Below are 72,089 nucleotides of genomic sequence, written 5' to 3'. Positions count from 1 at the left end.
CCCAACATCCCCAGATGCTCTCTTCTTTCAACAGCTGCCCACGGGGAGCTCTCGAGATCGTTCCCCAGGAGGCAGTCCACGGGGGCATCGTCGCGGACAGTTACTTTTAGCATGCCGGACACTCCTCCCCATTCGAAGGGGACGCAGGCCATCCGACACAGGCTCTCCGAAATGTCTGCCGATCGGACGGGGCAAAGAACGTTTGGCAGGATTTGTTCTGGGGTCACCAGGTGACAACGGACGGCCGTCACACTGGCCCCGGTGTCACGCAGGGCTTCGGCCTTGCGCCCATTTATGCTCACCCATTGGCTGTACTTCCGAGTGTTGGCTGGCAGGGGAGTCCGCGGGACCATGTCTCTTCCCCCTAGGCAGGCCAGGGTCATGGCGGCAGGTTCCCACTCGAACTGCTCCGACTCGTATGCTTCAGGGTCTTCGGAGACTTGTTCTTCTCCTAGGGCGGCGGCCGCCACCTGGCGGGGCCCGGGAGTCTGGTTCTTCGGGCAGGTCGGGTCACTGGCATAGTGGCCGACTCGCTGGCATCGGTGACACGTAACGTTGGCTCGGAACCCCGGGCGCATCGGGGGGTTTCCCCGGCCGGCTGGGGGAGGGGTGGTGTTAGCGGGAGTGGCCGGGACAGCGTCTCTGCCCCGGCCCTGTCCTCCTCCTCCTCCTCGGGGACGATGATGACCTTGGTTGGTTCTGTTCTGCTCATTCGGCCCACTCCGGGCCACTCGGGTGCTCTCCCACCGGTCCGCCTCGGTGGCGAGCTGCCGTGGTTCAGTCAATTTACTGTCGAGGAGGTGCTGCCTGAGCTCGACGAAACAGTTGTTGGAGAGGTGCTCCCACACAATGAGATTGAAGAGTTGTTCGTAGGTGGTTACGTTGTTACCCTTGATCCACCCCTCGAAGGCTCGGCTGAAATAGTTTACGTATTCCAACCAAGTTGTACCTGGGATCCGGGTGCAGTTGCGGAACCTCTGGCGGTACATTTCGGGCGTAAGCCCATATCGACTGAGGAGGGCGGCCTTCATGTGGTCATAGGACGTCATTTGATGGTCCGGAAGCTGCAGCAGGGCATCACGGCCCTCATTGACAAATCTTCCCCATAGCCCGGCTCCCCAGTCACTTCGAGCGATCCGGTGGGCCGTTATGGCGATCTCGTAGGCCTTGAACCACTGCTGTATGTCGTCGTTCCGGTGGTATTCTCGGACCACATCCTTGGGGATGTGGACCTTCTGTTCGGTAGTGCCCGGGGAGCGCGGTGGCTCGGGCACCCCTAGGTTTTTGTTCAGTTTGCGTATTTCTATCTCTGCTAGTTTGCACTCGTGTTCGTATGCCAGTCTTTTTTCTTCGAGATCCCTCTGTCTCTGTTTTTCCTCTCGCTCTTCTCTGAGCCGTAAGTGTTCTAAGTTTATTTTTTGTTCCGCCAGCTTCAATTCTCCGTCTAATTTGAGCCGTGCCAAGTCTAACTCGTGTAGTCTATTTTTTTCCCGCTCCTGGATCTCTTCTCGGGAGGGACCTGTTCTCCGTTCTTCCGTCAGGGTGGTGATGACTTCCGGGGCTTCGAGGTCCCGGGGTGTGGCGGTATTCGTCTCTGTCCAGGCCTCTAGGGCGTTTTTGAAGTCTTCTTTTGTGCTTAGCCCGGTGGTAGCAATGCCTAAGTCCATGCAAAATTGTTTTAGCTCTCGGTGGCTGTATTCCTCCAGCTTTTCCATCTGGAACTTCTCTGCAGATCCGCTCTCTTTGGTCGTCATTGTGGTTTAGTCGTAGGGTGAGTTACTATCTGTACGGTACGCGTTGGTTCGGATCGCGCCGCTGGCCACCAATGTTAGACGGGGACCTGGAGGGTCGGCCGAGCACAAGGGGAGAGGCCTCCGGTGAGGGCCGTCTCCAGCGATCGTACAGACAAGTAACTTCCCCCCCACAGATGGACACCACACGAAGATCAGCTTAACACCTTTTATAGGCAATTCTTTGAGTAAGGGGGTACGATACACTGAGATCAGGACACGATGATCCTCTCAATTCTAGTCTCTAGTAGGGAAAGGGGGTAGCGGGACAGTCTTGGTACCTACGGGTACTGGGGTGAAACGGCGGTAGCTCACAATCCTCGAGCTCGGCGTTTGGACGGGTCGGACCGCGGCAGCGCCAGCAGGTCCCGAAGAGATCGTAGGTGGCAACGGGCCGCGGCAGCGCCAGCAGGTCCCAACGAGGATGACGGTTACAACGGGCCGCGGCAGCGCCAGCAGGTCCCACGAGGATGAAGGTTGCAACGGGCCGCGGCAGCACCAGCAGGTCCCACGAGGATGAAGGTTGCAGAAGGCCGCGGCAGCGCCAGCAGGCAGGACAATAGTTCACAAGGCAGGGCTGCGGCAGCGCCAGCAGTCCGTCAAGGATGAGTTCTTCTCGGTGTCTCTCGACTCCAGGATACAACTCCTTCCTGTTCTGGGGCTGCCTCAGTTATAGGTCTGGCACTCTTTGATGTCCGGACCCTCTCTCTTGGAGGTCGGGAGGTCCGGGATGAGGGAGTCCAGACACCCAGCAGGGGGGTGGAGCCAGCGCCCGGGGAGATTGGGGGTGATCGGCACCTGGCGGGAGGGAGCCATCGACACTTCTTACTCCCATTGACCTGCCAAGTGGTCCGTTCGCCTCCTGGGTGGATGGTGGTGCCGGGATGTCGGGGCCTGGCCAGGCCCGGGGTTGGGGTCGAGCTGAGGCCACGCGGCCTCGTGGCGCAGTGTCCAAGATGGCGGCTGGCCCGGGCAAGGGTGCTGACGGTGGCCCAGGCCAGGGACACCGGGATTCCCGGGAACAGACGTCCCATGGGGGACGGGTTGCGGGTTGCTCCGGCGGGTAGCACCTGGAGGGCCGGTACCAGGGCCCTGTCATGCGGGGAGGGAGCGAGCCCTTCATGGGGCCTGTCCAACAATATTCAGTCTTAAACAATGCAAAATTAATACCAGCAAGAAATGGGATTAAGATATTGAATCCATAGTCAATGTTTCTAGTGTAATCACATCTCAGCTTGTATAAAGGACCTTGTGATTGTGCGCTTAGTCTTATATTTTCCCCATCGTGACATGCGATGCACTGACAGTGAGGTGCGCTGTCAGTGCATCCCCTAGTGGCAACCCTCTAGAGGGGGGAAAGAGGTCCCATGGTCCCCCTAGACATGCCCTTGCAGGCGGTTGCAGTCATTGACTGCACCCCTGCCTGCAAGGGAATCTTTAATCCCCTTCAAAAGTACATGCTTGTGCCACCTACACAGACTCAGAGTTAAGTTATGTTTAGTTTATGTTCGAAATTAATATTAATATTATGTGATCCAGTGTCAGCTAGTCAGGTGCTCAGCGCTACCCAATAGTACTCATTGCCGCTTTGGCCGATTAATTAAGAAGCCATTGCAGACTCTTGTGTTCTCCTGTCACTATAGTGAATCAATGATATCAGTGAGTGGCGCATTCCCTCCGTGACTTTGTTTATGTAGCTCGTACAGTTCCAAGCTATTTCACAGGGACGTGCAGTATGTATCGATGCATTGCAAAAAAGGGAGACTTAGTTGGTCCATCAAGGGAGTTGAGAAATGAGGATAACATCGAAGATCATTCATTGCAATGCATTCGTTTCGAATGCAGTTTTTGTTAAGAAATCTTGAATAGGTATTTCCGGATCAGTATGGCCAACTCAACGTTAGTCGATAGACTCAAATCTGGTACTATAAGGTGATCTGTTCTAGAGAAGTACATAGTGATTGCGTTTGCCTGTCATAATAATTTTGTGGAGATTAACTGTACCCCTTATCTATTTTTTTAATCTTCTTCATTTCTTGCATCGGCACCCAAGGACAGGAATATGGGCAGTGCAGAGGAGGGTCTGGGAATAGATGGGTGTGGGCGCCTACCACCAGCACCACCGCCAAGGGCTCTGCTCAGCCTAGTAATTCCTATAATTTATTATTGTTGTTTCCCTACTGTTAGTGTTTTTTTTAATGATTTTTGTGGGTTTAGGGTCGAATCTTGGGGTATTGGAATGTTGATGCTGGGTTCGAGGATGGGAGTTGCTGCCTGGAACCTGGTATTGCTGGTGAGAAATAAAGTTGCTCTGACACTCTTTCCTGCCAGCTTTCTTTCACATGGCGACAACAATGGGATATGAACCTACATGTGTGAAGAACAATGGATTAGCTCTTTTAACTGTACCCACTCTGCTACTTTTTAGATTTTCCAGTGTTTATGGCTGGATGCACAAAATGGCTACCAGCCAGTGCCACATGGCTAAACAACAACAGCAAGCAAGGAGGCATGTGGAACAAAAAGAACATATTCAGGCCTTTGAACACAAAATAGCCCCCCGGCAATATGTAAAAAGACAAATCAATGACGGCCCACGACAAACACACACCTACTGGGTAGATAAAGGAGGCACGGTAAAACTGAAGAAAATACCACCATTCATTCTACAGTTTCAAAAACGAAAATTATCTGAGCTATAAAAATGTTACAATAACACATCCTCCCAAGGTATCAAATATTACCCCACATATACACTTTTTTGTACACAAAAAAACACATAATATAAAAAAAACACAACATTTTAAATTAAATCAAATGCCATTGCAACCCTAAATGATGTTTTAAAACAAGATATACCACAGAAACAGTTGTTTCATGCACCCATGACTAGCACTGGCCTGGGCTACTGATTGTATGGCCCCCTTGGCAGACTAAGCCACATAGTAAAAGAAAGAAATATTACCAATTTAACAAACATGGAGAAAATTACCTGAACATTGCAACATTGTTCCTTTACAAAAGAAAAAAAAATAAATGCAAAAAAATATATATAACGAGGCCCCGACTGAAATGCAGGCCACCCACCACAATGACTATGAAAATTTCAATAAAAGTACAAATAAATATTAGTGCACACCTTCTATCAAACAAACAATACCATTATACAAGAGTTTTTAAACTTACTAGTGAAATCTCAGATACAATGGCCCTAAATTCAATGGCAGATATGCAGCAGACAAGGAGAGAGATCATTCCAGCTCTAAAAACCAAATGAAAAGTGACCATGAGATGGACAACGCACAGGGAAGAGCCTGCTGGATAGGAACAGGAAGTTGGAGTCTCTACGGCACTTCCTTCCTGTTGGAAAACAAAAACGTTTTTAAAAAAGGCTTCTTGCACAAAATAAATAACTCAAATGTTCCGTTGGAGAAGAAAATCCACTCCGAAAATGCCTTTAGCTGCTTTTCGAGCACAAAAGCTGCTCGAATAGTGCGTTTGCGACCACAATTGGCACTACATTGGAGCTGTCACGGGCGGAAGGCATACGAGCAGGCTTGAAGTTTTGCGCGCACTTGGTAGTGGCCCAAGAATATTGTGGCACCTGCGAGCGAGCACCAAAACAAATCTCAAGCTTGCAAACTGAAAATAAAATGGAACTTTGCGCCCTGAAGGTGGAATTCAGGTACTGCGCGTTCCGCCGTGGACCGTGGAGTGACCAAATTCTGAGAACTCTGCAAACGGGTGAAGTTTACTGCCCAGGCCTATTTAATAAACACACATTTTCAACATGTGTCTCTCCATGGCATTGGGTAAGTCAGCTATAGCACCAGTTAAGGTAATCTGCACAAATGGGATATCCGATTGGGCCTGCAATCATGCCCAGTTTTGAGCAGAGTTCCATATTTCTCCTAAATACCCACAAGATATTCCCAGGCTCAGTGTTTGATTGATGCAAGTTGCATCTCTGTAGACTCTTCCTCTCCTGACTGCATCGAAATTTCTTACATATCGCCTCAGCATCACAGTTATCGTCATTAGAAGCACTCTGCTGAAGTTATTTCCATTTTCGTTTTATTTGTTATTCTTTGGTACAGATGAAATGCTTGCCTTTTACTTCCTTCACATGACCCACGCACAGGTGCCTTGGCACCTCAGCTGCCCTATTGCTCCTGCTTGCTTAGGTGAGAACAGAGACACTTGTTTCGCTGCCTGCTTGTTTCGCTGCCCGCTTGTTTTGCTGCCCGCTTGTTTCGCTGCCCGCTTGTTTCGCTGCCCGCTTGTTTTGCATGACAGTATCTGTAACGGTTGTATGACATTACAATTAGTTGAAATGCAGGGCTTTACCACACAAGTTTTACCCCTCATTCTTTCATCACACAATATAGTTTTACAACACATGCTTTTACCACATAATTGATAGTCTATTTCAGGTAACTCTTAATAAGGTGAGTTTATATATATTATTTTATTGTAAAACATATACATATATTTTGAGGGGAGACTGCCGACCCCCTTTTTGATGACCCTTTTAACCCAATACCCCTACCCAACCCACGACACTAAAAATACCCTTACTGCCCAATACCTTTACCCATCCCTAAACTCTAAAAACCCTGAAAATACCCTCACCACCCAATGGCCTTACCCACCCCCTAACCCCTTAAAACACCCTTACCACCTAATGCCCTTACCCATCCTTAAGCCCTAAAAATACCCTTACCACTCTTTACCCTTACCTGCCCCTAAAACCTAAAAAATACCCTTGTCACCCTATCTCCTTCCCATCCCTAATCCCTCGAATACCTTTACCACACACTCAGAGAAGGCTGACAACCACGTGTCATCGCGACATTACTCGTTAGAGGCTACTCAAGAGATGAATAACATTCATAGTGCTGGTGCTGCCTCAAGAGTTCAACAAACGTTTGTGATGAGCCCCTGGCCTGAGAGTGTCTTGTGGGAAGTGTCGATCCTGAAACGGGCGTGCATTATGTGGATGGAAACGGTCATGTGAAAGGGATGTGGGAGAGGAGGAGGAAGAGAGAGTCACCACCAGCCGCGGCTGCTATCTCCCACCCGCAGTTGGGCAGGCGGTGGGGAAGGGACTGGCGTTGATCAATTTCCTTCTATGAAGAAAAAGGAAACAGGAAGCGCCAGGGCTCCCATGCTCCCCACAGCCAATCACAATGCTGCAATGCAGCATTGTGATTGGTCTGAGTGCCGTGACAGGGCGCCCAGCCAGGGGCTGGAGGGATGGGCATGTTCTCCACGCAGGTTGTAATACAGCCAGCATGGAGAATGGTGAAAGTGCGCATGACTGTTTTGGGTGGCCCGAGAGGGCAGACCAAGGAGTCCTACCCTCCTCCCATGCTCTGCAGCCCTGCCCCTTACGCCAGCTGCCACAGCAGGACAAAATAAAATGGCAATAACATTACGCTATTATCATTTTATTATTTCCTTTCTTTTTCTGCATCAAGACAGTGGGGCGATGCTCCTCCGCCTTAGCCGAGGAGCCGCCACTGGTCACCACCAGCCCTGGGCAAAACAATTTGTGCAAACACTGACCACCCAAAAATTTCCATCTGAGTCAGAGATTGTAAATTCTGGTGAAAGGGTTGGGTGGCAGGAGATGGAAAGCGTGTGAGGGATGTGGGGCGCAACAGGTGTGTGTTCACAGCAGCTCTGGTCTGGAGCTTTTCAGAGAAACCAGTGTCTTCGTTTCAGGGCTTGTCAAAGAAGTGGTTAGACCAAAGCTCCTACGTGTGCCTTGCCAGACACAGGTGCTTGTAATAAATACCACTTCTTTGACAAGCCACACGCTGGAGCTTTGGTCTAACCTGCTGGCTTTGGAACCTGAGGACCTAGTCTGCCTCCTGTCCTCATCATTGTACCTCTCATTCCTGGTGCTTAAGCGTTTGTTGCCAGAAGTCACAGCTGAGACTCAAGAGTAGAATGACATCTTCCGTGCCATTAGTGCATCACCACTTTCAAAAGTCACTAGCCGCCACTGGTCCTTAATCCCATCAGCTCTGGACAATGGTTGCTTTCCGGCAATGAGTCGATCTTAATGAAGGCTGTTGGACTTGGCCCTTTTCCCCCGAAATATTTCGCTTTTCGCCCCCCTAATTTGAGATGTCCCCCCATGGTAAAGGTTACTGTATAGGCCATGGGTGGTGTGAGACGCCATGTTAATGTGTAATGTCATGCAATGGTGTAAGCACTTGTCAATTCCCCCCAGTGTGTAAATGTACCCTGGTGAACTGCTATTTTTAAAATGGATGCCATGGCTGTACGTTGTGCCACCTGACTGCAGTAGGTTAGCGGTCTAGATGTTAGGTACCCAGCCACCCCTGCATTGGGAGGGAAAGCCTGGCACCCAGGGTGCTCTACTCCTCCCCCTGAGCCAGTTTAATCCAGTTTGCCACAGAATTCTAGAAGGCTCTGGCACTGCCTGGAACGTGGGGTGAGGGGGATGTAAATAAGGGGGATCTGCCACCATGTGCAGAGAGACAGAGCTGGGACAGGAATGTGAGGGGACCTGCTGCCAGGGGATACCGCCACTTGGGCCTGTGTGCTGGACGCTGCACCCATCTAGAGCCCCCCTACTGTCCCCAGGGCTAGTGGAGCCCCACTTCAGGAGTTCAGGCTGCCGTGTGGGAGGAGGGCCACGCTACAGTGGGGATGGTGAAAGCCTACAGCCCTGTTTTGATAATGCCCCCACTAACTGCTGACCTGGCCCAGAAGTGCCTACTGCTCTGTCCCCCGGGCCCCTGAGGAAGGAGGGCCCCCCTAGGTCCCTGAAGTGCCGGGACCCTGCGCCATGCAAGTGCTGCGCCCAGAAGCGCCTAGAAGGGAAGGAGCATCTAGGACCCGCCCCCTAGGAGGTGAGGACTGTTACCCTGGGGCTTGCTGCTGGGACTGTCCGCCCCCTTTCGCTGTGCGCCTGGAAGTGTTGGGCCTAGAGGAAGCGCTGCGGGCCAAAGCGCTATGATCTGAGGAGCGCTGTGCTGTGAGGAACGGTGTCTGCGAAGCGCTGCCTTGTCCTGGATGAGTGCCGCCTGCTAAGCGCTATAATCGTGGAAGCGCTGTGCTGCAGAAGCCCTGGGTGGTCCTAAATTGCCTGAGCTGTACTGCCTGCTACTGGCCTGAGTGCTGTGAGCGCTGCTGTGACTGCCCCAAAGCGCTGCTGTGTGCTCTAAGCACTGTGCGGCCTGAGAAGCGCTGTGCCACTGAAAACTGCTGCTGGTCAAAGCGCTATATTCCTGCCCCCCTCTGTGTGCAAGAGAAGCGGGTGCCTACCCCGCGTATTGCTGCCTGTCATTATTCCCTTTAGTGGGTGCCTACCCCGCGGAAGTGCCGTGTAGTACTCACGGCAGCTGCCCGGGGAGCTCTAGCAGCTCCGGAGTGGAGGAGAAGTCCACCGTCCAGGCCGAGGAGGTGGGGAGCCTACCCCGCCTCCCCTTGAGCGCCGCAGACCGGAATCACTGCCGCGGCCCGGCGCTATATTAGGAGGAGCGCCGCTGCTTTTGCGGCCCCCGCCGCGGACCCTGGAGCCTGGGGAGGGCCGCCGCGGTAGAGAGCAAGCCGCTGCGGTGTTGGAAGGAGGTCCTCGTTGGCCTAGAGAGGCCGGGAAGGGCAGCATCACGTGGACGGGGCGCCGGCCACGTAACCAGCCGCGACCCGCCTGGCGCGCAGCCATTGGTTGCGGCCGTCACGCCCCCGCAAGTCGCGCCGTGATTGGCAGTTGCGGGCGTGCCCCCCAGGAGGACCGTGCTGGATTGGTCCTGAGGCCCGGTAGGCCCGAAGCCGGGCCGTGCCCACGAGAGGAAGCCAGAAGAAGTCGACCTTAAGCTCCGGGTCCCAGGAGGGGGCCCGGGTGAAGACCGGTCGAGTGCTGCGGGGGGCAGGGCCCTCAGAAACTGAGGAGAGTCCCGTGTGTGGAGAAAGGCGGGCAGGGACTACGGAGGCACAGCGTTGGTGCCCTCCCTGCCCGCGAGAGCCTCACAAGTTGAATTGTCTGCCGCGACCCATGAGAAGGAGCAGCACCTCCAGAGCGCCAGAAGTAGGCGCATGAGACACCACAAGGAGCACGGTGAGTGGGGCTCAGCTGATTGGGAGTTGGGGGGTGTCGGGGCACAGGTTCGGTGCCCGCCCCCGAGTCTAGTGTTTTGCCGCCAGGCAGAGGGCCTGAGACTGCCCTCCCTGGGGAGACTGTCGTTGGCCCCCGCAAGGCTTCCTGGACTGGGCAAGAGCCCGCATTAAGTACTGGGTGACCATCTGTTGTGGATATTTAGGCCTACCCCCTGAAACGTTGCCTAACTTTTTGATGCTATGTTTCCCAAAAGTGTTGCCTCAGTTGTAGGGGTGTAGAGGGGACCGTCACTGGGACCCCTGGCTACATGAGAAATGTTGCCTGAATTTTAAGGGAATGTTGTGACCTGAGCCTACTGTTATGCAGTTGATGCCCATCGCCCCTTTATGCCGCATCCTAATGTTCGATGTTCTGCTTAGGCCTACTGTTTATCTTCATGCAGAGTGCTGGCTGTTATATGCATACTGATGTTTTACGCCTATTGGTTGATTTTATGCTGATGCCATGCATGGGGGGGTCTTCACGCCTAATGTTTTATTTTACGCCTACAGCCTTCCACAAAAGTGATGCCAAGGATTAATGCCTGTGTTTGCCCTGCAATACTGACCCGGTGTTTCATGCAATTGATAACATTCTTTTTATTTTCAGCCCTGGACACTAATGGTCTCACTTACCTATTATTCTTTTTCTGCTTACCCCTGTAAATAATTCCCCTGGTGTACATTGCCCTGGCGCCAGTTGGCGCCTCATTGTAATTACTGTGTTTTACCTTTGCAGGTTGGAGACATGAGTTATTCTTTTACTTCCAACCCAGTGTCGTGTCTCTTTTGTGGTGTGCCTGGTGTGTCATCTGTGGGTACTGCGTGGATGCTTCACACATGTCCTCAGGAGTTTGGCCTGCCCGCTCTGCTCCATGCTACCCCCCCTAGAATTGGTGACCCCATTTCTAACAAAGGCAATCTGGTTTACCAGTCTGACGGCAGCCGGGTAAAATACATAATTGATCAAATGTTTGGAGCTATTTGCATTTTCACTGGGGATAATCCATGGGAATCTTCCGTTTAATTCCCTAAGCCAGATGGAGGTTCATGCTGCCAGTAAAGTAGACCTATTAGCAATGGTTGTTGTTTCACCTTTACATCATGTTTTTCCATAGTGGCAGATGGCATCTACGGGGGGGGAAGGGTGGGGGGTGGACAGACGTGGGAAAATAAAATTCAAAAAAACAAAAAAGAAGTATTTACCTTACACTTCCTGTGCTCCTGCATCTTCTTTTTCGAGTGAAGGGCTGCGGGCAAGAGCAAACTCTTTTGTCCAATCCTAGCGCTGCTCACATGCATCATGTGAGCAGAGCCCTGATTGGAGGGAGCAGCCTAACTCAAACTCCTTTGCCCAATCCTGGTGCTGCTCACATGCAGCATGAGAGCAGAGCCCTGATTAGAGGGAGCAGCCTAACTCAAACTCCTTTGCCCAATCCTGGTGCTGCTCACATGCAGCATGTGAGCAGAACCCTGATTGGAGGGAGCACCCTAACGCAAACTCCTTTGCCCAATCCTGGTGCGGCTCACATGCATCATGTGAGCAGAGCCCTGATTGGGGGGAGCAGCCTAACTCGCCGCTCTTCAGCGCACTAGATGCCTCAGTTCCTCTCAGCCTAGCTGTTTTAAGACAGCTGGGTTGGGAGATTTAAATTGTGCATGTCTGGCTGGCCGCCCCATGATGGCCGGGCAAAGAGACGTGCACATTTTAACAGTAATTCAGCAGCCCTCTGCCCACCACTCCTCTCTTCTGTCACTCAGCAGTCTCTGCCCTGACCGGATGCTTAGGTCAGGACAGAGGGATGAAAAACAAAATGCTAATAAAGTACCATTTTATTTTTCATCTGGTGTGCCTTGGGTGCATTTAAGTTGGGCGACGCTCTCCGCTGCAACGGAGGAGCCACGCTAGTGTGGTGGCAGGATAGATATACACATACAGTGCTTAATTTGTAAAAAACATAAGTGCCAGGGCTCTCATCAGGATGCTTCTGCAGATTGCAACACCCACTGCCACTGCCAGCGCTGCCAACAGTATTACACAATTAGTAATCATAACACAACCCACAAGTGTGACGATTCAGACTATTCCAGACCCCCTAATCTATAAGAATGACTGGGGAGCCAGGTATTAGTGGCTTTTAATGTATATTGATTTAATAAACAACTGTTGTTCTGCTCATCTCTAAATTGCTCAAACAGCGCCACCACGTGGCAAACTATCATAAGTGCTGGTGTTACCGATTAAGTGCCAGTGCAGAGCACCAGTAACCAGCAGCACAAATTAAGCACTAAATTTCCAGTATTTGTAAAGCGCAAACAATTACCCGAGGGTTTCACGGCGTTTGGGGCTGTTGGGAAGATTAAGCGAGGTATTGCCCATAGTCATGTGGTGCTGGGCTGATCTTCCGCTGGCAATCGAACGATAAGCTCCCGGTTCCGGAGTCAGTCGCCCTGGCCGCTGCTCCACAACTTTTCCCAAAAATGAAAGAGTTGCTTCTGGCTTTGGGAAAACTCTCCAGTTTCACCACCAGAATCCATGGAGGTGTAAAATCTAACGGGGCGGCCCATTTCCTAAGTGTCAAGCAATATGTATTTCTTCGAACACTATCACAATATCAGGGCTGTGTCCAAACCAGCCCTGGCAATTCAGTCGGACTGGCTCTGGACTGGGGCAGCGGTGGACGGCAGAGGGGTGCTAGCTTGAAGCACTGCTGTTGCTTTTGTTACAGGGGGCAATATTGCAGCACTGTGGCAAAACATGTCCCGGGCAGCAAGAATGGCACTCCAAAACCGGCCCCACCCTTCTGGCCCACCGGGAACACCCCCATTGCCTATTACAGCCAGTCTGGCCCTGGCTGTATCTCTTGTAAATTAGGCGAAGCACAACAACCACTTTTAACTGCGTCTCAGCACTTTTGGACCACAGGCACGCCTATTTTTAATAAAAGCCACCCTAGCAGAAGAGGAGCCACACCACAGCAGAAGAGGAGCCGCACCACAGCAGTAGAGGAGCCGCACCACAGCAGTAGAGGAGCCGCACCACAGCAGAAGAGGAGCCGCACCACAGCAGAAGAGGAGGAGCACCACAGCAGAAGAGGAGCCGCACCACAGCAGAAGTGGAGCCGCACCACAGCAGTAGAGGAGCCGCACCACAGCAGAAGAGGGGGCGCACCACAGCAGAAGAGGAGCCGCACCACAGCAGAAGAGGAGCCGCACCACAGCAGAAAAGGAGCCGCACCACAGCAGAAGAGGAGCCGCACCACAGCAGAAGTGGAGCCGCACCACAGCAGTAGAGGAGCCGCACCACAGCAGAAGAGGGAGCGCACCACAGCAGAAGAGGAGCCGCACCACAGCAGAAGAGGAGCCGCACCACAGCAGAAAAGGAGCCGCACCACAGCAGAAGTGGAGCCGCACCACAGCAGTAGAGGAGCCGCACAACAGCAGAAGAGGGGGCGCACCACAGCAGAAGAGGAGCCGCACCACAGCAGAAGAGGAGGCGCACCACAGCAGAAGAGGAGCCGCACCACAGCAGAAGAGGAGCCGCACCACAGCAGAAGAGGAGCTGCACCACAGCAGAAGAGGAGCCGCACCACAGCAGAAGAGGAGCCGCACCACAGCAGTAGAGGAGCCGCACCACAGCAGAAGAGGGGGCGCACCACAGCAGAAGAGGAGGCGCACCACAGCAGAAGAGGAGTCGCACCACAGCAGAAGAGGAGTCGCACCACAGCCGAAGAAGAGCACACACATGGTACTACAGGAGAAGAGGAGCCGGCAAATGGTACCACAGCAGTGGAGAAGCCACACCATAGCAGAAGGGGGGCCAGGCAACTGACACCACAGCAGAGGAAGAGACATGCATTAGAAGAGAAGCAGGAAAACGTCATTTCAGAAGAACAGGAGCATGCTCATGTCAGCACAGAAGAAGGAGAACAAGCTCATGCCACCACAGCAGAAGAAGAGCAGGCTCATGCCACCACAGTAGAAGATAAAGTAAATTGAGGGATGTGAAATGCACACCTTTTTGCTCTATTTTGTACTTTTATACCGTTTTTAAGTGTGTTTATCCAGGGTGTGCTGGAAGGGGAGGAGCGGCCAATCTCCACAGTGAATGAATAAAAGTATACTAATGACAGTCGTCAATAGACCCTTTCCGCACTACTTTTAGCAGAAATCCATCTGCTTGTTGTATTCAAAATTAAGATCCATATGCTTTTGAAGTTTTCAACAAGTTTATTGGTGTGACTTTTCTCAAAAATACGTGATTAACGTTTTTCCTGTTACAAACAAAATCTTTGTTGCTTCTTTGATATGCAATTTGCTCAATTAGTTGAGTTATAACAACTGAAATTCATCACTTAAAAAGGAAAAACGTTAATCACGTATTTTTGAGAAAAGTCACACCAATAAACTTGTTGAAAACTTCAAAAGCATATGGATCTTAATTTTGAATACAACAAGCAGATGGATTTCTGCTAAAAGTAGTGCGGAAAGGGTCTATTGACGACTGTCATTAGTATACTTTTATTCAACCACAGTAGAAGAGGCACAGCCGCATGCCACCACAGCAGAAGAAGAGCAGGCGCATGCCACCACAGCAGAAGAAGAGCAGGCGCATGCCACCACAGCAGAAGAAGAGCAGGCTCATGCCACCACATCAGAAGAAGAGCAGGCTCATGCCATCAGAACAGAAGAAGAGCAGGCTCATGCCACCACAGCAGAAGAAGAGCAGGCGCATGCCACCACAGCAGCAGGAGAACAAGCCCATGTCACCACAGCAGAAGAAGAGCAGGCTCATGCCACCACATCAGAAGAAGAGCAGGCTCATGCCATCAGAACAGAAGAAGAGCAGGCTCATGCCACCACAGCAGAAGAAGAGCAGGTGCATGCCACCACAGCAGAAGGAGAACAAGCCTGTGTCACCACAGCAGAAGAGGCACAGACTCATGCCACCACAGCAGAAGAAGAGCAGGCTCATGCCACCACAGCAGAAGAAGAGCAGGCTCATGCCATCAGAACAGAAGAAGAGCAGGCTCATGCCACCACAGCAGAAGAGGGGCAGGCTCAGGCCACCACAGCAGAAGAGGGGCAGGCTCATGCCACCACAGCAGAAGAGGCACAGGCTCATGCCACCACAGCAGAAGGGGAACAAGTCCATGTCACCACAGCAGAAGAAGAGCAGGCTCATGCCACCACAGCAGAAGAGGGGCAGGCTCATGCCACCACAGCAGAAGAGGCACAGGCTCATGCCACCACAGCAGAAGGGGAACAAGCCCATGTCACCACAGCAGAAGAAGAGCAGGCTCATGCCACCACAGCAGAAGAGGGGCAGGCTCATGCCACCACAGCAGAAGAAGAGCAGGTACATGCCACCACAGCAGAAGAAGAGCAGGTACGTGCCACCACAGCAGAAGAAGAGCAGGTACGTGCCACCACAGCAGAAGGGGAGCAGACAAAGGCAACCACAGGAGAAGAAGAGACGCACAAAAGAAAAAGAGGAGAAGGGAAATACAACCACAGCAGGGGAGCAGACAGATGCCACCACAGAAGAAGAGGAGATTGCAGATGTTACCACAGCAAAAGAGGAGCAGCTGGATGCTTTCACAGTAAGAGAGAAGCACATAAATGCTGCCATAGCAGAAGAGGAGCACCTGTGTGCCACCACAGTAGGCCAGCACGTGAATGCCACCACAGCAGAAGAGGAGCTTGTAAATGTTGCCACAGCAGAATATGAGCAGCACCACACACAGCAGGAGAGGAGCAACAAGATGCCACCATGGTGGAAGAGATGCACACACATGTTACCATAGAAGAGGGCGACCACTTGAGAAGATGGGCCCGTGATTATCACGACAGCCGAAGAGAGGCAAGCCACATCCCGACACGCGAAACCAACCCAGCAGCCATATTGGAGGTTGTGAAACAAAGACACTAAGCATAATGGGTCAAAAGTGCAAGCTAGCTTACCTGCTGGCCACGGCCACGAAGACGCGTGCCCATCTGAGTGCTTGGGCACTTTATTCCAAGCATTGCAGATGGAACATGTGATTGCACTGCACTGTGGCTAATCCTTGGGGTTTGTGTACATTAGTGATGGCTTCAGTGCCAAAGTGCTTGCCAGGTCTGCCTCTTCAGCTGGGATCAGTCACTACAGTATTAATTCTTTGGAGTCACTCCACAGCATCTTTTTTCACCCTACCTCACTCTGCCAAAGCAATCTTATTGAGAGGCTCTGGCACCCTCTGAAATATATAAATATGGAGACTGGAGGAGGATGGACATCTGGAAATATGCCATGAGTCAGAAAAAGAATGACAGATCTCCAAACTTGAATACACTTAAAGAAACCCATGGGACAGAAAGCGCAACTTGGAACCGTCCAGAGAGTTAAAGGGATATTTACAACAAATAACCCAGGGACAATCAAGTGGCACCGAAATCCTAGTTGTAGCCCAAATGTAAGCAAAGTGGAATCAGGTCCAGCACAGAGAGATCAGGAGCTTAAGGGGAAACTGATGCAAAGGTCATGGGGAGGTCATAAGTGTAAGTAGTAAGTAGGGGGGACTGATGGAAAGGTCATGGGGAGGTCATAAGTGTAAGCAGTAAGTGGGGGTAACTGATGCAAAGGGCATGGGGAGGTCAAAAGTGTAAGTAATAAGTAGGGGAACTGATGCAAAGGTCATGGGGAGGTCAGAAGTGTAAGCAGTACGTTGGGGGAACTGATGCAAAGGCCATGGGGAGATCAGAAATGTAAGCAGTAAGTAGGGGAACTGATGCAAAGGTCATGGGGAGGTCAGAAGTGTAAGCAGTACGTTGGGGGAACTGATGCAAAGGTCATGGGGAGGTCAGAAGTGTAAGTAATAAGTAGGGGAACTGATGCAAAGGTCATGGGGAGGTCAGAAGTGTAAGCAGTACGTTGGGGGAACTGATGCAAAGGCCATGGGGAGATCAGAAATGTAAGCAGTAAGTAGGGGAACTGATGCAAAGGTCATGGGGAGGTCAGAAGTGTAAGCAGTACGTTGGGGGAACTGATGCAAAGGTCACAGGGAGGTAAGTAGTGGAAGCAGTAAGTAGGGGAAACTGATGCAAAGGTCATGAGGAGGTCATAAGTGTAAGCAGTACGTTGGGTTAACTGATGCATAGGACCTGGGGAGGTCAGAAGTGTAAGCAGTAAGTGGGTGTAACTGATGCAAAGGTCAAGGGGAGGTCAGAAGTGCCTCTGACTGACATCTCTGTGGTTTCGGAACCGGCCCACCACAGGTCTGCTGTACGAAACCGCAATTACAGTTTCCCTTTTGTAGTTTGTCGTGAGGGCGGAAACCGTCTGCAGCACAAGCTCCCATATAGAGAAATGGAAGTTTGTGTAAATCCCTGCACCGGGTGGCAGGAACCTCTCGGTGCCTGCCACCCGGTGAAGGAATTTTCAGTGGGGCACCATAGGTGCACCCAGGTCCTCACCCAGAGTGAAGGAGGTACTGCTAGGGGCCCCAAAAGTCCTTTCTGACAGGCTTTCCATGTCGCAAAGCCCGTCATGGAAAGCCTGTCTGAAACCGACATCATCAGCCTAATTCATGTAGCCAATAGCGCTCGCAAAAGGGCCAGATTCTGAGAATCTGGCCCTTTGCGAGTGCGATTTTTGCATTTGGTATTCATGATCCCAAATGCAAAAATCGCTATTTAAGAATTAGCAAATATGCGAGGATTAGCGTTTAAGGAATCTCTATTAGAGATTCCTCAAATGCTATTCATGACATAACAAGAAATTGTGATTTTGCACTTTTGGGGCCGCTATTTACCGAGAGGTCAGACCTCTCGGTAAATAGCAAAAACTCAGAGAAATGCTTTTAAAAGCATTTTTCTAAGTTGCATGTTGCACACACACATGTCCTTTGGACATGTGTGTGCGCAACACCTGTTCAAATGTGCATTTTAGGGGTGCTACAGGGTGTCCTTTGGACACCCCTGGCACCCTTAAAATCGCTATCTGATTTGCGAGTAGCAAATTGCTACTCGCAAATAAGGGATACTCCCCATTCATTCCTATGGGCCTTTTGGCCCATAGGAATGAATGGGGAGTTATTCCTTTTTTTGCGAGTAGCAATTTTCTACTCGCAAATAGAGAACATGTAGGAATCGCTATTTATTTAGCAATTCCTACATGAATGCCGTTTTGCGTGTCCTCAATAGCGAGTCGCTATGATACGCTATTAGGGCCACGCAAAACGGCCCGTTGATGAATCAGGCTGCATAATCCCAATGGCGGAAACGCAGTTCGTTCGAGACTATGTGCGATTTACGACTGGCTGACGGGCTCCTGGAACCCGTCGGAAGCCAGTCGGTTTGACCGTCTAGTTGAAACTCTGAGCTCCTTCTTTGTGGTTAAATCGATGTTGGTTGGAAATCCAAATGAGGAACAAAGTGTTTTTGCATTCTAAAAGTCTTCCGCAAACCTCTCTTGTAGTTGTTTCCGATTGGTTACAAAGCTGAAAAGGGAACTACTCCTCGTCCTGACCGATCTTAGGGGCCTGATGTACTCACGATCAGGGGTGCAAATAATTCACTCACTTGCTGCCACCTGCCGTTAATTTTGTGATGCAACCTATGTACTAATAAGAAGCATTGCCGGGGGTTGTAAAAGGAGGGACCTGCATCATGAATATTAATTAAGCATGATGCAAATTGTGGCTTCACCTGTGTGCAGGGGTGCAGTTTGACGTGTCTGTTGATGGGACATAAAAATGATTCCCATTTTGCATGACTTTGGGAATGCTGATAATATATAGAAATCTAACAGAAGCGACCCAAGGGAGCCAGGCCTCTTGGTTACATGAGTGTGGTGTTGTAAATATTTAAGTAAGAATGTGCTTTACTTCTAAATCTGGAAGTCCTAGGGGCTACTGGATAGCAAGGATTAGTGAGAGCTTAGGCTGGGCCACAATTATTAGAGCTAATACACAAAGATCCCTGATGGGGAGTAATTACTGATTCCTAGTGCAATGTCACACTAATTTTCAAATTCTTTGGAGTCTTAGAACTCTTCCTGTTCTACGACACTGAGGTTACTGATTCCTAGAGCTAGGTGACAGTGACTTGTTGTTCCTGTTCTTTGACACTCTGGTTACTAATTCTTAGAGCTAGTTTACAATGATTGGTTGTTCCTGTTATATAACACTGTGGTTACTGCCTCCTAGAACTAGGTTACAATGATTTGTTGTTCCTCTTCAATGACACTGTGGTTCAGTGGCGGTTTCTCCTCATGGGCAGAAGAATGTTGCCCCACCAGGCATCAGCGCCATAAATTAAGTCCTCATTGCCCGGGGACTACTGGGCTGCCTGACTGCTCCATAGGTGAAGTCTGCGGGGGCAGGGCGCAAGGAAAGGGATGGCCAATGGAAGATTGGCATGGAATTCTGTAAGCCTGCCACATAATCGTCCAGTGCGCATGTCGGGTTGTACATGTCTCAGACTGTGTCCGATCTGACATGCGCACTTCAGGCTTAGAACCCAGCACTCTGTTTGGGAGCGGGGGCACACAGCAGAGCCCCTCTCGCCTTCTTTGAAGTGTTGTGTTCACCTGCTGCAACCAATCACTGGTTTGCTGTCCTGCAGCTAAGAGTTTAAAGCTGCAGTAGAGAAAAGCCTGTATTGGTTTGTTTGAGAATAAAAGTCTACCCTTGGGGGCCCAAACTTCCAAGGAAGTGCAAGCGGCAGTGGGAAGGTGGGAAACCAAGTAGCTATGTTCCTGATTTTGTATTCAAAGTCACTCGGTTTTCTCCGCCCAGCATTTTTAGGTGAGAGACCAGGTTTTGAGAGAGTCAAGTCTGAACGCTGCTTTCAGCCTCGCAAGGCGCCAAAGGTAGGCAGTTTCAGAGTACTGCAGTGTTGTAAAGGAGGCTCGGCTTTAGTGATTTCAAATGGACACTTTCATGACGTCTCCATCTCCCTTGACCGGCAAGTGACTGACACTTCTCCAGTCCCATGGGCCTTCAAGCAGCATTAGCCTGTCAGGGGAATCTGCCCTTTCCACAAATGAATATCTGGTAAGGATACAGCAGTCTGCTAACAGTCATGTGTCTGAGAGTTGACTGATATTGATTCATCCAAATGGCTTTTCCTCAGTCAATGGCCTGTTGCAAATATAGCTCAGTGGGATACTGTGCCTAATGCAGAGATCACCAGAACTGCACTACTAATTGTGGTCATACAGTTTGCTTGATAAATATAGCTGTTCCTATACTTTATTCAGTGCATAATTTGTGCTGGTGTTTTCCTTTCCTTGGCCCTGGAACTTATTTGTAGACACAGGCACAAATTTATGAGAAACAACCACATGGTGGCGCTGTGTGTGTATCTTTAAGCAATGTTCATTAATTAAGTATTTAATATAGGAAGTGGCCAGATGGACGGCTAATTGTAAATTGAAGTTGAACGAAGACAAGACTGAGGTTATGCTATTGGGTAATAACTTTTTTTTACATTTCTTTATTGATTTTAGGACAGACAGCAAAAAAGAAAAAGAAAAGCATCACAGTGGCAGCTTGTGATTATCATGTCTTGAAACATAAGTACATTCAATATAAAATGCGTATGTGTGCACGTCTCCAGATGTAGACCGACGTCATGTGGCTACAGTAGCAATGCATTGTAAAAAAAAGACACCCTAATCTCCCCTCTCCACATTCAGTCTGACCTAAGGGGCCCAACAGCCCAACGTATAGAACTCCCGCACTGTGGCGAAATTCGCACCGCGGTTAAGGAGTTCATTGGTCTTTACTATAGATAAACAGCCTGATTCATGTACGGGCCGTTTTGCGTGGCCCTAATAGCGAATCATAGCGACTCGCTATTGAGGACACGCAAAACGGCATTCATGTAGGAATTGCTAAATAAATAGCGATTCCTACATGTTCTCTATTTGCGAGTAGAAATTTCCTACTCGCAAAAAAAGGAATAACTCCCCATTCATTCCTATGGGCCAAAAGGCCCATAGGAATGAATGGGGAGTATCCCTTATTTGCGAGTAGCAATTTACTACTCGCAAATAAGATAGCGATTTTAAGGGTGCCAGGGGTGTCCAAAGGACACCCTGTAGCACCCTTAAAATGCACATTTGAACAGGTGTTGCGCACACACATGTCCAAAGGACATGTGTGTGTGTAACATGCAAAAGAAAAAAATGCACTAAAGTGCTTTTTACACTAGTTACGCAATTTACCACCAAGTCAGACCTGGTGGTAAATTGAGACCAAATATTGCGATTTCGCTATTTCTATTTGGTTGATGAATTGCATTTGAGGAATCTCTATTAGAGATTCCTCAAATCCAATTCCTCGCAAATGTGCGATTTCGCTAATAGTGATTTTTGCATTTGGGATGATGAATCCCAAATGCAAAAATCGCACTCGCAAAGGGCCAGATTCTCAGAATCTGGCCCTTTGCGAGCGCAAATCAGCTTGATGAATCAGGCTGAAAGTCATTTAACCAGTCTTTAAACTTAGGGGCTCTCCCCCTGCCCCATCTGCAGGCCACTCTTCGCCTAGCCAGGAGTAGAGCCATAGCAGCAAACTTTCTACGCGCTCTAGGGATGTCTGCCGTACATCCCAATAACGCAAGCAAGGGAGACTGTGGCAAAGGCATTTCGATCATCTCCACTAGCGCTTGCAACACCTCCCGCCAATACACCTGAACTTGGGGACATGACCACGCCAAATGCAGAAAATCAGCCCCTTCTTGATGGCAGCGCATACAGCGGTCGTCTTCCTGAAGTTTATATTTTAGAAGCAGTGCGGGCTTGTAATAGTCTATGCAGCATCTTAAAATGTATGATTCGCAGTCTGCTGCTAGCTGTGATTTCTGCCGCCTGTGCACAGTATTGGGTAACAACTTTAATTAATGGTTCCCCTCGCCTCTTCTAACTGTTTAGACCAGTTGCCAAGACCAAAAAGAGTGATAAAGCGCCTCGGAGTGTGGTTAGAGTCCAGTCTCACGTTGGAGCTCCAAGTCAAAACACTTGCTGCTAACTGATTTGCAGCCTGATTCATGTACGGGCCGTTTTGCGTGGCCCTAATAGCGAATCATAGCCACTCGCTATTGAGGACACGCAAAACGGCATTCATGTAGGAATTGCTAAATCAATAGCGATTCCTACATGTTCTCTATTTGCGAGTAGCAATTTGCTACTCGCAAAAAAAGGAATGACTCCCCATTCATTCCTATGGGCCAAAAGGCCCATAGGAATGAATGGGGAGTATCCCTCATTTGCGAGTAGCAATTTGCTACTCGCAAATCAGATAGCGATTTGAAGGGTGCCAGGGGTGTCCAAAGGACACCCTGTAGCACCCCTAAAATGCACATTTGAACAGGTGTTGCGCACACACATGTCCAAAGGACATGTGTGTGTACAACATGCAACTTAGAAAAATGCTTTTAAAAGCATTTTTCTGAGTTTTTGCTATTTACCGAGAGGTCTGACCTCTCGGTAAATAGCGGCCCAAAAGTGTAAAATCGCAATTTTTTTTTGTGTCATGAATAGCATTTGAGGAATCTCTATTAGAGATTCCTTAAATGCCATTCCTCGCAAATATGCGAATTCTTAAATAGCGATTTTTGCATTTGGGATTGTGAATACCAAATGCAAAAATCGCACTCGCAAAGGGCCAGATTCTCAGAATCTGGCCCTTTTGCGAGCGCTATTAGCTACATGAATCAGGCTGTTGGTGTTTTGAGACTTAAGAAAGGTCCTAAACCTTCTTGCTTTACTGGCAAGGTGACTTGTTTAGGCTTTCATCCTCTCCTGGCTAGCTTATGACAAGTCCTTTATCTGGGTTCTCCCCGCTATGTGACTAAGAGGCTTTATAACATAACATAACATGTGTATTTGTAAAGCGCACGTTCACCCAAGGGTATCTTGGCGCTGAATAACAGATCTTTCTTGTTACCCAACTCAATGGTACTCATTTTATCGACCTCAGAAGGAAGAAAGGCTGAGATGACCCACCGAGATTTGAACCTGTGACCATGAGGTCATACACAGGCCCCTGCAGTGGAGGCATTAGTCCACCGAGCCACCAAACCCGGCTTCAGACTACCCAGAATGCTGCTGTCCGGCTCCTGATGAATCGTCCCCGACATCAATCCGTAAAGCAGCCTTCGGTAACCTCCATTGGCTCCCAGTGGAGCAGTGGGTCCAATTCAAAGCCGTATGCATTTTTTTACAGGAAAGGCCCTGCTCTCTTGAGATCAGTAGCCACTCCTTATATCCCTGGAAGGACCTTGGGATCTTCCTCAGCTCACCTGCCGCAGGTCCCCAAATGTAGGAGGTCTCATTGGGGTGGTCGCTCCTTTTCCCACCAGGCTCCCAGGCTGTGGAATCCTCTTCCCTTTGATTTTCTCCAGCTATCATGCAGCTTTCTTTACACAGGTCATTGAAAACCTGGCTTTTTGGCAACTAGCTCTCTGATGATTACCTTACATGAGGACTGTTCCAGTGCTGGGTGGCCTTCTGGTAGCCGCACGCTTTACAAGACCTTCAGAATAGAATAGAATGCTATAAAAAAGAATAAAACTGAAGTTAAACCTGCAATTTAAAGTGTTTTGTGATATGCTTGCTTCAGTGAACCAGTGAGTATTACCTTGGGCCTCGGCACTTATTTAAAAAAAAAAAAAAATATGATATACTGTTTTCATTGGAACATTACCTGGACTCCTCAGGGAGCTGAAATCCCATAATGGGCCACTACCAGCTCTTCTCATCGAAGATGCTGCACTTTCTATACGGCACTGCCAGAACCTCTCAGCGTCACTTCTCTACTTCTAATGTGGCCATTACCTGCACCTCTCTTCACGAGAAGCCAGCATTTCCCCGGAGAGTGCCCGCACTTTGCAGCAATGGCAGCCGCGGTCGGTAGGGGAGTACCTCCCGGGGCGGTGACGTGGGGAGGGGGAGGGGCCAGGTGGGGGTTAGTAATGTATGGATAATGGATGTTTGCAGGTAAGTAAACATAAATAAATCAAAAAAAATTTGTTGCGTGCACTGCATTGCATTTGGGGATGCAGTGCACACAACGAAATTCGTTTGATTTGTTTATATGTTTACTTACCTGCAAACATCCATTATCCATACATTACTAACCCCCACCCGGCCCCTCCCCCTCGCCACATCATTGCCCCCGCAGGTACTCCCCTACTGACCGCGGCTGAGCAATAGCTAAAGGACGCAGCCATTATTTTAATTGGACAATAAGGGTGATATTCAGAGGGGGGGAGGGGCGTTCACACTTTGAACGGACTTGCCCAGCTCAGTAGAGTTGATATACATTCAATGAAACAACATTAGCATGTCATGCTGGGTTAAAGCAACTGGAATGGATAAATATATGTTACATGTTTAGAGGGGGTCAATGGAGGGCCCCCCCTTGGATCTACACTACAGAGTTTACTCATGAGAGCCCTGCATCACTTTCCACCATGTGAAGTGGTACATGCGTGACGCACGGCTCTCATTAAGGTTTATAAAGCAATGCAAAGCTACCCTGCGTGGCTTTGAGTGACCTCATGAATCACAAATAAGACAACACAGCACAGATCGGTGAGTCATTCCATGGGTGTTGTGGTGGGTTTTCCCATGCAACAAGCATGACATGCCGCTACCCCAGATGTACAAAGTGATGTAAACGTGGGTAAGCGTCAAATCCATACGCCTCCCGAGGTGAGGTGTAACAGGTGAAATATGTTTCCGCAGCACACATAGAAAGAGGAAATTGCCTTGCAGGGTTGTTTTTGCAGGAAGGTGCCTCTTTCTGCACAAAAGCAATCCTGTCTGCACTGGAGAGACCCTTGCACCACGGTGCAAGGGTGCCTGCGTTGGCACTAGGCTGCCTAAACACCACCAGCGCAGGCAGAAAGGACCGGAATGCACTATATTGCTTAAATACAGTGATTTCTGCCCTTTCACTTTGGTGTAGGGCAGTGCATCAAGTTGCTTTGCTGTTCTGTCCTATAGCAAAATGCCATAAATGGGGCCCTATATCTCTAGATAGCTAGGATCCGCAGCAGGGGTAGATGTATTGTTGCAGCGAGCACTTCTCCCGAGTAAAGAGGGGGACTCTCAAGGGTAACATGCTGCTACTAGCTGTATCTTTCCCTCCACTCAGTGCCCCTTCTGAAAGAGGGTGTCTTCCTGACTGCTCCCCGCACACCGCTCTTGTGGAGTCACGCATCAGTGCCAAAAATAAGGTAAGTACAGTTCCATGCCTTCATACGATAAATAAGGAAGTCGTGTTTCTTTTTAGTGCCATGTGCTGGTTCTAGCAAAAAAAATGGGCATTTTCCCAAGAGTCTGGAAGAGTGGAGGCTGGTTTTGCAGCGCTGGGGTCCTGTTTTGTTACTGGGGCCGGTTTTGCAGAGATGCTGCCATATCGGCCCCCAGTAACAACACGCATTTCCAGCCTCCCAGGGCCAGGCAGTACTTTCCCAGGCGCCGGTCCACAAAAATTGCCAGGGCTGCTTTGGGTTCGCAGTACGTGCCTGTTTACAATTATCCCATGCAGCCTGCTGCCTCGTCCATAGACACTCTCCATAGATAGGGTGACCAACTAGCATGGGTGCAAATGTCAAAATTCTGGACAAAAATTCAGGACAGAAGGTCAAAATTCAGGACAAAACTTCAGGACAAAAGGTAAGTTTTACAGACACATCAGAGGAAGTTGTGCAATAATATAAAAGTAAGTAAATAGACAACCACAAGTCAAAATATGTTTATATAAGTTTGAGACAATTGTGCGCTTCACGTTTGTTTGGTATGCACGCAGCTTTGAGCAACTGTGTAGGTCTTTTTGTGGTATTTCATAAGATAATAGTCTATTTATATGGTTCCTGCACTGGGTTGTCCAGTCTGATATTTTGTTTACAACTCATGGTCCTGAGCGGGCATGTTTGGTGAGAGAAGTGGTCAGGAAGATCTGCTCGGATAGACTTTGTTACTAGCATCTCATATCTGAGTGCCATTGTGAGATGTAAAGCGGCACGCATAGGTGAACTAAAGGGAGGATTGCTGTGATGAACCTCTTATAGGAAACACATTTTGGGTGTTTCAGGAAGTGTAGAGAGCCGCGGCGGTGTTCTGTTGACAACCTCGGCATTGCTCTTACAAGTTGATTGGAAATGAATCTCTTAAATTCTGCACTCGGTATTGTTGTTTTGGACACAGGTGGCTCACATTATTGGGGAGCCATTGGCGGACGCGTGATCTAGCGGCACGGGGTCCAATACCTGGTGACCGGTATGCGATGACTGGTCTACCACAAGGTAAATACGATGCGCTGTTGCGTATGATGTGTGGCATAAGCGTGACTCTTTTCAAGCACTCTCTTCGGCTGAAGGGGTGCAGCACAATCACTAAAATGCTCTGTTTTTTATGTCTACACAGGTCCTACTATATATTTTATATGTGAAGATTGAGAATAGGAAACCCTCGTATGCCCTGATGAAATTGCTTAAATTGGAGCAATGAAACATGTCGGCTTGAGGATGAATCTGCATGGTATTTAATAAACCATTTTTAAACGGGAGGTTTTGCAGCACCAGAATAAAGGATAAGTAGCCAGCAAAACCTTGCCGGATTTTTAGATCTGTTTGTGTGGGGGTCTATGTATGTATATATTTGTTTACAGTAGTGTTTATTTGTATGCACTGAGTTGTCTTTGTCACTATTCTCACTTGTGCACTTTGTACTGTGTCTATGTGCACTTTTGTTTTCTTCACATAGAGTGAGTGACCAATGATGAGAAGTGGGTATACCGGTGATTGTTAGCCGGGAATCCCCTCGGTGTTGCAACCGTGAGGTACTCACTCTATTTTTCACATTCTTTACAGTTTCTGAATGTGTTGGCCTGTGTTTGTATTGTGTTAAGTCATTTATACATCCTGACCGTAGGAATAGTGTTATTCTACACATCCCAGGTATATGTATTGAAATTGGGATACTATACCTTTTGGATCGGTCTGATATACGGATGACTCAGATCTGGTAAGGCTTTTTTTGTTTAACCTCTGTTTGAGTGGGGGGCAGCCTTACTGGATATCTTCGCCCCTATACCCCTAGTGATTTAATGTTTCAGGAAGTGGAACTTAAAATATGGAATTTGACTTTGCTAATGGGGGCTTCACAGAGAGCTGCAGTAGCTGACAGAAGTTACAAAGGCGCTTTCCCCTGAAGCTTTCTTAAAGAAGGCACTGTTGATACACTATTACATAGTTTATTTTTGACGCCTTGCCTATTGCTACAAACACAATATACATTTCAAGCACAGCTCATGGCACAATGAGGCTCCCCCTAAAACCTCACACCGAAAACAAAACATGCAAACATTTACAATTACTAGTGTAACATTCAAGTAGCAGTTGGGTGTCACTCAAAATGTCATATGCATGATGTATAGATCCCACACATAAGCACACAGCAAATACAGAATAGTAACACATAGGCGAGGGGAGTAGCCCAAAAATTTAAATACCTCCACTTTGAACTAAAGCTCTTATGGCACCAAGAAAGCTAAGTAACTCATCACAACCCTCCCCAGAAGAGCTCTCTTGCCTAGGGATCTAGCCATTCATCCTTCCATCAAACCCCTGATATCCACCATTTCAAATGTACATTCTGTCATCTATTAATTCTTTCATCCATCATTCAGTCTTTCACCATTCATTCTGTCCTTCCGCTAGGTGCCCATCCAAACCTTTTTAACCATTTGCAAAGCTATCCATCATCTATCCTTCCATCCATCGTTTCACGCATCCATCCCTCCATCCACCCTTTCACTCATCCATCCATTATCTATCCACCCTTTCACCCAACCCATCCTTTTACTCATCCATCCACTCTTCCACCCATCAATCCATTCTTTCATCTAACCAACCATTTATCCTTTCACCCAAGCCATCCTTTCACTCATCCAAACACTCTTCCTCCCATCCATCCATTCACCCATTCACTCATCCATCCAACCATTTACCCTTTTACCCAACCAGCCATCCTTTCACTCACTCATCCATTCACCCAGTCACTCATCCGTCTACCCATTCAACTTTTTACTCATCCATCCATCCATCATTTCTTCCAGCTCTCCACCCTCCCTTTCACTCATGTGTGCATTCTTTCACTCATCGATCTTTACATTCTTCTTTTCACTCATCCAGGCACCCATTCGCCCATTCATTCTGCAATCATTAATCCATGCTTTCACTCATCCATCGTCCATTTATCCTCTTTCTTTCTCCATTCCCCTTTCACAGAGCATCTCATCCTCCCATCCACCCTTCACCCATCCATCCACTCATCCATTTACTCATCCACTCATGAATCCATTTATTGACCCTATCTCCCATCCATCTTTTCACTCATCCATCCATCCTTTATTTTATCCATCTACCCTTTCACTCATCTATTTATCATTTTGTCCATCTACCCTCCCTTTCACTCACTCACCCTTCCACTCTTTCACCCACCCATCCAATAACTCATCCATCCAACCATTTACCCTTTCACTCATCCAGCCATCCTTTCACCTACTCATCCATCCACCCAGCCACTCCTATGTCCACCCATTCAACCTTTCACTCATCCATCCATCCTTTCTTCCAGCTTTCCACCCTTCCTTTCACTCATGTATGTATTCTTTCACTCATCCATCTTTTCATTTGTCTTTTCACTCATCCATACACCCCTTCACCCATCCATTCTGACAACCATTCATCCATGCTTTCACATATCCATCCATCCTCCCTTTCTCTCTCCATTCCCCTTTCACTTAGCCCCCATCCTTCTATCCACCCTTCACCCATCCACCCACTCATCCATTGACTCAGCATGTCATGAATCCATCCATTGACCCTATCACTCATCCATCCATCCTTTCACTCATCCATCCATCCATCCATTCATTCACCCTCTCACTTATGAATTCATCAATCCAGCCGTCATTATTCTCCACCCATTCATTCACCCATCATCCACCCTTTCACTCATCAACCCATCCTTATACTTGTACATACACCCGTTTACCTATCTGTCTACCCTTCTACCCATACATCCATCTATTTACCCTCATCCATCCTTCCACTCACGCATCCATCCATCCTTTCTCTCATCATCCATCCATTCACCCTTTCACTCATCCATTCATCCTTTCACTACTCCAACCAGCCATTTACCCATTCCTTCACTTTTTCACTAACCCACCTTTTCAAATGAATTATGAGCTGTGCCTTTGTCTACTGAGTTGCAGACAGAAGAGGCCCACAAAGACATTCACACTCACTGTAGTTCCTAAAGCAAGGTGTGGGGTGGGTTCACACTATGCCCCTGCACATAGGCAATCTGAAAACCTGGAAGTCATGAGTCATGCATGGTGCACCGTGCCTGAACGTGAGGTGACTGTGACATGGTGTTGCTTCCAGGGCTTTGAGTGGGATGAAAAAACTGGGGGGTCTCTCCAAGGGACGTGTCTGATGTAATTATGGGAGTGGCTTCAAACCTAAACTAAAAATATGTGCTGAGCATAATATGCTGCCCGACTGGTATTTCGCTGTTTCTATCATTGCATCCAGTAACATTAGACCTACAACAAGCCATGACTATTGGCTTTGTCAATGGATGTTGGTTGCGTAAAATAAATTAAAAAACAGCAACAATGGCTTCGTTGTATATAATATTAAAATTGCTTCAGCTCTGAAATGATGAGATTGTGTAAGAACTATAACCTCTTCTTTTTAACTTCTTTCACCAGCTTTTTTTCATGAACTTACATATAGCAGCATGGGCGTTTTTGTACATTTGTTTTGTACATTGCTTGCATCTAACCCAAACAGAATGCCCTGCTGAACTGGGGAGGCGTGGAGTGCAAAAAAACGATGGATTTCGGCCCAGATCTCTATACTGGGGTGAATATATGACATTGTTCTGTCACTCCGAGTGGGACGGGTATGCTCAGTCGTGAGTCCCAGGCTCTCCACACCACTGGAGTCAACCTACCCTGGCTGAAGACGGCTGATAGCCAGAAACCGGTCCTTGGATGCTTAATTCCGGTCCAGGAAAGACATGGCTTGGTAGTTCGGGCTGGACTGTTCCCATGAGGCACAGGGTCAAGGCTGATTTGCATATGGCAATGTCTGAACTGGGGTGGTGTGGAGTTCACAAAAACGATGGATTTAGGCCCAGATCTGTGTACTGGGGGGAATGTATGACATTGTTCTGCATTCTGTCCATCAACTGTTGTTATTGCATCTGCCTCAGACTGAGGCTGGAGGAGGGCACCACATGCTGTAACAGCTCAAACTGGCTCTTTGCTCTTCTGTATGTGACAATTAGCCGCATACAGAATGACAATGGGTGGGTGGGGCTGCCCTTGAGCTCAGAAGATGAGTGCGAGGCGCCCCATTAAGGAGCTGAGGCCTCTCGCAGGGGAACAGCTCTGCTCCATGCAAAGCCCAAAATTATGGACAAAAGGCATCCGTAAAAGGGATCCTCGCGGACAATGGATGTAAGGTCCAAATTACGGACGGTCCGTGAAATTTACAGACGGTTAGACATCCTACTACCAGAGATGAGAAGCCCTCCAGATCTTACGGTAGCCTACTGTTCAGCTGCACTTCCATTCTCTAGTCCGGAGAGCACATACCGTTATCTGTGCAGAGCTGCAAAGTCCAGACTTTTCCGCCTTCACCCTGACAGGAAGGTGTGTGACTGACCACGGTAAAGCACAAATTGCTGCATGAAGATGTTCCTGCCATCTCTCTGCATGGAGTGTATAAGGGGACTGGGGAGAGGAGATGGCCTAAGGGCTAGGGCGGTCAACCTCGAGTCTGGGCCACCGGGTTTGAGTCTCGGCAATGACGCTGAACATCCTATGATTCTGGGCACATCACTTTACCTCCCCGTGCCTAGTAAAAAATGAATGTGTCCTCATGTAACGCAACTGGTGCTATGTAATGCGCACTGATACCCGATACTGGGTCAAGTTCACGCTATATAAAACTCAGTAAAAAAATAAAAAAAAAGCCTGGGGGGTGCAAGGCGAGCACCAAACTAACCTAGCATACCAGAGAAGGAGAGAAAGGAAGGCAGAGCTGTAGCGTGAAGAGCGTTTATTGCTAGCTCACCCACCTTTTTGTCATGACAGGCAGACCATCGATTTCTCCTCCTCAGCTAAGCGCCGCTTCCTACTGGACGTAGGACTGGTGAGCGTCCTTCCACACTGCACCCAAAGTCGGTCAAGTCTCCAGTCCAATGGCTGTAAAGGGGCCTTGGCAACCTTGGAAGAGGACCCATCCAGGAGGACTGACCTCTGGGGTAGGTGGATGCCACCTAGGGGTCCTCCCATGTTCGGGCATCGGTCCAGCTCAGGCCCCCACCGACCACTCGCCAATCCCTAGTTTCACCCCTTGGGGCCTGCACTAGGGCCGCCCAAGTGGTAGAGGAGGCCCGCTGCTGGTTGGCTCACCAGTGGTGATGCCAACATGAGAAATGTATTTATTTATTAAATTTATAGAGCGCGAAGGATTGCCAGAGGGCGTCTTGGCGCTAAAGAGATGGGCAGGCGAGTCCTGCAGGGCATGGTTAATGCCACGTTCACCGACTCACCCAATGTGGTACCTGCCCTGGGTATATGGCATACCCTTCCATAGGGCACCTAACCTAATCATGATAGCACCCCGCTCCTACCCCGTGAGGTAAGGGTGCTCGTATCTTCCCACTGCCGTACAGTGTGAACAGATTCAGAGTCCTAGGGTCATGAACAGAGAATAGGTGAAGACTAGAAGGTAGAAAAAAAGCTAAAAGTTTTGGAGACATTCCCCTAAGAAGGCCATGTCCAACACTGTGCACCCCAAAACTGAAAGATGTGATGGTCAAGTGAGTGTCTTCCACATTCCATTCTATCGCGTTTTGCTCGCTCTGCCCCTACAGATAGGACAAAACTAGATGCAAATGGCTGCTGACCGTGCCCCAGAAGAACAATGCTTCCCAGAATGCTCTGCCATACCCCCCTCTAGACAACTGAAGCAGCCCCATTACCAGTGGAAGCAATTCGTTCAAGCATTCCATATATTCCAACACATTTTCACCAGGACAGTGATTGACAAGTCCTGGTGCGGTGGCACCAGTGTTACCGATTCATGGTGCTACGGCAAAAGGGTTGACAAATCCTGGTTCTCGCTTACTCTTTCTTGATATTAAATAATAACTAGTGAGCCAGAAAAAGTTACTATTTGTTGTACTAATATTCTTACTTGTGCTACACCTAGGCCAGGATTAGTATTAGTCTGGAAAACGCGGCAATGCTTATGGCAAACACCATATTCTGACACCGCGGGGATTGAAAATAATCGGATGCAATAAATAGTACACAATTATCTGAAAATGGTGAATAACATAGATTTTGAATCTTATTTCTCCAAAATCTTATGTCCCATTTTTTACAAAGCACTTTTCCCACATCAATTTTCAAGCTGCTTTACCTGGCCACATTTTCTAGTGAAGAATGCAGGGTGTGTGGTGCTTCTCACACAAACCACATGAATCACATTGCAATATGTGCGGTTAATGGGGTTACCACATATATCACAATTAATCTAGCCACCTGAATCAGGGCATGAGTCTACATATTCCCTACTTCTCTGTTATGTTGAAGGTGTGAGTCTAGGCACACCTAAGGCCTATTGGAGCGACTCGAAAAGCCAGGTCCTCGGCTTCTTGCAAAATTTAAGAAGTGAGAAGAAGGCTGTTGTGTGTAGCAGCAGGTTGTTCTATGCATTAAGAGCAATGTAGGAGAAAACTCAGCCACTGGATCTAGTTGTTGCATATGTGTGGGATGTGTACAAGTAGGAATCCGGATGAGCAGAGGTGTCAGGAATGTTTGTGAAAGCAGATGTGAGTGTTGGGGTATGCCGGGCCAGTATTATGTAGTGCCTTGAAAGTGTGGGTGAGGAGCTTGAATTGTGCTCGTCTGTCTATGGGGAATCTGTGGAGCTCCTTCGGGTGTGGTGTGATGTGAGTGCAGCGTGATATTGATATTGATTCTGGTTGCCAAGTTCTGAATAATTTGCAGCCTCCTGGTGAATTTTTGTTGATGCTGGCATATAGGGTGTTACCGCAGTCCACCTTGCTTGTGACCACGTCATGCAGGACAGTCTTTTGAGCGCTGACTGGGAGCCATTTGAAAATATTCCTCAGTATCTTCATGGAATTGAAGCATGAGGCGGTGACGGTGGTCGTGTCGAGTTTGCTATCGGTGATGATCCCAAGGTTCTTGACATGGGTGGTGAGAAGGGGGGTTGGTCCTAGTTCTGTTTGGCACCAGGTGGAGGCCCACGGTGAAGTGCTCTTCCTGAAGATCATGATTTTTTGTTTTGGTTTTGTCCGTGTTCATCTTTAGACAGTGGTCTCGATCCGGTTGATTTCAGCCATGCAGGCATTTAACTTGATTTGGGTACTGGGTGTCTTGTCCCTGAGGGGGAGAATGAGTCGTGTGTTTGGCGTAGGAGAGGACATTAATCTTGTGAGAGCAGATGCTGCTGCCTGGAGGGATCATGCGTGCGTTGAAAAGTGTCAGGCTCCGAGATTATCCTTGCAGAATACCTACAGATGAGGCTGCGGGCATCTGAGGTGTATGGTGCCAGGCCGACTGACTGGTACTTCTAGTCGTGAAAGAGCAGATCCATCGGAGTGCATGTCCTTGGATTCCGATGTCGTGTATGGGTATTGGGTGGGTGACCATGTTGAATGTTGCGGAGAGGTCCAGGCGGATCAGTGCCGCCGTGTCTCTTCTATCCAGAGTCATGCTGGTGTCATCAGTGGTGACGATGAGGCCAGATTTCGTCCTGTGGTCGGGTCTGAAACCAGACTGAGTGGTGTTGAGTAGTGCCTGGTCCTTGAGGTATTCGGGGCCTCATTTATGAAAACTGTTGCATCACTCCGATAAAACAGTGATGCAACAGTTTTCACTGGGCCCTCTTTGCGACACAATGGATGCGCCGTATTTAATGTACGGTGCTCCATGTCGCAAGGAAGACAGATACGTGAGGGATCCTGACTTATCTGTCAGCAGAAAAGTCATGCATTGCTGGAGTTGTGTCGCAAGCATGACGCAACTCCCGCAATGGATGGGGTAGGCCTGTGCCTATGGCACTCCATCACCCCGACGTCTGCCTTGAGGCAGCCATAAGGTTTTGACGCAGTGGCGTACTAGAAGTGTTGCAGTGAAACCTCATAGAATTCACTGCAGCACTTCTACAACCCCTTTTTATGTTGGGATGCAAGGCTTTACAAGGTGATGCACCTGCCTAGATGAGTCAACTTGTAAATATGGCGCAACATGGTGCATTTTTTACGCCACTCATGCGTCATGAAAAGTGACTCAATGGCCGCGCAAAAGTGTCACAAGGCCTTCATAAATAAAGCCCTCGGTGAGGCATCTGTTGATGATTTTCTCTAAGACCTTGGCCAGGAATGGTAGCAAGGAGATCAGTCCATAGTTGGCGAGTGCTGAAGTGTCCGCGAAGGGTTTCTTCAGCAATAGGAGTAGGTGCTTGTTTCCAAGTGTCTGGAAAGATTGAGGAAAAGGTGAAGGCGTTCAGCATGGTGCTGTTGTGCTGTGGTACTCTGGAGTAGGTGTGATGGGGGCAGAGGTCCGATGGGGCTCCAAAGTGGATGAACTTAATGGTGGCAGCGGTTTCTTATTGGTTGATGACGAGCCATGTGGTTAGAGTTGGTTCTTTGGATAAGATCAGGAGAAATTTGTGCGAAGATACCGCGGCTGTAATTAATGATGCTGGCCAGTACCTCATTAGGCTAACAAAGATTATAAATGTGTCCCCCGTTGTGAGAATAACATACGAACCTGGGATTACCGAGTGCAATTTCTCAAATTTTGCGATCTACGTACTAGATAAAATAATAGGCGGTAATTTTCACATGGTTACCACCTACTTGGAGCAGCTTGTAAATGTTGTGGGGGCTTTTTTTGCCGGCTCTGGACGGGAAACAACCTTTACAACGCAACTTTTACAAAGCACTACCATTACAACTAAACTTTTACAACGCAACATCCATTACAATGCATGTCATTACAACGCAACCATTACAATGCATGACACTACAACACATACCATTACAACACATGTCATTACAACGCAGTCATTACAACGCATCCCATTACAACGCATACCATCACAACACATAGTACCCTTACACTATCCAACACTTACACTACTGTTGTACCCCCTGGAGTTAGAATAGTAATTTTTACCCCTACACTATCCAACACTTACCCTACTGTTGCACCCCCTGGAGTTAGAATAGTAATTTTTACCCCTATACTATCCAATACTTATCAAACATGCGTTGTAATGGTATGCGTTGTAAGGTAGTATATGTTGTAATGGAATGCGCTGTAATGGTAGTTTTAGAAAATTTATTGTAATGGCATGCGTTGTAATGGAATGCATTGTAATGGATGTTGCGTTGTAAAAAATTGTTGTAAAGGCATGCGTTGTAAAAGTGTGTTGTAACATCATACATCCCTCCAGACGATTTGAGGGAGGTAGGAGGTCACGGTTTCTTTTACTTTAGCTGGGGAAAGCAGTGGCGGCAGAAAGCCTTTGAAAGTGGTGGGGAATGTAAAAGGGAAATATATTTATAACGAGCTATAAATGCTTTATAAATAGAATGTGCTCGAACACCCCTGCAACAAAAATTCAATTTTAAAGTACAGCATACCTGCAAAATGGAATTTATAATGCAGAGGGGATCGGGTAAAGTCTATTTAAAGAACATTTTCCATCTGTTAAAACAATGCAGTAATAGACAAACTTTAACTTACCATGACACCTTTTTCTCAAGTGTCACTCTGCCTGGCTGTAAAGAAGATGACTGCTTGTTCCAGAGGGAAGGTTCCCAGCCAATCTAAGCTTTGCTCTCATGCTGCCTATAGTACTAAACAGCATAAGAGCAGTGCCAGGATTGGCTGGGTCAGGCAAGCACAATGTTCTGTCTGAGACTGCTGGGGTTGTGTATCTGCTGTTCCAGCTCCCTCATAGCATTGGGTCTTGAAGCACGAACTGCGCATGTCAGGCTGGCCATGTTTTAAACACTGACCAATCGGACATGCGCAGTCCTGTTTCCATAACCTCAGCTGTTCCTTGTTCTCCAACAATGAGATTGCTTTAGCCCCGCCCCTCGAGGAAAAACGGAGTGACAGAACAGATAAGTTTTCATTTAATGATGAGTCTCTCGGCCTGTGGGGGTTCCCAGTAGGGGGTCAACCTCCCCACGCCCCTATAGAGGAACCGCCCCTGAAAAACCTTTTCTGCTCCCACATTGTGAATTATGGGGTTAGACGGAGGCTGAATGCTGCAGCTGTCCACAGCCCCCTCAACTTCTCAAAAGTCTCTGGATCCCGAAGTTATCACGCCCAGAGTTTCAGGACACACTTTCCCTCTTGTAATGTATTGTTTGCTACCTCTTGTATTTTGTTTGCTTTTGAAACATGCACAATTACCACCATTGCCTCATGTAACGTAACTTGTGTTTTGAGTATCTGCCATCTAGTGCAGTATTATACCTCTATATGTACTTTGTGGGCTTTTGTAGCATGCACACACGTCACTTTTTTCCTCTTGTAGGATATCGTTTGCTACCTCTTGTATTTTGTTTGCTCTTGATGCTTGCACAATTGTCACTTCTGCCTCATGTAACGTAACGTTTGCTTTTGTAACATGCTGATTTGCAATTTTTCCTCATGTTTCACTACTGTTCCTATTGTGAAGCGCTCTGACACCTTCGGGTGAAGTCTGCGCTATATAAAAACGCATAAAATAATAAATAAATAAAAATGTGAAATGATGGCAGAGACCTCTTGGGTCTCATTTGCTATATTTTGGCGCACCGCAGCGCAGCAGGCCTTCCTGCAGCGCTGCCGCGCATCAAAAGGAAAGGGCAGGCGTGCGCCATATCTACAAGATACAACTAATTCCTGTCCTTTTCGCCTGCGCTGGTGCACATTGGCCTGCCATGGACCAGCACAGGCACCCCTGCGCCGTGGTACGAGGGTGTCTGCGTTGTCGGGGTGACTGTTTTTGTGCAGGAGGGACGGACATTTTCCGGCTCACAATCACGAGAGGTGTTTTCCTCTTTCTACGCGTGCAGCACGCATAGAAAAAGGAAAAGGAGGAGAAATAATGGTATTTCTCCTCATTATGCCTCCCTTATGCCTTGCCTGGGAAGGTTTGCGTGACCTTGGGAATCTGGGAATGTGTCAGGTTCCATGGATGTTCCGTGGAAACACCCAGAGCAACACACACGCAGAGTAATGCGTGAAAGGGGGCCATATTTACAAGACCTTCAAAAGCCACGAGGGCGACTTTATGTGGCCTTCTAAATATGGGCAGGCACACCGCGCCATCGGTGCGTCCAAAAAAAGTGACACACCTGCGGCGCACTGGCCTTGTAAATAAGCCCCCTTGTGTGGATGAGGGTTCTTGTACCCTTCAAGCCAGTCTACTATTTATGAATGAATGCATGAATAAATGTATATGCCTGGGAGGTTCAGGGTGGGATATACCCCCAGATTCATCATTGTCCTGTTTTGCGAGTCCTTAATAGCGATTATTAAGGAATCGCTATTAAAGACTCGCAAAACGGGATTCATGTAGAAATCGCAAAATTATTTGAGATTTCTACAGCTTCCTTATTTGCGATTAGCAATTTGCTAATCGCAAATAAGGATACGATTTCAAGAATGCCAGGGGTGTCTAAAGGACACCCTGTAGCACCCCTGAAATGAAAATGTAGACTGATGTTGCGCACACACATGTCCAAAGGACATGTGTGTGTGTAACATACAACTTAGAAAAATGCACTAAAGTGCATTTTTCTAAGTTTTCGCTATTTACCACGAAGTCAGACTTCGCGGTAAATAGCGGCCAAAAATTGCGATTTCGCAATTCTAAAATGGTTCATGAATTGCATTTAAGGAATCTCAAATAGAGATTCCTTAAATGCAATTCCTCGCAATTTAGCGATTTCACAATTTGCGATTTTTGCATTTGGGATGATGAATCCCAAATGCAAAAATTGCGCTCGCAAAGGGCCAGATTCTCAGAATCTGGCCCTTTGTCAGCCGTTTTGTGCTTGATGAATCTGGCTGATAGTTCCTCGAAGCGCTAATGCACCCAATATAGGCGCTGCTTTCTTGATGTCATCTGACCTTGTGTTTGGGACAAATCTGCCCCCTTCTCCCCTTAGTCTGCTGCTCTCAAAACCATACAGGTTAAAGAGTGTATGTGTGTGTGTGTGGGGGGGGGGGGGTGTTTAGCTCCCCTGACAAGTAAAATCTTCAGTCTCCGGGCAACCCAGGAGGTAAATCTCTGCCCTAATTACCCCGCATTGGTTGCATACCTGGCAGATTACCTCTCCTGGGGGGCTGCTTGGAGGGGTCAGCAGGGGAGCAGAGGCTGATCTCTGTGCACTCATGACAAATGCATTCATTCACAGGCCTCACTCCTGGACGGCTCGACTGGTAAACACACCAGCTCGACCTGTCCACGAAACTTGTAGGAATGCAGTTCTGGGGCATTTTCGCTTTTTCAGCGATCTCACTCGTAATCTTTTGCTGCATTGTGCTCGGCAGCTCTGAGCCCTCCGGATTGTTGTTCACTGTGCTTAAAATTTGGAAGGTATGCAGAAATTATTGAAAAATTCTTCAAACGGAAGGGGGGCGGTTACTGTGCATTAATGAACCCTAAGTGTTCTTCGATGGAAACGTGTGCCTTGACATGACTTGGACAAGACCAACCAATGGGAGGGGCGGCACCGTTGACCCCTGACCCATAATCAGCAGAAAAGGCCACTTGATTAGAACAGAATAAAATAGATTTCAAACACAGACAACAAAACCCGAACGACTAACACAAATTGTAAACCTCACAGCTCCCGCCCTTAAAGCTCTCCGATTTCCCAATCTACTCCCCTTTGCACCCTTCTTAGAGGTGTATGACATCTGCGGATTTTTCTTTCTCGTAATTATGGGAAATTTCGAGAAAATGACGCGGCATTACGAGTCATTTCACACAACTCGAATCTGCACCACAGTGTAGCACAAAATGCCGCTGCGTCCTGTCAGTGTTTGTTGTGGGGATGCATTTAGTGCAAACAAAATAACTGACGAAATGCACAACTGCCGTGAAGAACAGCTGCTCGAGTTCTGGTAATTCGCATTGTTCCAGAATTCGTGAACCATCATTTTTCTCCACGTGGTGGCGTAATTATGGACAATGGGGCAGATTTACAATAACTGACGCATCCCTGCATATCAGCAGGGATGCAGCAGTTATTGTGCGCCGCAGTTCCGCCACCATGGATGCGGGGCAAAAACAGCACAGATGCGTGACGCATCTGTGCCGTAAAGGGGATGTATGACGTTACAACGCATACTTTTACAACGCATACCTTTACAACGCATTTTTACAACGCAACATCCATTACAACGCATTCCATTACAACGCATGCCATTACAACAAATTTTTTAAAACTACCTTTACAACGCATTCCATTACAACGCATACTACCTTTACAACGCATACCATTACAACGCATAACATTACATTGCATGTATGGTAAGTATTGGATAGTGTAGGGGTAAAAATTTCTAATCTAACTCCAGGGGGTGCAACAGTAGGGTAAGTGTTGGATAGCGTAGGGGTAAAAATTACTGTTCGAACTCCAGGGGGTGCAACAGTAGGGTAAGTGATGGATAGTGTAAGGTTACTATGCGTTGTAATGTTATGCGTTGTAATGTTATGCGTTGTAATGACATGCGTTGTAGTGGTATGCGTTGTAGTGTCATGCGTTGTAATGGTTGCTTTGTAATGGCATGCGATTTAATGGATGTTGCGTTGTAAAAGTTTCGTTGTAATGGTAGTGCGTTATAAAAGTTGCGTCGTAAAGGTGGCGCATTGCTGGAGTTGCGTCGCAAGCACATTGTAAATATCCGCAGCATTGCGCTGCTTTTGCGCCGCCACTGCATCACAAAAGTGACGCAACGGCGGCATAAAAGAGTCGCAAGGGGCTTGTAAATCTTCCCCGTAGTATTGTGGCATCATTACAGAAATTTCGCATGAAAAACCGAAGACGAAATCCCTGAAATATTATGATTTATGCCCATGCAATTTAAATGTCACCCAGGCCTTTTTCACACCACCATTCACATCCCTACCAATCCGCTCGCACTACATATCAAGACTAACCTTTGGCCAGTGCTTAATTTGTAAAAAAAAAAAAAAATACGTGCGAGTGCTCTGGTCAAGAGGCCACTGCAGCTTGCAGCACACACTGCCCCTACTATTCTGCCAGTTATAGTACCAACACTACTAACCATCAGCACGCCTACAAGTGTGAGAATTAAGACTATTTCATGACCCCAAAACTATAAGAATGGCTTGGGTTGCAGGTATTAGGCATTTTTAATGTATATTGAATTAATACCCAGCTGTTGCTGTGGTCCTCTCTAAATTAGCCAGACAGCACCACCACGTGGCAGACTGTCACAAGCACCGGTGTTGACAACTAAGAGCCGGTGCTGAGCACTGGAAACCACCTGCACAAATTAAGCCCAGCCTTTGGCCACTGCACCTAATATGCTGCCCCATTTCCTAAATCCATACCCCCCCCCCTGGGTTGGCTAAACTCACACTGAGTTTTGACAACAAAAAGAGAGGTAGGGAGAGGTACGAACACTCTTAGTCCCCAGGAATTAACAGAAGAAACAACAAAAGAGTGTCCCTTTAAAAGGGATGGGAATATGCACGGAGCACAAGGAATCAACAAAGGCCCATTTGGTTTGTTTATAAAGCCCTCACTCACCGACCTGGTCGGTGACTTGCTTCATCATCGGGCCCCACCGGGTGTGACCGAATGTCACCCCGGTGTGCTGCAACGCCAGAATTACTGCGGAGCTGGTCTTGTGAGGAAGGAGGGCTATGTGATAGGTGACGTGAATAGTGTCAGAGGTGGTGGTTTAAAATTGTCTTGGATGTATCAAAAATTATTTAATAGGTGATCATCAAGGACAAGGTTTAAGAAATGTGGTGGTGAACAAGGCCAACTAATTGGATGGTCTTGTACCAATAACATTACGTGAAAATGTGGTTGGTCAACATGTTTCAGCCGATATGGTATATTGACCTGGCATTCGTCAGGACCTAGAGTGTAAACCCCGGCGGTCTAGGCACGCTAAGGCCCATCCGACCGTGGGCCGTGAAAGTGAAAAATTGTGTCTGTGAAGTAAAACCGAGGGGAGCGCTACACCAGCCAAGGGCGGGGAGCAAACAGCCTCCAGTCTCTAGTTAAAGAGACGAAAAATTAAAACCTGTAGGGATAAAAGTACAGACAAACATACAGAGAGACAAACAAAACAATTTTTTTTTAAAATCATTTGTCAATTGGCTCATAATATTGCAGCCTGTGACTTGTGCTCAAAGTGCAAGGGGGTGTAAAATCATACAAACTAGCAGAGGTGCGTGACTCTGCCTGTGTTCAAGGTTCAGACGACTATAACTAAGCCTTTAGTGGTGACTGAACAGTCTCACGTGTGGACTATTAGGCTGGCTAACAGTGCTAGTGAGCATCAGGGGTTGTGAAAGTGATGGAGTTGGCGACTAGCAGTGTGATAGACACACACACGCAACTCAGTCACACGGGCGATCAATGGGCCAAGGGCCGGTGACCACACAACAATGGACTATTAAGGGTGAGAAAGGAAGGTTCTCACTTCACAGGGGGTGGTATTACACCCCATAGACCACGGGAGGGGGGGACAGCGCTTTTTGGCACATCCTAAGGTGAGACAAAAGGGGGGGGGGGGGGGAAAACAAGGGACAAACACAGTCAATGTGTTGCAAAGAGTACTTAGCTCGTTTCAGCTGTTGCGGTCGTGGTGTTACTCACGCCCACTACGCCAGTCTCCCGCCGATAAACCTGGTCGGCCCTCGGAACCGGGTCTCGCCGATCCGGGTTCGGGGAGTGTGAGGCGTTTTTATGTTCTGAATGCGCTTCCGGGTAGGCTGCCACGAGTGGTGCGCATGCGCCTTGTTCGGAGAACTAGACAGTACACCTGACTACGGGGAAGCGTACCCACTTCCGGGTTTGGAGGTTTGATGTGCGCATGCGTATGAATCAGCAAAGTAAACAGACTCGGAAGGACAGAAATAAAGGGTAATACGGCAAGGAAAAGGTTGTTACAAAAAGGTCTGGGGAATTCAGAATTCGTTTTCTTGTAGACCGCGCTCAGCAGAGCTGAGTCTGGGTTATTTCTTAGGCAGCCCGGGGGGAGTGGCGCCCTTGTTATTGGGGGCAGTCTAAGCTCAGATTGGAATAGGGGATTTAGATAATCAAAATCGATATAGGATCTTGTGGTCGGGAGACAATCCATAGGTAATACTACATGAGAGGTATTGGGAACTCAGTATCTTTCGGGTTATAGACAATACTTCATGCAAGGTATGGGGAGCTCAATTTATTTCAGGACGGAACCCCAAGGTATGTCGTCATTGAGGCCATTTGTATGGGTCCCCAGACGGTACACCCACCGCTGTTCCTTTTCGAACAGTCTGTCTGTGATATTAGCACCTCCAGTGATTTGTTCAATCACAGTCCATCTAAGATCGTTCGTGGTGTGATTGTTCGATAAGAAGTGATCGCTCATTTTGGTGGTTACTCTCTTGCACCTGATATTGCTCCTGTGCTCGCATATCCTCTGTTTCACTTTTCTGGTTGTCATTCCGACATACCGAAGAGAACATGGGCATGTGACAAGGTAAACCACATTTGTGGAGTTGCAGTTGGTGTGTGCCTTTTGGTACCAGGTTCTACCCGGTTCCAGATCTAGAGATTTGGAGGAGGTAGTCAGGTGACAGACAGAGCAATTGGCACAAGGAAAGTGGCCAGTGACTTTAGGAAGATTCCACGCATCAGTGATGCTTCTTATTGGGGGGATTGTCAATTGTCTGGGTCTCGTGTGTACAAGAGAGTCTTTCAGGCTGTGTCCCTTTTTGAATGAAAATAGTGGTTTTTGCCAATCTTTCTTCGTGCTTGTGATGATTTTCCAGTTTTTATTTATGGATTTCTTCATCAGGTTGGATAAAGTACTATAGGTGGTCACACACGTTAGTGGCACTTCCATCATGGTTTTTGTGACCGGTTCAAGGAGGGCTTCTCGGGGTTGGTTTCGAGCTCGTTTCAGACCCTTTTGGAGAATACGATTGGGGTAGCCTCTCTGTGTAAGCTTGGTTGTCAGATCGGATGATTGGGTTTTGAAATCATTTAGACTACTGCAATTCCTTCGGATTCTTAAATATTGTCCATAGGGTAAATTCTCCCTCAATGGACGGGGATGGAAACTGGCGAACTGCAGTAAATTGTTTTTAGCAGTGGCCTTGTAATGGGTTTTTGTAGTCAGTGTGGTACCGCTGATTGAAATTACCACATCAAGAAAGACCACCTCCGTGGTACTCACTGTGTGGGTAAATTTCAGATACCTACTGATGGTGTTAATCCACCCCAGGAATTCCATCAATCGTTCCATGCTGCCTTTCCAAATTAGCAGCACGTCGTCTATGTATCGTCTCCAAAAGGTAACGTTTCTGGCAAACGGGTTATTAATAGACTGGATGTTTTGGGCCTCAAAGTCTGATACATATAACCCCGCCACGCTGGGCGCAAACGTGCTGCCCATCGAGGTCCCAGAGCACTTTTGGTTTTAAGAACTGGTCACAGAAGGTGGCCACCTATCCAAGAATGAGGCGGATTATTTATCAACCAGTAAGAAGGTCATCCCTTATTTTTACACACTTCCAAAGACTCACAAGAACAGGCTGCCACCACCTGGCCGCCCTATAGTGTCAGGGATTGGTTCCCTACTAGAACCGTTATCCACCTTCTGTGACCAGTTCTTAAAACCAATTGTCCAGAACACTCCTACCTACTTAAAGGACACAAAAAACCTTCTATACGAATTACAGACAATTACGTTTGAGCCTAATACCATCATTCTAGCTACTCTAGATATTGAGAGCTTATATACCAGTATCCCTCAAGATGAAACGATAAAGGTACTCGGAACAGCCCTCAACTCAGTCACATGGGAATACAATACCCCCAAGGAATTCGTAATAGAATGTGCTACCATCGCTCTCAAAGAAAATTTCTTTGCGTATAAAGGACAGCTATTCCTACAGTGCTCTGGGACCTCGATGGGCAGCACGTTTGCGCCCAGCGTGGCGGGGTTATATGTATCAGACTTTGAGGCCCAAAACATCCAGTCTATTAATAACCCGTTTGCCAGAAACGTTACCTTTTGGAGACGATACATAGACGACGTGCTGCTAATTTGGAAAGGCAGCATGGAACGATTGATGGAATTCCTGGGGTGGATTAACACCATCAGTAGGTATCTGAAATTTACCCACACAGTGAGTACCACGGAGGTGGTCTTTCTTGATGTGGTAATTTCAATCAGCGGTACCACACTGACTACAAAAACCCATTACAAGGCCACTGCTAAAAACAATTTACTGCAGTTCGCCAGTTTCCATCCCCGTCCATTGAGGGAGAATTTACCCTATGGACAATATTTAAGAATCCGAAGGAATTGCAGTAGTCTAAATGATTTCAAAACCCAATCATCCGATCTGACAACCAAGCTTACACAGAGAGGCTACCCCAATCGTATTCTCCAAAAGGGTCTGAAACGAGCTCGAAACCAACCCCGAGAAGCCCTCCTTGAACCGGTCACAAAAACCATGATGGAAGTGCCACTAACGTGTGTGACCACCTATAGTACTTTATCCAACCTGATGAAGAAATCCATAAATAAAAACTGGAAAATCATCACAAGCACGAAGAAAGATTGGCAAAAACCACTATTTTCATTCAAAAAGGGACACAGCCTGAAAGACTCTCTTGTACACACGAGACCCAGACAATTGACAATCCCCCCAATAAGAAGCATCACTGATGCGTGGAATCTTCCTAAAGTCACTGGCCACTTTCCTTGTGCCAATTGCTCTGTCTGTCACCTGACTACCTCCTCCAAATCTCTAGATCTGGAACCGGGTAGAACCTGGTACCAAAAGGCACACACCAACTGCAACTCCACAAATGTGGTTTACCTTGTCACATGCCCATGTTCTCTTCGGTATGTCGGAATGACAACCAGAAAAGTGAAACAGAGGATATGCGAGCACAGGAGCAATATCAGGTGCAAGAGAGTAACCACCAAAATGAGCGATCACTTCTTATCGAACAATCACACCACGAACGATCTTAGATGGACTGTGATTGAACAAATCACTGGAGGTGCTAATATCACAGACAGACTGTTCGAAAAGGAACAGCGGTGGGTGTACCGTCTGGGGACCCATACAAATGGCCTCAATGACGACATACCTTGGGGTTCCGTCCTGAAATAAATTGAGCTCCCCATACCTTGCATGAAGTATTGTCTATAACCCGAAAGATACTGAGTTCCCAATACCTCTCATGTAGTATTACCTATGGATTGTCTCCCGACCACAAGATCCTATATCGATTTTGATTATCTAAATCCCCTATTCCAATCTGAGCTTAGACTGCCCCCAATAACAAGGGCGCCACTCCCCCCGGGCTGCCTAAGAAATAACCCAGACTCAGCTCTGCTGAGCGCGGTCTACAAGAAAACGAATTCTGAATTCCCCAGACCTTTTTGTAACAACCTTTTCCTTGCCGTATTACCCTTTATTTCTGTCCTTCCGAGTCTGTTTACTTTGCTGATTCATACGCATGCGCACATCAAACCTCCAAACCCGGAAGTGGGTACGCTTCCCCGTAGTCAGGTGTACTGTCTAGTTCTCCGAACAAGGCGCATGCGCACCACTCGTGGCAGCCTACCCGGAAGCGCATTCAGAACATAAAAACGCCTCACACTCCCCGAACCCGGATCGGCGAGACCCGGTTCCGAGGGCCGACCAGGTTTATCGGCGGGAGACTGGCGTAGTGGGCGTGAGTAACACCGCGACCGCAACAGCTGAAACGAGCTAAGTACTCTTTGCAACACATTGACTGTGTTTGTCCCTTGTTTTCCCCCCCCCCCCTTTTGTCTCACCTTAGGATGTGTCAAAAAGCGCTGTCCCCCCCTCCCGTGGTCTATGGGGTGTAATACCACCCCCTGTGAAGTGAGAACCTTCCTTTCTCACCCTTAATAGTCCATTGTTGTGTGGTCACCGGCCCTTGGCCCATTGATCGCCCGTGTGACTGAGTTGCGTGTGTGTGTCTATCACACTGCTAGTCGCCAACTCCATCACTTTCACAACCCCTGATGCTCACTAGCACTGTTAGCCAGCCTAATAGTCCACACGTGAGACTGTTCAGTCACCACTAAAGGCTTAGTTATAGTCGTCTGAACCTTGAACACAGGCAGAGTCACGCACCTCTGCTAGTTTGTATGATTTTACACCCCCTTGCACTTTGAGCACAAGTCACAGGCTGCAATATTATGAGCCAATTGACAAATGATTTAAAAAAAAATTTGTTTTGTTTGTCTCTCTGTATGTTTGTCTGTACTTTTATCCCTACAGGTTTTAATTTTTCATCTCTTTAACTAGAGACTGGAGGCTGTTTGCTCCCCGCCCTTGGCTGGTGTAGCGCTCCCCTCGGTTTTACTTCACAGACACAATTTTTCACTTTCACGGCCCACGGTCGGATGGGCCTTAGCGTGCCTAGACCGCCGGGGTTTACACTCTAGGTCCTGACGAATGCCAGGTCAATATACCATATCGGCTGAAACATGTTGACCAACCACATTTTCACGTAATGTTATTGGTACAAGACCATCCAATTAGTTGGCCTTGTTCACCACCACATTTCTTAAACCTTGTCCTTGATGATCACCTATTAAATAATTTTTGATACATCCAAGACAATTTTAAACCACCACCTCTGACACTATTCACGTCACCTATCACATAGCCCTCCTTCCTCACAAGACCAGCTCCGCAGTAATTCTGGCGTTGCAGCACACCGGGGTGACATTCGGTCACACCCGGTGGGGCCCGATGATGAAGCAAGTCACCGACCAGGTCGGTGAGTGAGGGCTTTATAAACAAACCAAATGGGCCTTTTGTTGATTCCTTGTGCTCCGTGCATATTCCCATCCCTTTTAAAGGGACACTCTTTTGTTGTTTCTTCTGTAAACTCACACTGAGGCCAACCTACCCATACCGCCTGTACACTGATAACAGACACAAGAAGTGTGGCTCAGTGGTTAGAGCAGCAGACCCTGATGCAGAGGTCTAGCCCGGGACCAGGGATCAATTTCCCGCCTCGGCAGGTCTTGGGCTCAAAAATTCCACGGACCTGATAATTCTCGCCTCGGTGCCTATTCCAATCATGGGTCCCACTCTGCAACTCTGGGCAATAGCTTGCTTAATCTCCACAACGGCCCCACAACGCTAAGGATGCCTGGCCTCCACCTTGGGGGTGCCCAGGAGTGGACACCTCACAGGGAAAGCCAGGATGGGTTCCACAGCGGTATTCGTACAAGCGCCTTGAGACCCTTGTGGGTGAGTAGTGCGCTATACAAGTATCAATTTACATTTACATTTACAATCACAGCCTGCCCCACAGTGGGCAAAACAACTGCAGACTATACCCAAAAAGTAAACCATCCTTTACCAAAAATCCACCACTGTATTCCTAAAAGGTGGGAAGGTGATGAAACGCTTCCTACCTAAACAAACTCCAGGAGCGAAGGTAACAGGCAGAAAGTGACATACCCATTCTTCCCCCTCTTCTAAATAGCCTTGCTGTCCACCCTCTTACCATAACTGACCTATCCCTCGCCCCCTCCCTGTGGCCAGCACCAGCTCCTCAGAGAAACCTTGAGGGGAAACACTGCTGTGGCTTCGCCTACCCCGGGTGCCCATTGTGAGACTGGTGTAAGGCATGTAGCCAACTTTAGAACTTTTTTATTATGACCAGTCTTTAATTTAGACCTGACTGTCAACTCAGGGTTTGTTCCAACCCAGATTATAGAAACATGTATACCCATGATCTACTCTCTTCCTGCTGATGGGGAGGAAGTGACCTCACTCCTGGGAGCCAGGGGCAGAGGCAGCACAGGACATTAAACGTTCTGAAAGGATGGAATGACTTTTAGGAAGCCTTGCTTCTTTGCCTTTCAGATAGGTTTGCACTACATAAATACCACATATATACAGACATAAGCTAGCAATGTATCCACAGAGAATAGTGAATTTCTGGAGTGTAGAGAGAGCGTGGCGTGATTCCACCTACGTCTCATCCTCCAGTGGATAAGAGATTTTGCCCAACTTCATTTCGGGAGTGCCTCAATGCGTGTGTCCTATCTTTTTCAAACTCTTGTGAACACAACACTTCACCCACACTGGTTGCCTAGACAGAAAACTTGTGCCCTGATTAAGAGCCACCAATTGATAAACAGGTCAAAACGTCAACACCACACTCTTGATTGCAATGGGAGTGATGCAGTAAGAAATCCCCGCAGATCAGGTTGCAGGATTCTTGATGTCTGGGAACAATACACCACCCTTGGACGCCACTAGTGTTTTTGGGAGAACCTGTAAATTATCTTCAGACTTTTTGAAGCTCAAAATAATTGTATTGAATTTTCTGATTAATAACATAAATAGACAATAAAAATAAAAAATTATGCATGAGCGATAATACCTAATCAAAGTATGAAGAAATATACAAAGAACAACAAAATGTAGTAGGTATCTAAAATTCAATACTCAATGTGAGGAAAAGGAGAAAAACCAAAAGGAAGGGGATGGGGAAGGGGAAACATGAGTACATACCATATCATCTTTATAAAACAGAGTTACTGTTAACATATAAATAATGCATTATAACAATATTAGATTATATAACCGGGACAAAAATACATTTAGGATGACAAATAATTATCTACAGGTAACCAAAAGGCTTGATAAAAATGAGAATTATGATTAATCCCTGTCAGAGATAAATGCGCTCCTCTTCTTGTAAAAATGACCCATGACCACCAAGCATGCACCGATACATCTGAAATATTTTTCCAACAGAAAGTGATGGACTTTGAAGCAGCTGTCATTAAAAAAATGAAAAGGTTTTTCTTCTAAATCAGTTAGATTATGCTCAAGACCAACCGATTTACAAATTGACAATTTATAAGAAAGAACATCTTGAATAGGTCGTATCTTTAGTATAATATCCCAAATATCAGACCGAAGTTTAGAAATGAAAGGGAAATAAAATAAAATATGTTGCAAGGATCCTGGGTGCAATTTACAATGCCAACATGTGTCAGATTGTAGCAGTTTAGCATGAAATAAGCGTAGTGGAGTCCATAAACAATTGAATAAGACGTAAGAGTTGGTCTGATAAAGCGATACTGGTAGCCAGCCTGAAATGCTATTAATCCAAATAATTTTCCAAATGTCATTAGATAAAGAAAGGGAGAGCTCATTGTTCCAAAATAACGAAATTATATTTAAATTAGTACCTAACGAGGTAACACATTTTTTGCACAAAATAGAACCTGCATGAGAAGACAAAGAAACAGTCTGAATATAAATTACTAAATCTGTTGCAACATTAGATGGGAAACCATGAGGGAAGGAATCTAAAATTGAATTACATAGAAATTCAAACTTAAAGCAATCAGAGTTAGGTAACTTAAACTTCAATTGTAAATTTTCAAAGGGAATGAAGGCATTATTACAATATATTGGGCAGATTTACAAGCCCCATGCGCCACGTTTACGCCGCTGTTGCGTCACGCAAGGCGGCGTTAACGTGGCGCATCCCTACGAGGCATTTACAACGAGACGCATCTATGGAGATGCGTCACGGTGTAAGGCCCTGCTCCACATGAAACCTGCGTCAGGTTTCATGTAGGCGTTCCGGTGCAGGGGGGGGCGTTCCGTCGCAGGAACGCCCCTGAAAAGTGACTCAGTGAAATCTACAAGATTACACTGAGTCACTTTACCAACGCTGATGCGTCAAAACCCTGCGCCTGCTTGAAGCAGGCGTAAGGCTTGACGCACCATGTTAAAGATAGGGCAAGTTGGAACAGTTGCGTGCCGCTCGCAACACAACTTCAGCACTGCGCCAACTTTACGCCCAAGATGCGACACGCATCTGTTCATTCCTGCGCCATGATGCGCCGCATTGTAAATGCGGCGCATCATGGGTGGCGCAAGGATGAACTTGCGTGCCGTATCTTTCCTGGCGCATCTCTGCCGATTTGCAGAGATGCGTCAGGCAACGTAAATCTGCCTCTATGTCTTTAAGATAAAAGATATCGGCTTAATCCAAGAATTCCAAAAGGTCACATTTTATTCAATTTAATAACATTACTATGCCATAATGATACATTGTAGTGTTACCTATAGGTGATAAAAATGTTGAATCTAAGTCATTAAAAATTAGTTTCGAGGATTTGATAATAACTGAATGATGTAGGACTAGAGATTTGTTAGGCATTGTTAGCAATATGGGTAATGGAAAATGGTTAACAAGAGATTTCTCTATAGTGAACCAAATAGGATGATTAATTACAGAGGAAGAATTAAACCATATATGGGCACATGCATCAAGCAGAATTGCATTCGCAAACGGTGTGAATCACAAAAATCGGCCGTTTGCGAATGCAATTTCTGTTTTTGAGATGCATCATGATAACATGTATTTTTCGCAATTTTAGAAATCGCAATTGGAATTGCGATTCTTTAGGAATTCGCTAAATCAAGGAATCGCAAAAGAATATGAAAAAAGTGTATGCATCAAAATTCGCAAATAGCGATTTCTTAAGGAATCGCATTTAAGAATTCCTAATTTTAGAAGTACTGAGAGCAGGTGGTATTTTTTTTTTCTGGGAAAACATGTGAAACCAATTTGTAGGGTACTTAATGGCTTCCACAGTTGAGCCAGACCTCTTTGAGGATGGCAGCAGTCATTGTCCTGGCACGTCGCTGGAGGTTGAGAGCAGCAGGAAGTAGAAGGAGGATGCTCAGTGAAAGGATATTTAGATGCTGCAAAGGATACGTCATCACATTTATTTTCCTAAAACTCTGCAAGAGTTAATGGAAACAAAGTTGGACTTCTATAATATGGCTAATTTTCCTCATGTCATAGGCTGCATTGATGGAAGAACACATGTTCCCATTTGTCCCCCATCTGTGAATGAGTATATTTTTCGCAACAGAAAGAATTATCACTCTTTAAATATCCAAGTTATTTGTAATTCCAAATCAATCATCACAGACTTAGTATCAAGGTACCCTGGTAGTGCCCATGACTCCTACATTTTCAAACATAGTGCCATCCATGGGCGACTGTTGTCAGGTGAATTTGGAGATGGATATTTGCTTGGTAAATACTGTTCTCTTTGCTAAACATCATTTTTCTCACATTCAGTTGCATCATATGTTAACTGCAATTGTACCATTTTACAACCCCATAGGTGACAGTGCATATGCTGTGAGATCATATATACTTACACCATACCTTAATCCAGCAACCCGCAAAGAACAGCAGTACAACCATGCCCATAGATCCACCCGAAATGTTGTAGAGAGGACCTTTGGGGTCATGAAGTCTAGGTTTCGGATACTGCACAAAACTGGTGGAGCACTGCAATATCGCCCTGAGGTGTGCTGCAAAATAGTTGCAGCATGTGCCATGCTGCACAACATTGCCACAAGGAGAGGCTTGGAACTGGATTTAGATGACATGCTACCAAACAATGACAACCAGCCACATCAACCACATGCAAGACTTCATGGAGCAGATGCAGCAGAAGGAAGGCGAAGGAGAGCAGAAATCACAGAACATTATTTTAAAGAGGTAAGGAGCCTGTTAATATTCAGTAAATCCGAATGAAATTTATTGTAAATCATAAAGGAAGTAATAATAAACAAAGGTCACATTACTGCATGAAAAGTGTAGATGATATCAACATGTAGCTTTTGACTTTCAGCAGTCTCTGGCCAGTATTTTCATGATGTCAGTCATTTAGAAGGCAGTCCATTCATGACTTTATTTTCTCCCCCTCACTCCTAAAGCATTGCTTTTTGCATTTTTCTGAGCTGAAGATGTGTGACTTTTTGGTTCAACATGTCTTGAGCTGCGTCGTCCAACAACTGTATCTGATTTTGATTCACAACTGGGTTTAGCACTCTCATCATTATTGCCACCATGTACTGATGAAAGCACACTCCTGTCTTCCTGCATGGCATCCTTGCTAGTTTTGTTGGACATCATTCCTTCTGAAAGCTTATTACAACATTTAAATAGTTCCTTTTGCATGCACAGTGTATTTGTTATCATTTTCGCATTGCTATTGCGCAAGCGATGTATTGCTCTAGTATAAGTGTGCTTGCTAGACATTAATCTCAAGTGCCTATTGCAATTGGCAATGCTCTGTGCTTGTATTGCTTCACACATGGTTTCCATGGCTGTTGCCATGCGGTCCAGTTGATTACTTGATGCCATATGTGCACTTTCAATCACATTTGTCAATTTTTAAAGACTGTTACTCATGGTACTGATGTCTTCACTAATAAGATTGAGTTTACCCGTCATTTGCCTTATATCTTTGCCTTGCAGCCTTTGGACTTTCAGGAGTTTTTTCTCAACTACACTGGCCTGGCACTCGTCTTGTGAGGATGACCTCTGGTTTGCTGGACGTGCCCTTCTTCTGTAAAATTGTTGCAGTCTACTACGTCGACTTATCTTTGTCTTTTGAATTGCATTCATTTGAACTGCTTGCTGCGTATGTGCATGTGGATTGGGCTCTTCATCAGTGTCTGAGTCTTGCAGTTGCTGCACTCTTTTCCTTGTTTTATTCTTTGCAACTGTGGGTGAGGATGTCATTTCATTTTGTACTTGTGTGTTCTCAAAATCAGTATTCACATTGTTGCCCAAATCAATTGTTTCACCCTCTTTTTCAATATCTATAAAAGACAAATGTATGCAATGTTTACTTCTGAAATGTCTGTTTATTTGAATTAATTGTGAAAGTATGCTTTTTGAATTCAAAATAAACTACTACTTTGTTTCAAAAAATTTAGTCACAGATGTGATAAGTTACTTTGCATTTGAAAATCATATTCATCAGAAAGTCAATTTTTTAAATTTTGAGAAAACTACATCTCCCATAATGCATTGCTTCAATGCTAAATTATGACTATTGCTTCAACCTCTTTGCATGCGTTTAAGGTTAAATGCTGGGAATTACTTTAAACATTTGAAGAGGATTTAAAAGGCTACTACACTCTGAAACATATTTACAAAAAAACAGATGACAATTACACACTTACCTTGCGAAGTGCCAGCATGCTCAGAGGTGTCTATGTCAATCACTCGAATCGCTGCTTCAGTGACCAGGGTCTCCTCAACCATGTCCTTCAGTGGGGTATTTGGTTTGTCCTTCGGGGCACCCCCACCAGTTTTGTTTGCACTTTTAATCCTGCAAGCAATTTTCTCCTTGGCACGGCTGCGTAAATCATACCAGCGTTTTTGGAGATTTGTAATGTCTCTGTGGGCAACCCCCACAGCATTCACTTTTGATTGTATAGCCAGCCACAGTCTTCTCTTCACTCCTTCAGGGACCTTAAGGGAATCTTTGCCAAAAAAGCTGATCATGCCTCAAAGTGACCTCTTCTATTAAAATCTCAAGCTCCTGGTCACTAAACTTAATTTTCCTTTTTCTGGCATGCAGGTCTTCAACAGCACTTTCTGTAGCCATTACTCCTTCAAGAGCACACCAAAAACACTCCTCCTCTTGCTGCAAGCAGAGCTCCAACTGCCAAAAGCCACTCCTGCAGTTTGAACTAGGCTTCAGGTGTGTGTAATCAGTGTACTGGCTTCCTGGGTGTGTCCTCATTGATATGCATCAAAATTGCGAAATCGCAATTTGCGAAATCGCAAATTGTGAATTCGCAATTCAGAAATCGCATTTTCCTTGCGATTCGGTAAAAATTGCGATTTTTACCGAATCGCAAAAAAATTGCGAAAAAAATGATGTATAGCATTTTGCGATTCTTTATTTGCGATTCGGTAATTTTCTCAAAATAAGAATCGCAAAAACTATGAATGATGTATGTGGGTGATAGTACTTTGTTTCAATATGAATGCTTTATGATATAGAAAAAAGTCAGGTAAACCAAAACCAGCATAACATTTAGGTATTTTTTGTTTTTTATAACCAATTCGAGGTGATTTATTATTCCAAAGAAATTTGGTTAAAAGTTTATCAACATCTTTATAAAATTTTAACGGGAACTGAGTAGGAATCATAGCCAGGGTATAAAAGATTTTGGGAGCAATAGTCATTTTAATGGATTCCATTCTACCCGACCAAGAGAGATGAAGTGAGGACCATTTAGAAGTTTTAACTGTTTATATAATTTAGGATAAAGGTACTATTTAATGTTAATGTTGCTTTGACGGAGGACAAAAAAACGATACCAAGATATTTCAATTTATTTTTTTGCCAAATAATATCAGTCATGGGTAACATATCAGGAGTACAAAAAACATTTAAGGGGAAAAATTCTGTTTTATTAATATTAAGTTTGTAACCAGAAACCATGGAGTAATTTGTGTAATAATTTCAAATAGGGAAGGGACTGAGGAGCTAGGATCTCTAATAAATATTAATACATCATCAGCATAAGCTAAGGTTTTGATAGTAACATCTTTCACCGTAATGCCTTTAATATTGTCACATTTTCCTGTATGATTAAGGAAAGGTTCAATGCCAATTATAAATAAAAGTGGAGAGAGGGGACAGCCTTCTCGTACCTCTAAAAAGGGAAAATGTACTTGATATTTGGCAATTAATAAATAACCTAGCAGTGGGAGAAAAATACAAGGCAGAAATCATACGAATGAACAAAGGCGCAAAATTAAATGATAGTAAGGTCTGAAATAAAAATTGCCAATGAATTTTATCAAAGGCTTTTTCTGCATCTAAAGCCATAATTCCTGAGGGTGCAATTAACCGCTTCCGTGCGGCGCCGATCCCGCCCCTGTGCTGGACATTCCAGAACAGGGCGGGGTCGTGACGGAACCGTTCCGTCATCAGCACAGCTCAGCCGTGACTGATGACGGAACGGTTCCGTCACAAGCATGGAAGGGGTTAAAGAAGAACTCTGTTCAATTACATGCAATAAGGTTCTCGTGTTGTTAGCAGAGTATCTATTCTTCATAAAGCCTGATTGATCAGGGTGAATAATAGAGTCAGGTATAGGGGCTAATCTGGAGGCACGAATTTTAGCATATAATTTACAGTCTTGATTAATTAAAGATATGGGACGATAATTTGATACAAGGGTAGGGTCTTCATCAGGTTTGGGGAGTACAATAATTATAGCATCAGTAAAAGATCCTGAGATAGATCCAGAAGAACCAAAAAAAGTAAAAAGTTGAAATAGATAAGGTAAAAGGTGGGATTGGAATTCTTTATAAAATTCTGCTGGAATACCATCAGGGCCAGGACACTTTTTTGAAGAGATTTTATGGCTGCTAAAATTTCATCAGTAGTAATGGATAAATCTAGTCCAAGCCTATCTGATTGTGAAACTTTTGGCAAATCACAAGTATTTAAGAAAGAGTCAATTAATGATACATCATGGAAATCTGGCTTATTAAATAGAGCAGAATAAAAATCTAAAAATTCTTTAACAATATCATTGAGGGATAACGCAATTTTTCCATTAGGCCCCTGAATTGAGGGAATCTGCGTCTTATCTTTTTTAATACGCAAATAATTTGCTAGGAGCTTTCCAGATCGATTGGCATTAAAACTACATTTAGCATTAGATTTAGAGATTTGGACACCTGCTCTTTTATTAAGGATTGAGTTAAATTCGTATCTAAGTTTTTTGCAACTTGACTCGGAATTGAGAATCATTGGATGTAATAAAAAGTCTTTCAAATTTCGCTATTTGTTTTTCCAGGTGGTTTATATAAGCATTGAAAGTTTGATTCTCGTAGGCCATAATAGAGATAGTAATCCCTCTAATATAGGCATTAAAGGTGTCCCATCTATTGACCATAGAAGTGGAATCTTCAGGATTGAGCAAAAAATAATCTTGAATGGCCTTTAAGATTTTGGGTTTATTATGTTCATTCAGGATAATTCTAGTATTCATGCGCCATCTAGTTTGTTTTGTAAAAGTGGAATTTAGATTTACAACAAAAGGAATTAAAGCATGATCAGATATATCGATATTACCAATCAGAGGATTAGAAGCAGATTGGATAAATTGAGAAATTAAAAAAGAATCCTGGAATGTGAGTTATGGGGATTGGAACAAAAATGTAAAGCATTTGTCAGTAGGGAAATGTAATCGCCAAATATCAGCTAACTTGGTGGTACGGATAAAAGATTTAAAAGCATGAAAAACCTTAGGAGGGCGAAATTTAGTACTAGATAATCTAATAATGGGTCAGCAATAACATTAAAATCCTGTCCAACAATCAATGGAACTTTGCCCAACTTTAAGACTTCCGTGGTAATATTAGACCAAAAAAATGGGTCGTCTGCAGTAGGACCATAAATATTAAGTAAAAATAAGACTGAATCATGAATTTTGAATTTAGCTATTAAGTATCTACCATCTACATCTGAGGTTTTACTTAAAACTTGACAATGTAATTTTTTTTGCAAAGAAAATAGCTACACTGTTTTTCTTACCATTAGCAGGAGACGAAACAATAGTATCAACCCACTTTTTTCATATAATTTAATATTTTATCATCAATATGAGTCTCTTGAATGAAACAAATATCTGCCTTACGACTACCTAAATAATCTAAAATTTTGGTACGTTTAACTGGGTGACGTAAACCTTTAACATTTAGAGAAACAACTTTAATATTCTGAATATTAGCCATAAATTAGAAATAGAAGAAGAAATAAAAGAGAGGAAAAAGAGGCGAAGAAAAATGAGATAAGAAATAGAGGAAAACAGTAACTCTAGACTTAGTGAAAGGGTAGGAAGAAAAGAAAACAGGGAGAAAAAGACAAACAAAGTACATTAATATCAAGAAAGAAACGCACATACGTTCTACAAGTATGACCGGAACCGTTGGAGACCAAAGTAGACATATGCAGTTATCGGGTCAGAACATAAGAATTTAGATGAAGTCAGGTATTAGAGTCATGAGTATCCATGGAATGGTGCGACTGTTGGTCCAAGATGTGACATAGATCATCAGGACGCTGAAAAGATTTTGAAAAATTGTCTTTCCAAATACGCATAGTAGAAGGGTCAAAAAGACCATATTTGCACCCAAGACTTCACAATTGAGAACGCATAGTAGAAAACTCCTTGCAAGTTGAAACCGTTTCTTTTGCAAAATCTTGATGAATAAAATTTTTATTCCCATTGACCATCAAGGTAGGAATCTCTCTCACCGCTTTTCGAATCAAAACCAGATGGTGATGTCGAAGAACTTTGAAAATCATTTGACGAGGTTTAGTATTCTTAGGATTGCGATGTGAAGGAATCCTATGGGCCTTGTCAATCTCTAATTTTTCAAGAAATTTAATTTGGAGAAGGCCAGGAATCACATTTTCCAAATACAGTCTACAGTTATTACCCTCAAGCTCTTCTGGCAAATTAAATATGCGTAGGTTGTACTGCCTGTTGCGATTTTCCATGTCCAAAAGTTGTGTAGACATTGGTGTTATTTTTGCAACAAGTGGGTTAAAATTGTCAAGTTTAGTCTTATTATCCTGTATTTTAATGGCATTATCAGAGATTTTCATTGATAAACTCGTCATCTCTTTTCAAACGTTTTTAATTTCTGAAGCAATAGAGTCAGTGTTAATGCGGAGTGTGAGAAGTTGGCCTGATATATAATGTTCACTATTCTAGTGAACACTTTGTATCAGTCCAAACAACCCTTATTGATGTTTGGTTGTAAGTCAACCTGATAGACCAGCTATCCTAGTAGCATGGACACGTGCAGTCTTTAGGCTAAACTCTAGAGGGCGTGTTAAGCCAGCTGTTTTACCATCACATTTACCCCTTGAACACCAAGTGAAAGGACACCACACAAGTTGTTATGAAAATAAACAGATATTTATTTATAACAAGACTACCCTGAACTCTTTATGAGTCAGGGAGCTAAGCACACAACAAAACTCTTACGAAAATACTTAAAGTCGCACAATTTACACAAATGCCCGAGGGTCACGAAAAACCATATACTATACAAGTGGAATGCGAAATTACTAGCAGGTAAGTACTACTCTCATGGACTTTAGAAACGCTAGGCCTACAATGCTGAACCCTTAGATTAGAAGCAGGAGGCCTAGGGACGTCGTGTGCAGAGTGGGAACTCTCACGCGTAATGCGGGACAAAGTCTATGGATCCTAGTAAATGCAAAAGTTAGTGTTCTCGGGCGAACCCGACTAGGTAGGTCAAAAACAAAAGTGGACCTAGACACTTAGAGAGTTGGTCTACGCTGGAGCACCGGGGTACTCGGTTTACCTAGCCCAGGGGCTGCGGCTGCATAGGGTTCAAATGTCGTCGGATGTCTTCGTTGAAGAACCAGGAGCCTGAAGTAAAAGTTGCTGGCAGGCGACCAGTGAAGATGTTCCGGGCTGATCCAAGGACTGGATCAGTTGAAGAAGAGTACCTGTAAGCAGAGGGGACCAAGTTCTGAATCACTAGCCAGTGATTAGGTGGGCACCAGGATGGCACCGGACGAGGTCACTCAGCCAGGTGAAGAGGTGACACTGGATTCTGCTGCTGCACGGACCAGGGCGCTGATGTCGACCAGGCTGGAGGTCTGCGAGCTGTCCCACGTCGGATGTCTGCTGCTGGCGATGCTGGATCTGGTGAAGGAGGCAACAAGCCTTGGCTAAGGCAAGTCCACGTGGAGACACAAAATGGCGTCTGGGATGGACCAGGAGGGTCCGAGGAAGTTCCCCTTCAAGAGGAGACAAGGGCCAGTCCAGAGGAGCTAGACCAGCAGTGAAACAAACGTAGGACGTCGTCGGGAGGGTCACTAACCAACGGGCAAGTGACCGGGACAACGCGGTGAGCAGCAAAGAGCAGAAGGGCCCCACGCAGATCTCGTGGATGCAAGGGGGCTGAACTTCGGTGATGGAGCTGCTCAGGGTCGGGGCTTCTCTTACCCCAAAGCACTCAGTTGAGGGTCACTCGGTGGTCGTGCTGGACAAGCGTCGTGCAGTCTTGAAGATGGCCGGTCCCTCGAGGTCTCGTCACACCCACGAATCTCAGCTGGGCTGATGATGCAGGTAGCGGTCAGAGGTGCCAGGGAAGCCGGTTCTCGTCGAGCTGGGCAGTCTTGATCCGGAGGAGAGACTTACAGCAGACCGCGATGCTTGGATGGTGCCTGCTGCTGCAGGGTGACTACTCCTTAGTCACAAGGGAGAAATCTTGAGAAGAAGTCTTGAGTTCCTTTCGTAGAAAGTAGTTTCAGGATTCAAAGATGATCTGATTTGGAAGGGGGCCTGCTCCTACCTTTATCCTGGGAAAGGGGGCTGGCACACGACTAAGTCCTGCCCTATGGGTGGGACTAGGAGGGGGGTGGTTACACCCCTCTCCTTTGGCGGGCTTTTCCCCAGCTCAGGGGCTGGAGTGCCCCTGGAACTGGTTCAAGCCGGCCTATGCACAGTGAGCACCGGGGTGCCACTTGCAGTCACCTTCCTCTAAAGCCCTGCCTACCTAGGATACACAAAATCCTGTCTGGGACGGTGCTGGCACCGCCCCTGACAGGAAACCCTTTGTCCAGGCCTCCGTTGCTGGAAGGACTCCCAGCAGCAGGAGGGCAGACTTGTGTCTGTGGTGGCAGCATCCATTTTGTGGAGCTGAGGCTTGAGTTAACTTTAACTGGGGTTACAGCTACATACATGTCGTGTCCCTCTAGAAGGGTGGAATGCTAACCCCGTCGCCAGAATTGGCGAGGGGTTAGTATTCCAATCCGTATGACACCTTACTCGACATGTTTTGATAAAGCGATACCAGGGTTGGCATATAACCGCGAGGATTATAATGCACTTAAGAGTATATGGTATGCGTTATCATGGAACAGCTATTAGGACTTGGTTCCGCAAGCTGCAAACGGGCTCAGCTCATGCCAGAGCACCATCTCACATTATTCCAAGCACTCTGCCTTCAGGATTGAAAAGGCCTGCCATAGGAGTGACTGATAGGAATATATGTGTCCATTTTAGGGTTAGATATAGGAATACTATATCTAAAGCAAAGGGTGTGTACACCACCTTGCCCCAGCTGTCAAGCAGCCAGTTGTGTCTGTTTTAGTTAGTCAGCCCAGGGGTGGCATAATACATGCTGCAGCCCCTGGGAGACCTCTGGGTGCACCTCTGCCCTGGGTACAGGGACTTGGAGAGGGCCCAGTGCCAATTCAGTACCTGGGTACAATTTGGAATAGAGAGAACAGCTAGGCTGTGGGTCTGATTAGCAGGCCCACAGCCAGGGAAAGTCGTGAACCAGTGAAGCAAAAAGCAAAAATCTGGGTGATCATAGGATTGCAGACCCTACTCTCCTACATGACCCCCCCCCCCAAACTTTGGGACAATAAGCTAACCTTGACCAGGTGAGTCTTCTTGCTCTAAGTGGAAATACCTGGAGAGCCCATCAGCATTGCCATGATCAGTACCAGGTCTATGCTCCACTGTAAAATCCATCCCCTGTAGGGAAATGGACCACCTAAGTAGTTTGGGGTTTTCATCCTTCATCTGATTTAGCCATAAGAGGGGCTTATGGTCGGTCTGAATCTTGAAGTGAGTGCCAAACAAGTATGACCTCAACTTCTTCAGGGCCCACACCACAGCAAAGGCCTCCCTCTCAATAGCTGACCAATTTTTCTCTCTGGGGGTCAGCCTTCTGCTAATAAAAGCAATGGGCTGGTCGTTACCATCAAAATTCAGCTGAGATAGAACAGCTCCCACACCCAACTCAGAAGCATCTGTTTGGACAATGAATGTTTTGGAGTAGTCTGGACTCTTTAGGATAGGTGCTGTGCACATGGCCTGCTTTAGGTCATTGAATGCTTTCTGACAGCTTGCTGTCCACTGAACTTTCTTTGGCATCTTTTTACTTGTCAGGTCATTAAGTGGAGTCACAATGGACCCATAATTCTTGACAAACTTTCTATAGTAACCAGTCAGGCCCAGGAAAGCTCGAACCTGAGTCTGGGTGGTTGGAGGAGCCCAGTCCTTGATTGCCTGTATCTTGCTCTCCAATGGCTGAACCTGGCCTCCACCTACAAGGTGGCCCAGGTATACAACCTGTGTCTGCCCTATCTGGCACTTAGTGGCCTTGATAGTGAGACCTGCCTTTTGCAGTGCCTCTAACACTTTCCTCAGGTGGACCAGCTGATCCTCCCAGGTGGAACTAAAGACAGCTATATCATCAAGATATGCTGCACAGAAGTCATCCAACCCAGTGAGAACTTGATTCACCAGCCTTTGGAAGTTGGCAGGTGCATTTTTCAAACCAAAGGGCATTACCACAAATTGATAATGCCCACCAGGGGTAGAAAATGCTGTCTTGGGCTTGGCCTCCTCAGCTAACCTGATTTGCCAATACCCAGCTGTCAGGTCAAATGTACTTAAGTAGTTGGCAGAAGCCAATCTATCTATAAGTTCATCTGCTCTTGGTATTGGGTGGGCATCAGTCTTAGTGACTGCATTGAGTCCTCTGTAGTCTACGCAAAACCTCATCTCTTTCTTACCACCCTGGGTGTGAGGTTTTGGCACTAGAACTACTGGGCTAGCCCAAGGGCTATCTGAGGGCTCAATGACTCCCAGCTCCAACATTTTCTGCACTTCTGTCTTGATGCAGTCTCTGACATGATCAGGCTGTCTGTAGATTCTACTCTTGACAGGCAGACTGTCTCCAGTGTCCACTTCATGGGTACACCAATCAGTTTGGCTGGGTGTCAGAGAGAACATATGTCTAAAGGATTGAAGAACTTGTCTACAATCCTGTTGCTGATGTTCAGAGAGGCTGCCACAAAAGACAACACCATCTACTGATCCATCATCAGGATTCTGAGTGAGCAGGTCTGGGAGAGGGTCACTCTCTTCCTCCTATCCCTCATCTGTGGCCATGAGCAAGCCCATGTCCTTCCTGTCGACATATGCCTTGAGCCTGTTTACATGGAGCACCCTGAGGGGACTCCTGGGAGTTCCAAGGTCCACCAGGTAGGTGACCTCTCCCTTTTGCTCAATGATTGTGTGGGGCCCAGACCATTTGTCTTTGAGTGCTGCTGGGGCCACTGGCTCCAGCACCCACACCTTCTGTCCAGGCTTGTACACAGTCAGGACAGCCTTTTGGTCATGCCAAGCTTTTTGGAGTTCTTGGCTTGCCTCAAGGTTTTTAGATGCCTTTTCCATATACTCAGCCATCCTGGAGCGGAGACCAAGTACATAGTCCACAATGTTTGTTCCAGGCTTTTTGAGAGGTCTCTCCCATCCTTCATTTACCAAAAAAGGGGTCCTCTTACAGGATGCCCAAACAGAAGCTCAAAAGGGCTGTAACCAACCCCCTTCTGTGGGACCTCTCTGTAAGCAAACAAGAGGCAGGGTGTCAGGACATCCCATCTCCTCCTGAGAGGTTCAGGTAGTCCATGAATCATCCCTTTAAGGGTCCTGTTGAATCTCTCAACAAGCCCATTGCACTGTGGGTGATAGGGTGTGGTGAACTAGTTGACACCACATTCCTTCCACATTGCAGTCAGATATCCTGACATGAAGTTTGCACCTCTGTCAGAGACAACCTCCTTAGGGAAGCCCACTCTGGAGAACACTCCAATTAGGGCTCTTGCCACTACAGGTGCTGTAGTGGTCCTAAGGGGAATAGCTTCAGGATACCTGGTGGCATGATCCACCACCACCAGTATAAACTTGTGCCCTGATGCTGTCTGGAGTTCCATTGGACCAACAATGTCAATCCCCACTCTCTCAAAGGGTACCCCCACCACAGGTAGTGGTATGAGGGGGGCCTTTGTTGGGCCACCTGACTTACCACTGGCTTGCCAGGTGACACAGGAGCGACATAACTCCTTGGTATCTTCATTCATGTGGGGCCAGTGAAAGTGTGTGACAAGTCTGTCCCACGTCTTGTTCTGGCCTAAGTGACCTGCAAGGGGAATTTCATGGGCCAAGGTAAGAAGGAAACCTCTCTGAGACAAGGGGATGACCAGCCTCCTGGTTGCACCAGGCTTGGGGTCTCTTGACTCAGAGTACAGGAGTCCATCATCCCAGTATACCTTGTGGGTACCTGTGGCATTCCCTGCTGCCTCAGCAGCAGCCTGCTGTCTGAGGGGTTCAAGTGAGGGGCAGTCCAACTGTGCCTTCCCCAGGTCTGCTCTGGAGGGTCCCCCTGAGCCCAGAAACTCAACCTGATCAGGTTCAAGCTCTTTAGGCTCAGTTTCCCTCAGTTCCTTGAGATCAGCCTCCTCAGAGACTTGATCCACAACCTGGGGCAAGGGGGAAGGCAATGCCTTAACCCTACTGCTCCTCTTCTTGGGAGGTGTCTGGTCCATTGTTCCAGGATCCAGCACCTGTTCAGTGGGGTATCTTTTGGCCTGTGACCTAGTCACAGCGAGGACATGTGCTGGCAAGCCTAACATTTCCATGTGAGTCCTCTGCTCCACTTCTGACCATAGGGAGGTTTCCAAATCATTGCCCAACAGACATTCTCCTGGGAGGTCTGAACTAACCACAACCTTCTTTGGGCCACTTACCCCTCCCCAGGAGAAATCAGCAATTGCCATACTGTGATTGGTAGGGACATTGCTGGCATTGGTCACCAGGTAATCTGCACCTGGCATGATCTGTCCAGGGAACACAAAGTTAGGTGTCACCATTGTGACACTGGCACAGGTGTCCCCGTAGGCCTGAGCCATCTTTCCATTAATTAAAGGTGTCTGCCTGTATTTGCCCAAAGTATTGGGACTGGCATCAGGGGATATATCCACATCCCCTGTACAGACAAGGACAGCCTGAGTGAGTGTGCCAACTAAGTTGTCAGACCCCTCAGTTCCCAAGGTTAACCCAACTATTCCCTTGGGAGGTGCACTACCACTACTGACTGTACTAGGGGGTGCAGTTGCCTTAGGGGCTGTAGTGGTAGGAGTTTGCCCTCCTCTTTTGGTGCACTCACTAAACCAGTGAGACTTACTTTTACAGTATTGGCACCACCTTTTTGACTGGCCTTCTTGAGTCTTCTTTTTCTGCTGTGAAGCCTGACCCCCACCCTCTTTGGTTTGTTGGGGACCTGTTGAAGACTTCTGGTCATTTTGTTCATTCTTGTTACTACCCTTTTGGTCTGCTTTCTTCTGACCACCCTGGTTCTGAGTCTGGTTCTGCTTGACCCTTGTTCTGACCCATCTGTCTGCCTTCTTTCCCAATTCTTGGGGAGAGGTCAGATCTGAGTCAACAAGGTGCTGATGCAACAACTGGTTCTGACAGTTATTTAAAATCTGCTCTCTCATGATCAGATTGTACAACCCTGTATAATCAGTAACCTTACTGCCCAGCAACCAGCCTTCCAAAGCCTTAGTGGCACAATCAACAAAGTCAGACCAATCCTGAGACTGAGTTTTCTGGGTGTCCCTGAACAGCAACCTGTACTGCTCAGTGGTTAGGCCAAACCCATCAACCAGTGTATTTTTCAGGGCTTGGTAATTGTTAGCATCCTCCACTCTAGTAGTGAGGAGCTTATCTCTACCTTTGCCTTCAAAGGAGAGCCACAGTATAGCTGCCCACTGACTCTGGGGGATGCACTGGACAGTGCAGGCCCTCTCCAGAGCAGCCATCCAATTGTGGATGTCATCCCCTTGTTTAAAGGGGGGCACTATCTTACTCAGGTGTTTAGTATCTAAACCCCTTTCCTTTTCTCTTGGGAGATTGCTGCCACCAGTGGGTACTATCCCACTCATCTGCTGCTCTCTAGCAAAGGCAAGCTTTTCTTTGGCCAGGGCAAGTTCTTCCCTTTCAATCCTTAGATTAGCCTGTCTCATCCTTGCTTCATGTTCTCTTCTCTGAGGGGAAGTCAATCTCCTCTGGGGAGAAATCCTTCTCCTCTGGGAAGAGGCATTAGAGTGCAGAGATCTATTGGAGTCCCTAGAAGTAGATCTATCCCTTCTAACTCCAAGGTTAGGCCTTATTAGGGTCAGTACTGGGGGTCCCCAGATCCTTCCCTAAGTAGGTCTAAGTTGGCCCTAGTGAGTCTGCTGACTAACTCAGACCTCTTGTCTGCCTCATCCCCAGAGAGGTCCTCTTGATCCTCCTCCTCAACTGCATTCTCAGTGTCAAGGAGGTCTGGATCACCAAGGGTACCCTCTAAGGCTGGCATCTTCCCATCTGTATGTGAAGCTTTCTTAGCATCATATGTCTCTAAGAGACCTATCAGAAAGGGAATGGTGGGGTTAGACCCCTGTTTCAGTTTCCTGGAGGTACACACTTGTCTCATCTCCTGGAAACTGAGAGCTGCATATCTTGATTTGACCTGTGGAGGGTCATCAACCACTAGGGGAGTCCCTGAAGACTCTCCATGGGTAGACATGCTTTTCTAGTGAGGTGTAAGTGGTGCACTTACCTACACTATTTGTTTGCCTACTGATCCCTTGCTAAGGGTTGTAGTTTAGGGTGTGCTAAGCCCTAGGAGCTACAACAGATGGTTCAGTAGAACTCAGAGTATTCTAAGCTAAGTTATATGTACCTTAGTACTTATGTGATCTTTCAAATGATATTCTTAGGATATGCGTGGTAAAACAACAGCAAGCTCAAATCCCAACCGCTGCTCACCAATGTGAGAAGTTGGCCTGATATATAATGTTCACTATTCTAGTGAACACTTTGTATCAGTCCAAACAACCCTTATTGATGTTTGGTTGTAAGTCAACCTGATAGACCAGCTATCCTAGTAGCATGGACACGTGCAGTCTTTAGGCTAAACTCTAGAGGGCGTGTTAAGCCAGCTGTTTTACCATCACATTTACCCCTTGAACACCAAGTGAAAGGACACCACACAAGTTGTTATGAAAATAAACAGATATTTATTTATAACAAGACTACCCTGAACTCTTTATGAGTCAGGGAGCTAAGCACACAACAAAACTCTTACGAAAATACTTAAAGTCGCACAATTTACACAAATGCCCGAGGGTCACGAAAAACCATATACTATACAAGTGGAATGCGAAATTACTAGCAGGTAAGTACTACTCTCATGGACTTTAGAAACGCTAGGCCTACAATGCTGAACCCTTAGATTAGAAGCAGGAGGCCTAGGGACGTCGTGTGCAGAGTGGGAACTCTCACGCGTAATGCGGGACAAAGTCTATGGATCCTAGTAAATGCAAAAGTTAGTGTTCTCGGGCGAACCCGACTAGGTAGGTCAAAAACGAAAGTGGACCTAGACACTTAGAGAGTTGGTCTACGCTGGAGCACCGGGGTACTCGGTTTACCTAGCCCAGGGGCTGCGGCTGCATAGGGTTCAAATGTCGTCGGATGTCTTCGTTGAAGAACCAGGAGCCTGAAGTAAAAGTTGCTGGCAGGCGACCAGTGAAGATGTTCCGGGCTGATCCAAGGACTGGATCAGTTGAAGAAGAGTACCTGTAAGCAGAGGGGACCAAGTTCTGAATCACTAGCCAGTGATTAGGTGGGCACCAGGATGGCACCGGACGAGGTCACTCAGCCAGGTGAAGAGGTGACACTGGATTCTGCTGCTGCACGGACCAGGGCGCTGATGTCGACCAGGCTGGAGGTCTGCGAGCTGTCCCACGTCGGATGTCTGCTGCTGGCGATGCTGGATCTGGTGAAGGAGGCAACAAGCCTTGGCTAAGGCAAGTCCACGTGGAGACACAAAATGGCGTCTGGGATGGACCAGGAGGGTCCGAGGAAGTTCCCCTTCAAGAGGAGACAAGAGCCAGTCCAGAGGAGCTAGACCAGCAGTGAAACAAACGTAGGACGTCGTCGGGAGGGTCACTAACCAACGGGCAAGTGACCGGGACAACGCGGTGAGCAGCAAAGAGCAGAAGGGCCCCACGCAGATCTCGTGGATGCAAGGGGGCTGAACTTCGGTGCTGGAGCTGCTCAGGGTCGGGGCTTCTCTTACCCCAAAGCACTCAGTCGAGGGTCACTCGGTGGTCGTGCTGGACAAGCGTCGTGCAGTCTTGAAGATGGCCGGTCCCTCGAGGTCTCGTCACACCCACGAATCTCAGCTGGGCTGATGATGCAGGTAGAGGTCAGAGGTGCCAGGGAAGCCGGTTCTCGTCGAGCTGGGCAGTCTTGATCCGGAGGAGAGACTTACAGCAGACCGCGATGCTTGGATGGTGCCTGCTGCTGCAGGGTGACTACTCCTTAGTCACAAGGGAGAAATCTTGAGAAGAAGTCTTGAGTTCCTTTCGTAGAAAGTAGTTTCAGGATTCAAAGATGATCTGATTTGGAAGGGGGCCTGCTCCTACCTTTATCCTGGGAAAGGGGGCTGGCACGCGACTAATTCCTGCCCTATGGGTGGGACTAGGAGGGGGGTGGTTACACCCCTCTCCTTTGGCGGGCTTTTCCCCAGCTCAGGGGCTGGAGTGCCCCTGGAACTGGTTCAAGCCGGCCTATGCACAGTGAGCACCGGGGTGCCACTTGCAGTCACCTTCCTCTAAAGCCCTGCCTACCTAGGATACACAAAATCCTGTCTGGGACGGTGCTGGCACCGCCCCTGACAGGAAACCCTTTGTCCAGGCCTCCGTTGCTGGAAGGACTCCCAGCAGCAGGAGGGCAGACTTGTGTCTGTGGTGGCAGCATCCATTTTGTGGAGCTGAGGCTTGAGTTAACTTTAACTGGGGTTACAGCTACATACATGTCGTGTCCCTCTAGAAGGGTGGAATGCTAACCCCGTCGCCAGAATTGGCGAGGGGTTAGTATTCCAATTCGTATGACACCTTACTCGACATGTTTTGATAAAGCGATACCAGGGTTGGCATATAACCGCGAGGATTATAATGCACTTAAGAGTATATGGTATGCGTTATCATGGAACAGCTATTAGGACTTGGTTCCGCAAGCTGCAAACGGGCTCAGCTCATGCCAGAGCACCATCTCACATTATTCCAAGCACTCTGCCTTCCGGATTGAAAAGGCCTGCCATAGGAGTGACTGATAGGAATATATGTGTCCATTTTAGGGTTAGATATAGGAATACTATATCTAAAGCAAAGGGTGTGTACACCACCTTGCCCCAGCTGTCAAGCAGCCAGTTGTGTCTGTTTTAGTTAGTCAGCCCAGGGGTGGCATAATACATGCTGCAGCCCCTGGGAGACCTCTGGGTGCACCTCTGCCCTGGGTACAGGGACTTGGAGAGGGCCCAGTGCCAATTCAGTACCTGGGTACAATTTGGAATAGAGAGAACAGCTAGGCTGTGGGTCTGATTAGCAGGCCCACAGCCAGGGAAAGTCGTGAACCAGTGAAGCAAAAAGCAAAAATCTGGGTGATCATAGGATTGCAGACCCTACTCTCCTACATGACCCCCCCCCCAAACTTTGGGACAATAAGCTAACCTTGACCAGGTGAGTCTTCTTGCTCTAAGTGGAAATACCTGGAGAGCCCATCAGCATTGCCATGATCAGTACCAGGTCTATGCTCCACTGTAAAATCCATCCCCTGTAGGGAAATGGACCACCTAAGTAGTTTGGGGTTTTCATCCTTCATCTGATTTAGCCATAAGAGGGGCTTATGGTCGGTCTGAATCTTGAAGTGAGTGCCAAACAAGTATGACCTCAACTTCTTCAGGGCCCACACCACAGCAAAGGCCTCCCTCTCAATAGCTGACCAATTTTTCTCTCTGGGGGTCAGCCTTCTGCTAATAAAAGCAATGGGCTGGTCGTTACCATCAAAATTCAGCTGAGATAGAACAGCTCCCACACCCAACTCAGAAGCATCTGTTTGGACAATGAATGTTTTGGAGTAGTCTGGACTCTTTAGGATAGGTGCTGTGCACATGGCCTGCTTTAGGTCATTGAATGCTTTCTGACAGATTGCTGTCCACTGAACTTTCTTTGGCATCTTTTTACTTGTCAGGTCATTAAGTGGAGTCACAATGGACCCATAATTCTTGACAAACTTTCTATAGTAACCACTCAGGCCCAGGAAAGCTCGAACCTGAGTCTGGGTGGTTGGAGGAGCCCAGTCCTTGATTGCCTGTATCTTGCTCTCCAATGGCTGAACCTGGCCTCCACCTACAAGGTGGCCCAGGTATACAACCTGTGTCTGCCCTATCTGGCACTTAGTGGCCTTGATAGTGAGACCTGCCTTTTGCAGTGCCTCTAACACTTTCCTCAGGTGGACCAGCTGATCCTCCCAGGTGGAACTAAAGACAGCTATATCATCAAGATATGCTGCACAGAAGTCATCCAACCCAGTGAGAACTTGATTCACCAGCCTTTGGAAGTTGGCAGGTGCATTTTTCAAACCAAAGGGCATTACCTCAAATTGATAATGCCCACCAGGGGTAGAAAATGCTGTCTTGGGCTTGGCCTCCTCAGCTAACCTGATTTGCCAATACCCAGCTGTCAGGTCAAATGTACTTAAGTAGTTGGCAGAAGCCAATCTATCTATAAGTTCATCTGCTCTTGGTATTGGGTGGGCATCAGTCTTAGTGACTGCATTGAGTCCTCTGTAGTCTACGCAAAACCTCATCTCTTTCTTACCACCCTGGGTGTGAGGTTTTGGCACTAGAACTACTGGGCTAGCCCAAGGGCTATCTGAGGGCTCAATGACTCCCAGCTCCAACATTTTCTGCACTTCTGTCTTGATGCAGTCTCTGACATGATAAGGCTGTCTGTAGATTCTACTCTTGACAGGCAGACTGTCTCCAGTATCCACTTCATGGGTACACCAATCAGTTTGGCTGGGTGTCAGAGAGAACATATGTCTAAAGGATTGCAGAACTTGTCTACAATCCTGTTGCTGATGTTCAGAGAGGCTGCCACAAAAGACAACACCATCTACTGATCCATCATCAGGATTCTGAGTGAGCAGGTCTGGGAGAGGGTCACTCTCTTCCTCCTATCCCTCATCTGTGGCCATGAGCAAGCCCATGTCCTTCCTGTCGACATATGCCTTGAGCCTGTTTACATGGAGCACCCTGAGGGGACTCCTGGGAGTTCCAAGGTCCACCAGGTAGGTGACCTCTCCCTTTTGCTCAATGATTGTGTGGGGCCCAGACCATTTGTCTTTGAGTGCTGCTGGGGCCACTGGCTCCAGCACCCACACCTTCTGTCCAGGCTTGTACACAGTCAGGACAGCCTTTTGGTCATGCCAAGCTTTTTGGAGTTCTTGGCTTGCCTCAAGGTTTTTAGATGCCTTTTCCATATACTCAGCCATCCTGGAGCGGAGACCAAGTACATAGTCCACAATGTTTGTTCCAGGCTTTTTGAGAGGTCTCTCCCATCCTTCATTTACCAAAAAAGGGGTCCTCTTACAGGATGCCCAAACAGAAGCTCAAAAGGGCTGTAACCAACCCCCTTCTGTGGGACCTCTCTGTAAGCAAACAAGAGGCAGGGTGTCAGGACATCCCATCTCCTCCTGAGAGGTTCAGGTAGTCCATGAATCATCCCTTTAAGGGTCCTGTTGAATCTCTCAACAAGCCCATTGCACTGTGGGTGATAGGGTGTGGTGAACTAGTTGACACCACATTCCTTCCACATTGCAGTCAGATATCCTGACATGAAGTTTGCACCTCTGTCAGAGACAACCTCCTTAGGGAAGCCCACTCTGGAGAACACTCCAATTAGGGCTCTTGCCACTACAGGTGCTGTAGTGGTCCTAAGGGGAATAGCTTCAGGATACCTGGTGGCATGATCCACTACCACCAGTATAAACTTGTGCCCTGATGCTGTCTGGAGTTCCATTGGACCAACAATGTCAATCCCCACTCTCTCAAAGGGTACCCCCACCACAGGTAGTGGTATGAGGGGGGCCTTTGTTGGGCCACCTGACTTACCACTGGCTTGCCAGGTGACACAGGAGCGACATAACTCCTTGGTATCTTCATTCATGTGGGGCCAGTGAAAGTGTGTGACAAGTCTGTCCCACGTCTTGTTCTGGCCTAAGTGACCTGCAAGGGGAATTTCATGGGCCAAGGTAAGAAGGAAACCTCTCTGAGACAAGGGGATGACCAGCCTCCTGGTTGCACCAGGCTTGGGGTCTCTTGACTCAGAGTACAGGAGTCCATCATCCCAGTATACCTTGTGGGTACCTGTGGCATTCCCTGCTGCCTCAGCAGCAGCCTGCTGTCTGAGGGGTTCAAGTGAGGGGCAGTCCAACTGTGCCTTCCCCAGGTCTGCTCTGGAGGGTCCCCCTGAGCCCAGAAACTCAACCTGATCAGGTTCAAGCTCTTTAGGCTCAGTTTCCCTCAGTTCCTTGAGATCAGCCTCCTCAGAGACTTGATCCACAACCTGGGGCAAGGGGGAAGGCAATGCCTTAACCCTACTGCTCCTCTTCTTGGGAGGTGTCTGGTCCATTGTTCCAGGATCCAGCACCTGTTCAGTGGGGTATCTTTTGGCCTGTGACCTAGTCACAGCGAGGACATGTGCTGGCAAGCCTAACATTTCCATGTGAGTCCTCTGCTCCACTTCTGACCATAGGGAGGTTTCCAAATCATTGCCCAACAGACATTCTCCTGGGAGGTCTGAACTAACCACAACCTTCTTTGGGCCACTTACCCCTCCCCAGGAGAAATCAGCAATTGCCATACTGTGATTGGTAGGGACATTGCTGGCATTGGTCACCAGGTAATCTGCACCTGGCATGATCTGTCCAGGGAACACAAAGTTAGGTGTCACCATTGTGACACTGGCACAGGTGTCCCTGTAGGCCTGAGCCATCTTTCCATTAATTAAAGGTGTCTGCCTGTATTTGCCCAAAGTATTGGGACTGGCATCAGGGGATATATCCACATCCCCTGTACAGACAAGGACAGCCTGAGTGAGTGTGCCAACTAAGTTGTCAGACCCCTCAGTTCCCAAGGTTAACCCAACTATTCCCTTGGGA

The sequence above is a fragment of the Lissotriton helveticus genome, chromosome 11, assembly GCF_964261635.1.
Source record: "Lissotriton helveticus chromosome 11, aLisHel1.1, whole genome shotgun sequence".
Taxonomy (NCBI): domain Eukaryota; kingdom Metazoa; phylum Chordata; class Amphibia; order Caudata; family Salamandridae; genus Lissotriton; species Lissotriton helveticus.
Note: the sequence above shows the minus strand (reverse complement) of the source record.